This window comes from Schistocerca gregaria, chromosome 2, assembly GCF_023897955.1.
Source record: "Schistocerca gregaria isolate iqSchGreg1 chromosome 2, iqSchGreg1.2, whole genome shotgun sequence".
In the NCBI taxonomy this organism is placed as follows: Eukaryota; Metazoa; Arthropoda; class Insecta; order Orthoptera; family Acrididae; genus Schistocerca; species Schistocerca gregaria.
This window is the reverse complement of record NC_064921.1, coordinates 102,205,243-102,277,331: the sequence shown is the minus strand read 5'-3', so window position 1 is coordinate 102,277,331 and position 72,089 is coordinate 102,205,243. Positions and strand designations below refer to the sequence as shown.

Genomic DNA, 72,089 nt, shown 5'->3' with positions numbered 1-72,089 from the left:
TTAGACCAAGTTAGTGGGCTAGACTTGTAAGTTCAAGATGTGAAACACAAGTTAGGAGAAATGTATTATGACTTTCGCCGATGTTCTCAAATTGTCCGGATATAACGATAATTTTCTCTTATTACGAATCATTTTTCTAGCTTATTCAAACATGGCTTACGACATAATGGACACTGTCATTGCTGGTTATTTCGTATTTGCCCATTAACATTGGTCTTGCAAGTCTCCTTAACTTGGAGAAAGACAACCAGTCAACAACTTGTATTTCATGAACAGTAGTTTAATTCTACAATAACATGATTTTACCGCACTGAAAGCAAAAAGTATGATGTGCCCTCAGAATAACGCAGATGCGGTTTACTCTCAGAGAATACGAATCTAATGATTTCACCCTCATTTATTACAGCAGTTCACTTTCACTACTCATGGTACACAATTTAATCTCACGAAACTTGTGATGCAATGTTGCTTCTAATCTGAAGTGAGACAATCAAATGATAAAACGAAACAGAGCAGCACATTGCGGGCCACAAAAGCCGCTTCATCCGTAAAACAAAGTCGCAAAAAATAAAAACGCATTCATTTAGTTGTACAGCCGAAACATACCGCCATGAATATTATTTTCTTCTTAAAGCACCTGACAAATTGCTTCACAAGGTAAAGATGTAAATACACTCCACTGAAGCAAATTTATCCAGGTCGACATGTCGTTGACAGGCCGTCGCCGGAGACCACGATTTGAGCAGCAATGAGGGCAGCGAGCAGGAGATCGGAGTCTCGGACCAGATCGTGCATCCCGACTATCCTGGGTGAGTGCGTAAGCTTGGAACCTCTGGCAACGTCGTTAATAGAACTGCGATATTTTCAGGATCTGTAAGTCGTGAGTCACGAATTACTGATATCCAATTTTTCACAAACCTCAATTAAGTTAATTGTCACAGCAATAAGTTATGGCTCTAATACAGTTAAAAATTATTTTAACTACGGTAGCGAATGTATAGTACAGAATGCAGATGTGTGATAGACGATTTTCCATAAGAATTTGTAAAATGTTTATACACAGACTGAAGAGACAAATGAAAATTTTTGGAGTTACGAGGGAGGTTCGCTAGCGTGGTGACTAAGGTTGTGCGAAGCCACGGTGCCAGGGAAGCGTAGTGTTTAGCGGATCTGCCTAAGGAGCAAGAAATTCGGGTTAAAATTCCAGTTTTGGGACACGTTTCATTTGTCGCTTCGGTCTGCATAAGTACATCATAAAATATTAGGGTTCTGGAAAGGTCTTTCGAACAGCATAGGTTCATTTGAGAATCTTCAGAGGCAACAAGTCACGCTACCTGAACAACTGCACTATAAGAGTAAAATTACCAATATAAAAATTCGCCGAGGAATTCATTTGAATATAACGTATTTCCTTTTAGTAGCGACTCCTATAACATGTTTTGTTCAGTATAATTCAACAGTTGTGACTTTTAATAATACTGGTTGCGCAGTACAGTGCTTACAGAAAAAAATTCTTTTTTTTCCTCAGAGGTGTAGCTCCAAACGACATCGCCGTCTTCCTGTTGGAGTCCTCTCTGTCTCTGGGAACGTACGTCCAGGCCATCAGCTTGCCGAGCGCCGGTTCAATCCCTGCAGGTACGCCAGCACGGTACCGCACCCGTTTATTCATTAGCATACAGAAGGCTGTTTGCCCTGATCTCCGACGTAGTTGGTAAACTATTCCCCACAGTTGTCAAGTTAAACCTAACCTTCATCTGTACAGATATGAGTACTAAATCTTCGTAACTTGGGCGAGAGATATATGGGCAGGGAACTTCATTTGTTAATTCGTCACTGATACGTGTTCAATTTCGTGCGTATGGCAAAACATTAACTGCGAGTAATTTGGCACCTTGTATAACTACTGCATTGGGTTTTTAAGGGTATGATTCCATTATAGTCACTTACCGGACAATTAGCATTAACAAAATAAATTTCCCAGTATTTACGAAGCTTCTGGGAAGGTGGCGTATAAAGAACTAGTAGCACATCTCACTGCACATGTGCTGTTGTCAAAGTCGCATCTGGCATTCAGTGTGGAATAAACAGCAAATGTAACGTATTCTTTTGGTTAAGTTAGTCACTTTCAGGGCTACACAAGCATACGAACCCAGTAAATATATTCTCGAACACTAACGTTATGAAACAGAGGAGCCTAAGGTTTTACGTGTTGATGTCGAGAGCAAGCTTAGATTCCGAAAAAAATTGGGAGGAAACTGAATGCGATTTTTTCAAAGGAACTATCCGGACATTTCTCATAAGCGATTTGCCAAAACTGTGGGAAATCTAACGTGGATAGGTGAAGGGATGACATTGGCAGAAACTTTGAAAGAACGGTTAATATTGTGACGTTAGACCAATAACTATACTGCAAAACACTTTTCTTTTTTATATCAGGTGGATCCATTGCCGTCCTTTCTGGCTGGGGTACAACGGAAACGGCCAGCACACCTGACATTCTGCAGACTGTCGACGTCACCGTAATCGACTATGAAACTTGCAGCCAAAATATCGACGACCTGAATGTGGGTTCGAACCCTCTTACGGAGACTATGGTCTGCACTGGACCAATCTATGATGGCATCTCCGTCTGCAGTGTAAGTCACAACTTGCAACACTACCTTTTGTTTAGACAAGGACGTAACTTATTTTTAAGTGTATTTATTAATTATGATATAATTATCCTATAACTTGTAAGCAATTACGATTAACCTTGTGATATAAACTTGACCATATACGATGTACTTTGGGACGGCAAGAATTGTTTTTATTCGTCTACCACGAACCCATCTTTATTTTGGTGCTGTTACTATCCCATATCAACCATTTTCTTAAGTGTTCGGCGCATTATAGTGCGTTATTTCAACAAACAGTAACTCCAATTTACTGTTACTTTACCTGGGTACGTTCCATATATTGACACCAAGACTACTATTTTGTTAAATAGCTCCTGATTACTTCGGAATGGTTTAAAGCCCGACGAAATAGCGATGCTAAACATATTGTTCTGTTACCCATTCGAACTGAAAATAGAGAACGATATTGTTTCTGTCATTAACTCAAGATCTTTTGTCAGGTGTCACACTTTCCAAAAACAGAGGAATTTAGCAGATTTTATTGAATGAGTTTAAAATAATTCCATAGCAAGTTTTTTGCCTGAAGCCTTCAGATACTTTTGCTCACTCTCTGATGTTTGATTGTATTCAGGGTGACTCCGGCGGCCCCCTGGCGCAAAACGGCGAACTGATCGGTGTGGTGTCCTGGGGAGTGGACCCGTGTGGATCCCCAGGCGCTCCGTCCGTCTACACCAGAGTATCCGCTCACCTGGACTTCATCAATCAAAACGCGAAAAGAGTCATTTCACTTGTATAAATGACATTTCGTTCCATAACTTGCGTAGGTTTTAATACATTAAGTGCTCAGACGCATCTTCACTTTGTATCAGTGCGTTAACTACACCTGAATGACTGAGAAATCCGTTAATAAATGTACTATACTAAAACCGTATTAAACTTTTTTATGATTAACAAATTTTGTTTTAACATAATAGTTTGTGTACTTCATGAAATTAACAAAAATAATTGCAGTGTGTGAAACATATCTCATGAAAAGCATCTAATGACAGCATCTCATAAAACGAAGCGACGTAATACTCAGCAACTTATATACATTATGTGTGTGTGTGTGTGTGGTTTGAGGTTTTCGGTCGATAAACAGAGTGGTCATCAGCGCCCAAACGCATAGAAACAGTAAATCATGCGGTGAAGGGACAAAGACGGACAGCGAACAAGGAGAACGGCTAAAAGACACAGACCTGACGCAGTTGTAAATCCTCACATACAGAGCCAAAACAAGAGGAGACGAAACGCTCTAAAAAGGAAACACAAGGAAAAGAGAACAGAAATCGAAGTGAAACAAGTAGGTAATTTTGACTGGCGGACTTCTTACCTAAACCCTGGGTGAGCCAGTCACCCAGCAGCACTTCAAAATAGAGGGCAAATCCGGTGGCTAGGAAACCGCCGCCCTCTGGTCAGAGAATAAAAGACAGTGAAGTAAAATGTGGCGGACAGTAATCTGGACGCCACAAGCACTCCAGATTTGGGGGTCCTCCCGCCGGAGTAAAAAACCATGCGTTAAGGGACTGTGCCCGATGCAGAGGCGAGTGGGGAGACCCTCATCCCGCCTGCATGACTGGTAGGACGTACGCCATGGTTGCGTGGTGGCCTTGACCAGACGCAGCTTATTTCCACCGACTGCCAGCCACTCCTCTTCCCTTTGACGCATAACACGAAAACGGAAAAGGGAGGTAACAGCATGGAGGGGACGGCACATTCAACAGCGTGAAGGAGGGAACATGCATCTTTGGCAGCCACATCCGCCAGTTCGTTTCCCCTAATACCCACGTGCCCCGGCACCCAGCAGAAACAAACCTCCTTCCCATGCCGTTGCAGGTGGAGTAGGGCATCATGGATGTTCTGGACGACCGTATATACATTAACCTATAAACACAATTTTAAACACATTACAAAAATGAACCTCTTCTTGCTGTATGAAACAAGACGCGCACTCCAAACAAAGCAATACAATAGCCCAAAGAGAGAAACTACTTAAGCATGTATTCCCCAGCATGAATACAAAAATCATAGTGTAGTGTACCCCCCCATGAACCATGGACCTTGCCGTTGGTGGGGAGGCTTGCGTGCCTCAGCGATACAGATGGCCGTACCGTAGGTGCAACTACAACGGAGGGATATCTGTTGAGAGGCCAGACAAACGTGTGGTTCCTGAAGAGGGGTAGCAGCCTTTTCAGTAGTTGCAGGGGCAACAGTCTGGATGACTGACTGATCTGGCCTTGCAACATTAACCAAAACGGCCTTGCTGTGCTGGTACTGCGAATGGCTGAAAGCAAGGGGAAACTACAGCCGTAATTTTTCCCGAGGACATGCAGCTTTACTGTATGATTAAATGATGATGACGTCCTCTTGGGTAAAACATTCCGGAGGTAAAATAGTCCCCCATTCGGATCTCCGGGCGGGGACTACTCAAGAGGATGTCGTTATCAGGAGAAAGAAAACTGGCGTTCTACGGATCGGAGCGTGGAATGTCAGATCCCTTAATCGGGCAGGTAGATTAGAAAATTTAAAAAGGGAAATGGATAGGTTAAAGTTAGATATAGTGGGAATTAGTGAAGTTCGATTGCAGGAGGAACATGACTTCTGGTCAGGTGACTACAGGGTTATAAACACAAAATCAAATAGGGGTAATGAAGGAGTAGGTTTAAGAATGAATAGGCAAATAGGAATGCGGGTAAGCTACTACCAACAGCATAGTGAACGCATTATTGTGACCAAGATAGATACGAAGCTCACACCTACTACAGTAGTACAAGTTTATATGCCAACTAGCTCTGCAGATGGCGAAGAAATTGAAGAAATGTACTATGAAATAAAAGAAATTATTCAAATAGTGAAGGGAGACGAAAATTTAATAGTAATGGGTGACTGGAATTCGAGTGTAGGAAAAGGGAGAGAAGGAATCATAGTAGGTGAAAATGGATTGGAGCTAAGGAATGAAAGAGGAAGCCGCCTAGTAGAATTTTGCACAGATCACAACTTAATCATAGCTAACACCTGGTTTAAGAATCATGAAAAAAGGTTGTGTACATGGAAGAACCCTGCAGATACTAAAAGGTATCAGATTGATTATATAATGGTGAGACGGAGATTTAGGAACCAAGTTTTAAATTGTAAGACATTTCCAGGGGCAGATGTGGACTCTGACCACAATCTATTGGTTAAGACCTGTAGATGAAAACTGAAGAAACTGCAAAAAGGTGGGAATTTAAGGAGATGAGACCTGGATAAACTGAAAGAACAAGAGGTTGTACAGAGTTTCAGGGAGAGTATAAGGGAACAATTGACAGTAATTGGGGAAAGAAATACAGTAGAAGAAGAATGGGTAGCTCTGAGGGATGAAGTAGTGAAGGCAGCGGAGGATGAAGTAGGTAAAAAGACGAGGGCTGCTAGAAATCCTTGGGTAACAGAAAAAATATTGAATTTAATTGATGAAAGGAGAAAATATAAAAATGCAGTAAATGAAGCAGGCAAAAAGGAATACAAACGTCTCAAAAATGAGATAGACAGGAGGTGCAAAATGGCTAAGCAGGGATGGCTAGAGGACAAATGTAAGGATGTAGAAGCTTATCTCACTAGGGGTAAAATAGATACTGTCTACAGGAAAATTAAAGAGACCTTTGGAGAGAAGAGAACCACGTGTATGAATATCAAGAGCTCAGATGACAACCCAGTTCTAAGCAAAGAAGGGAAGGCAGAAAGGTGGAAGGAGCATATAGAAGGTTTATACAAAGGCGATGTACTTGAGGACAATATTATGGAAATGGAAGAGGATGTAGATGAAGACGAAATGGGAGATACGATACTGCGTGAAGAGTTTAACAGAGCACTGGAAGACCTGAGTCGAAACAAGGCCCCCGGATTAGACAACATTCCATTAGAGCTACTGACGGCCTTGGGAGAGCCAGTCATGACAAAACTCTACCAGTTGGTGAGCAAGATGTTGAGACAGGCGAAATACCCTCAGACTTCAAGAAGAATATAATAATTCTAATCCCAAAGAAAGCAGGTGCTGACAGATGTGAAAATTACCGAACTATCAGTTTAATAAGTCACAGCTGCAAAATACTAACGCGAATTCTTGACAGACGAATGGAAAAACTGGTAGATGCGGACCTCGGGGAGGATCAGTTTGGATTCCGTAGAAATATTGGAACACGTGAGGCAATACTGACCTTACGACTTATGTTAGAAGAAAGATCAAGAAAAGGCAAACCTACGTTTCTAGCATTTGTAGACTTAGAGGAAGCTTTTGACAATGTTGACTGGAATACTCTCTTTCAAATTCTGAAGGTGGCAGGGGTAAAATACAGGGAGCGAAAGGCTATTTGCACTTTGTACAGAAACCAGATGGCAGTTATTAGAGTCGAGGGGCCTGAAAGGGAAACAGTGGTTGGGAAAGGAGTGAGACAGTGTTGCAGCCTCTCCCCGATGTTATTCAATCTGTATATTGAGCAAGCAGTAAAGGAAACAAAAGAAAAATTAGGAGTAGGTATTAAAATTCATGGAGAAGAAGTAAAAACTTTGAGGTTCGCTGATGATATTGTAATTCTGTCAGAGACGGCAAAGGACTTGGAAGAGCAGTTGAACGGAATGGACAGTGTCTTGAAAGGAGGATATAAGATGAACATCAACAAAAGCAAAACGAGGATAATGGAATGTAGTCCAATTAAATCGGGTGATGCTGAGGGAATTAGATTAGGAAATGAGACATTTAAAGTAGTAAAGGAGTTCTGGTATTTAGGAAGTAAAATAACTGATGATGGTCGAAGTAGAGAGGATATAAAATGTAGACTGGCAATGGCAAGGAAAGCGTTTCTGAAGAAGAGAAATTTGTTAACATCGAATATAGATTTATGTATCAGGAAGTCGTTTCTGAAAGTATTTGTTTGGAGTATAGCCATGTATGGAAGTGAAACATGGACGATAACTAGTTTGGACAAGAAGAGAATAGAAGCATTCGAAATGTGCTGCTACAGAAGAATACTGAAGATAAGGTGGATAGATCACGTAACTAATGAGGAGGTATTGAATAGGTTTGGGGAGAAGAGAAGTTTGTGGCAGAACTTGACTAGAAGAAGGGATCGGTTGGTAGGACATGTTTTTAGGCATCAAGGCTTCACAAAATTAGCATTGGAGGGCAGCGTGGAGGGTAAAAATCGTAGAGGGAGACCGAGAGATGAGTGCACTAAGCAGATTCAGAAGGATGTAGGTTGCAGTAGGTACTGGGAGATGAAGAAGCTTGCACAGGATAGAGTAGCATGGAGAGCTGCATCAAACCAGTCTCAGGACTGAAGACACCAACAACAACAACAACAGTGTAGTGTATGTGGGGCTGACAACTAGAAAGCTTATAACAAGATACAAATAGTGTACTTACAACAGTAAGTACATAAGCAGTGATTCTGTATTTGCTGAACGAGAGAGAGAGAGAGAGAGATGGAGAAAGACATAACATATAACCAATCATCAGAATAAATTATCACTACGAATGGTCCACTCCAAAGAAATAGAACCCATATTTAAGAAACTGTAGCAGAGAGTATGCGTACGATGAATGGCCAAATACATAAAGAACTATTCACAAGAGGTGTAGAAAGTCATTACTAAGGGAGCAATGCCTCCTTCGATATGAGAGAGTTTCAAATAGCTGCCAGTCGCTAATTTTTTGCATCTGCCAGCAACACCGACGCCATCCAAGTAGTATTGAAACAAAGGTTGTTTATTTTGTGTAGGTGTTTGTGCTACTGTGAGGCTACGGCTGAGCTGTTGACATACGCGTCACGTAAATTTAACTGCAGGTGTTTTACAACAGATAACTTAAATGGCGGAATTTATCAAACAGCAGTGGCTTTAACATACATGAACGTTGGTGCTGTAACTCACAAAGATGATAAGGTAGGAAATTTATCAAGCAGCTAAACGAAAAGATGGTTACGATACAGACCTGTTTATTAAAAGTCCCTGTAAACGTCAAAGTAAATACATGTGAACGAAGATATGGAACTTTTACTTTCATTATATACTGACACTGATTATACCGGAATTAAAATATCAACACTATGGCAAAGATTTTCTAACGAGTGTGAGATAAATACTTTTGAGTGAGCGTAACATTTAGGAAAACAACTAGGTTCGAAGAAGTCTCACACTGATTGGCAAATGATAATCATGGACGAAAGGTAGAACTACAAGAAAGAATCGCACAGGCAGCTACTGTCTGGACTGAGCACATGATGTGCATGCAATTGCTAATAAACGCACTTAAATTTCAAATGTGAAAGTCCTACCTTTTTAAGAAATGCTTGCGCCCGTGCTATAACTCAGTTGGCAAATGCTGTGGTTGCTGACCAGCGAATGGCAGTGAATGGCTATGATGGTAGCCTCCAATGGAGGCAGTTTTTCATCAGAGCTTGGAGTTGGAATACCTCTCTCGAATTGTAGGCCGCGCGGTGTGGCCACGTGGTTTGAGACGCCATGTCACGGATTGCGCGGCCCCTCCCGCCGGAGGTTAGAGTTCTCTCTCGGTTATGAGTGTGTGTGTTGTTCTTAGCATATGTCAGTTTAAGTAGTGTGTAAGTCTAGGGAACAATGACCTCAGCAATTTGGTCCCTTAGGAATTCACACACATTTGAATGTATTTTGTATTGTGGCGTCAAAGGTGCTCTGACCAGAGTGGTGCTGCAAGACGAAGTAGAAGAAGGCTAAGACTGAAACCAAGACGGAAACTCTACTGAGCCACTGTTAGAGAATGTCTTGTGTTTGATTGTCATCATCTATGACAATAATTCTTCTGAGTGATGACCAATCAGAGCTCTTCTAATAAGGTTGCAGTGTCCCTTCCCACGTAGTTTTAATATAATTAACCACTAGTAGCGGTCTTTAGTGCTGGAGCCCAGAAACCAGGATGCTGATGGCTGCAACTGCCACACTCATAAGAACAAATGAGCCGGATTGTCTCTTCAGGCTCAGCCTCACAGATCGTATCCCTGAACCATCCATGTCCAACAGTTCACAGGTACAAGCTTGCTGCAGGGTGCAGTGCATTGTGATACTGCACGCCCTGATGCTATTAGCTGGCGAAACACCTCCTTGGAACTGGTGGGCACATCATCTTAAAATTAGTCTTTCATTTCTCAGTGCCTCTCCGACATTTAGGATGCAAACACAGACTCTGCAGTCCAGCAGAGCTCACTCCATAAACAATATACCAGACCCAGTGGCTTCTACTTGTCTTCCTTCCCTTGCCATGGCAACTCATTTATTCTGAAGATTATAGCCCCCAATGACGCAAAACTGTTTCTCTCTATTCCCTGTTGCGCAGCGTCCACTCAACATTAATTCAATAGGATTCCAAAGAATAAGAAATTAATATTGACTATTAGTATTTAGACTTGGCAGTCACTAATGGTAATTTTCACGATACTCATACTGTCAATACCAGCTCGCGACTAATTTTAATTCGACAAATTTATCAATGTCATGGAGTTTATTTATAATATATGGAAAATGAGACAAAACTGATCATATAACACACATAGTCCAGTTACATAGTAAGATTAGGCTGACCAGTTGAAGATGATTCTTTCTTGTCAACTTGGGAGAGAACAAGTCACTCTCTCACTTATTTTCTTATTCAAGGCTACTCATTAACGATCTTGTTACAGCCTAGACATCATTTTTGCAAGTTATCAACATGAGCAGGCGCTGACTGGAGTATGTACATTGTTGGTGCATGCAGGAACTTTATGGTAGCTGTCCTTCGAATAAGCGCTGTAAATCTTGCAGTGCACATTTGGGCCTTGGAAGCCATGTGCAGCTATTAGGGGTAGGAACATCTAAAAGCACTTACTGGGGACAGAACGCTGATCTCAAGAATTTCTCAAGGTGGTGTGCAGACAATGCTTTCGGCAGACGCGGTGAAAAACTGCCTACCTGAATCTACCTGTTAGGTATTTCTGGACATGTAAGGGACAGAAGCGCAAGAGATAAGTGGATCATCCAGCCAAGGCGTTTCGACAGTGTTGTAAATGGCCATTATGCAAAGCGATGACGTCTATCAAAGTATCGGGGGCTTCCATTTTCATCTTCACCCAGACGCTATTGGAGGTTGTCAGATGGTGCCATTCCTCTGTCTGCCAAGTTTTAGGAAAGCCTCAGGCCTTTGGAGGAATTTTAGAATGGAATGCAACATTTGTGACTGCTCTGCAATGCTCAGTGTTGGTACACAAAAGCATTTCTCTCAGTTTAGACAACGCCCCAGTTCAGAAATGCTGTAATGTTTGGCTTGTCAAGATAATGATCTCTGTGGTAAATGTAAACTCAAAACATGTTGCCTAAAGTGGCTGTGAGGCAAACAATTCATGAGCATAATGCCTTCTCCTCCCCATACGGAATTACATGAGTCATGGATCGGTTGGCTCTCCAGCCGGGAAAAGTAGATTATTAACTTTGTTTAGGATTGGCATGAGGATAGAGTGCAGCGTCCGAAGTTGTTCCAAGCGAACGTTTGTTTTAGGATAGTTTGCTATATGTAACTTTGGGGGCTGACATCTAGCGGCCTACCTGGGAGATAAACGAACATCTGTCACTGCCTGCCGTGGGAAAGCTATTCACTGTCTCTGATTGAACGCGAACATTCACGACCTATAAGAATGTAAATAAAGGATAGTAGATTTTGTGTAATCGCTTTCAAAATTTGTATACTGCACTTTCTTGTTAATAGAAAGATGGTGTCAAAATCTCAGCTTTCTAGCGGGCATATTTTTCGGAGATAGAAAAATTTACTTTACAGTTAGAAAAACTACACTTAAGAAAGGAAATTCACCTGGGGATCGATTTCTATATCACCATCTATGGCCGTCCTATCGCCCTCACCCCCACCCTTAAGTACCTTGGTGACACTCTCGACCGTCGCCTCTCCTGGACCCCCCATCTCCGGACAATCCAAGCCAAGGCATGCTCCCGGCTCTGGCTCCTCAAGCTCCTTTCTGGCCGTACGTAGGGTCTGGACCCCTCCACCATCCTTCACACCTATAAATCCCTCATCCGCCCTATCGTCTGCTATGCTCATCCTGCCTGGATCTCCGCCCCTCCTACCTTTTATAAATCCCTTAAAATCCTTGAACGCCATGCTCTCCGCCTCGTCTATTATATCTGTATCCCCTCCCCCACACGGATCCTGTACGATATTATTCTGTTCCCCCACCTCTTCCTCTTCCTCAAATGGATACGGATCCTCTACACCTACCATAAACTAGATCCCCCTCACCCGCTGGTCTCTCACATCCTCTCCCCCACCCCCATCCGCAGCCGCGCCTGTATTTCCATGTCCCATCTGCTCTCCATCTCTCCACCCTCTGTACCCTCTCCTAATGTGGTTTCCGCCAGCTCCCCCTCCCTGATGATGCCTTTCTCCCCTCCATCTACAATTCCTATCAACTTTTATCCTCCCCTCCCACTTCCTGTGTCCTTTCCTTAGGGCACCCTCTCTCCCTTCTCTCTCCTGCCCTCCATCCTCCCTTCCTCCCCCCTCCTCCCCTGGGCTTCCCCAACTCCCTCCTACATTCATTCCTCCCCTGCCATTGGCATCTCTGCTCTCCCCTCTCCCTCCTCCACCACCTTCCTCCCCTCTTGGCAGGTCCCCAGACTCGCAGACGCTAAGTGGACATTCGCGCGCCCGACATCATCGCCATCAGTTTAGTGTCTGCGCCGTCGTGATTGTGATTTAGTGTTTTTCGCCGCCACGCTCCTCGTTCACTTGTACTGTCTCATTCGTCAATGTTTGTGTGCAGTGCTGACAGTTTTTCGTGTGTTTTTGTCGAGTGTGAACGGCTTCATGTTTTTTATTTATTGTATCTCCTGTTTTTTAACCACTGATTTGTTACTTTTCTGTCTCCTTTTTCTCTATTATTGTAATGCTTGTGGCTGAAGAGCGGAGTAGATGTATCCACTGCCAGCCCGCCTTTGTATAAGGTGAACAAATGACAATAAAGGGAAAAAAACCTGGGAACATTTGTGACTTGTGTTTGGTTGTCAACTGAAACACTCACATGAAGCATCAGGGTATAGAATTATTTAATTGAAATTTAATCTAAAAATTTCAAATACCTTAGAATTTTCGTAGTATGAAATGTAGAATAATTTCATAAGGAACTATAAAATCAATATTTATTTTATTATGTGTTATGTGATCCTGTGAGTAACGTGTAATAGTTACACAAGCCTGTCGTGGGAAAATGATCTTAGGGGATTTACCCACTTTGCTGATGACATATGTCGAGGTGTGATGACTATCGTAACAGAGCACCCAGAAAGTCAGCTGGAGTAAAATCTGAATCTAAAGAATATTTCCAGAATCATTGTCTTTCCGTTTTCGTTGATTAAACATTACTATAATATTTGTATGTCAGATTGACACAAATGCATCTGTGTATAAGGAATTGTGCACATCAGTTTTGACGCTAGTATGATCACGAGCGAGTATTCTGATTGGCAGTCAGAATGGGTAGCCAATCAAAATTGACACGGTTCTTGCTCGTTACCTGATAGATATACTTCAAGATAGGTTGGAAGAAGAAAGTCGCTTGCTAGCTTATAAAGCGGGCGGTGATGTTAATAGTGCCAGTAAAAATAATGTGATAGATGAAGAATTACTTAGCGTTACCGGTGAGCTAAGTCGTTAGCAATTGTTGTTGAGTACTGCCTGGCGAAATTTCAGAGGTTTTGACTAAACCTGTTGGACAGATATTCACGTGTGAAATATTGGCCTTCACAGAATCCGCGTGGCACGTTTCAGTATTCAACTACAGAGCATTTTTGGTGAGCAGTTTCTTTTTTAGAAATCCACAACATAGACCAAATGTAATAACTCATATAAGTAGTGAAACTAATGACTGTGAAAGCCTTGTTTAATTTGGGTCGGATTTGGATGTATTTCCGGCTGTGGTGCGTGTGAAATTGGTGTATGAATCGTGAACTGCAAGGAAATAGCCAACAGTTTAAATGTGGACTGAATAGAACCTTTTCTTTGATTATCAAGGACAAAATGAACATTCTTGCGTGGAAATTTCATCATATTCCTGAAGCCAATCCATTTTCGTACTGCACAAGAAAATTGGATGACAGTATTCCTACAGAACTTTCTTTCATAACTATTGTTGCGCAGGTTCAATGACTGTAGATATTAGCAGGTGGTTTTTATCAATGCTGCTTTTACATCACCTTGTAAGTATCTATGTTTCCGAGTGAAGTGACATTGAGCAGACGCTGTTCTGAGGTAGGTGATCTTTAATCTTCAGCCTGCACAGTGACAACGACGAATAGACACGAGAAATTAAACCTCGACCCGCCGCAAGACGGGGTGAGTAAGAGGGAGGAATGGCTCTGAGCATTATGGGACTTAACATCTCAGTTAATCAGTCCTCTGGAACATGCCCGAGGCAGGATTCGAACCTGCAACCGTAGCGGTCGCTGGGTTGCAGACTGAAACGCCTAGAACCGCTCGGCCACTCCGGCCGGCTGAGAGAGAGGACATGGCACTCATGAAATCTTGTGATTGGCACGAAACCGTTCTGTTTTCTTTTAGATTTTACCAAGGTTTGATGGAAAGAGAGGAGTGAGAAATGTGGCTTCTGATTCAGTCTAGAGAGGAGTTGGCAGCTGAGGGTTTGCACGTGGGACATTCGTCGTGAGTGACACTTCGCACTGGTGGTAGTCTTGACTGGGGAGCTTGTAGAGAAGTCTTAGCTGGGCCTACAGTTTAGACCTCAGTCATCTCAGACAACGCGCTGCGGTGAAGGCAATCTTAATCATATCACTTCTGCCTCCCTGCCATTTAATCTCTCCTTGTGTGCACTGCTAATAAGTGAGTCAAACTGATCCATTTGTAACATCCACGAGATAAATTTTAGCTACAGTGCGACGAGAGGAAATTAGGCCTGTAACAGTTAAACATTATCTATTCGACATATGAAAAAATAGTGAAAACGATGATAAATGTTAATTATTTATATAATATTCTATGATGTAGTTGGACATATCGATGTGTATCGTACAAAGACAATGATAATTGTAAATTCCTTTTATGATCTGCGTTTGTCTTCCTTTTTTTTTTACCTTTTGTTGGTTGGTTTTTGTAGGTTGGTGACGCATATCAAACTGAGGTCTGTTAAGAAATTGCAATTATTTGTTAATTATTACTTGATAATAGAGTTCATTATTATTATAAATATGCGTGAATAATTATTTGTAGCTTTAATTCCTCTCTCAGTAAGCATTATCTGTGTTAATTATTTCTTTCCGCTGCAAGAAGCGCAGCCGTTGATGATAGCGATTTGTTTCGCTTTTTTGTCTGTGTTTTCCTTAGAAACAAATCAAATGTTTGCTTGATGAAGTCTAAATAATGCACAATACGAAAGTAGAGTTTATAGAGTTTAATAAGCATTTCAAATACTTACTTATTTGGTCTAACAATAGAAAGTCTCTATTAACTGTCTGGCCCCATCTTAACAATTATCTCAGTCGCAAATTAAAATTACGCAACTCTGCAAACATAAATGCCGAACGTAATACAAATGTGTACGAATAAATGTACACCCACGGTTCCGAACTCATTTCAATGAAAATAATTCGAATAAGATTGGTTCTTTAATAACAGTGCTCATAGCACGATCGTTACAACAAACTTTTCTAGCTGATGTATGGAGCCGAAAATAATTACGCACGAGTTGCGAAGAATATTGTTTCAGGTAACATACGTCAGTGTTGTGCGCGGCTGATATTCGGTGGTTTCTATGATCATTTTGCTGAAGATAGCTGTTTCCATCATAATCCATAGTTGTATAGAACCTGTTGTATGAACTGTGATTTAGTGACACACAACTTACAGAGAACACTTTAATACGACGTTAACTTGGAGTTCTTTAGCAACTTGACCAATTCTTTAGCTGGGAGAAAATTTATTGAGTTTACTCAATGTAATAAAATAAGATTATCATTTTCATTTACAACTTAGTTAAATAGCAAACCACTGAATAACACAGCAAACGCCACACATTGTACGAATGACGAACGAGGGTGTCACACCCTGGAATCTGCTGAGATTACAGGGCTCCGTCAGAGAGTAAGTGCGAGAACGAATTACATGCGCAAGACATCACAGACTTGCACCATGACTCATCTGAGACAGCGCTATGCATTGAGAAAGCGGTGTAGCATTGCTGCTCAGGAGTGTTGGGGCGAACAGAATCATAGTTTCACAACTTGTTCTCAAGCATTGTAGTATAACTTCGACGTAGAATAAATCCTTCCATATCTATACCGCACTGGATTACGTTATCCATGTTTTGAGCCAAGGTAAACAGATGAAACGGATAAACCTTAGTCTTTGACAATCAAGCGCCACCCAATGGAGCGATAATTATTTGTTTGTTCTATTTGTGTTGCCTATAATTCTTCATTTAGTTGTCATCTCGATTAATTTGTGTTTTTTATTATCCATTATTATCCTTAAATTTCTGCATTTTTTTGTAAAAGGTTAATCCTGTGATGGTATATTAATTACCCATTATTTATTATCCTTTATCATCCATAAATTTCTGCATTTTTTGTAAAAGGTTAATCCTGTGATGGTATATTAATTACCCATCAATAACTAACTGCAATAACGACATGGTCACGATGTCATTAAATTATTCCAGTAGTCATACTCTATTTAAGATCCAGATAAAAATTATAATCTCCAATGTTGGCTAGCTATAACAGACACTGTCAGAATGTGCAATCAATTTAGGTGACACCTGGTCAGGTAGGCAGGTGGGAGGCTTACAAGTTAGAGTGACTGCTATCACACTGTAACTTTAGGTCACCAAGAGTCTTCCAGAACATACCTCAAGATCAGTACAGCCTCATTGCGATGAGGAGCAATAGAAACCTCTTGGGACGAGGAGTCCGAATGCATGCTTAATAGAGGCAAAGAAAGTTTGCTTCAAAGTAGTGAAAATGTCTGAATCTCGTCACAAATGGGTCAGTCTCAGACGGGTGACATTGATCAAGAGAAAGTTGCCGAGAATTTTCGGTGGAATGTAGTAGCCGACCTTACGGGTATGTCGAACGCAGAATTTTCCTATAACGACGAGGTAATCCAGTCACACAACGAGAGCGAAGGTGAAACCGCAACAGAACGCAAGGTGGAATTTGGAGGCACTGCAAGGCGTACCGTTAGTGAGAGTGGTGGAGGGGACGCACAAACAAAACGTCACAGAGCGATCGAATCGCGCTCGTCTATTCCTTGAGGTATTAGCGGAGGTACTCAATTTGAGGATCTCAAGCGGTAAAGAAGAGGTAGAACACGTCAAAAAAAAATATCAGAAAGGTCGCGAGAGGTCGCGAAGGAGGCAAAACACGATGCCAGGGCGGCAAGATTAATAGCCCAAGTTGCACGGTAGGACACCTTGTTACCTAAAGACCAAGTAAAACAGGCCAAAACCGAAATGTGCAAAACCAAACAGGTTCTTGCCACGCTCCAACAGCCGGGAAGAAGGATCGTACAAGAAACACTGTAAAACATTCGCACATCTTACAGATCGAGAACAAACGGGCAGAAAAATCGGAGGGTGCACAGGAGCAGACCCAGATCAACTCACAGCAAAACGAAGTAGCAAAAGACGTCCAGCGAGCGAGTCAGCAAGTTGCGCAATTAGTGTCACGGTCTTGGACGGCAGCGCTCTCTCGTGATCATGGTAGGAGATTAGAGAATGTATTACCACATTCTGATACGCAGTATGAGGCTTCATCATCCGCAAAAAGGCGAATACCTCAGGAGAACACACCAGCCGCCACAGGGCGCAACGACAGAGGGCGCGCCGATGGTGACGCAAAGTGGGGCAGAAACCGAACCAGAACACAATTGCGTGCATCTGAGGCAGATGGAAAGGTTACTCTGTGAATCTGATGACACAAGAGGACGTTTCAACAGTGCGCAAGAATCGTCTGGACACCGATTTATGGCGACGTGTGCTGCAGAAACGGGAGAAACTTCGTTCGCAGGAAATGTCGAACCATTTGACCACAAACATTTCTTATACATTCGACATTGCTAAGTGTAGAAAGATAATAACAATACCCTACATCAAAAATAATGGATAGCTCAGTAGAATAAAGTGCTGAATCATGGCCACAACCATACAAGCTGGAATTTAACTACTGGTTTTAGAAGGGTCGCTCACGGAACATATGCTCAGTGCCTCTGATTGCTGACGCTCATCCGAATGTTTCAACGTGTTGTTCCTTAACACATGGTGATGGCAGGACACGCAATAAAGAATCGATTAGGAGATTATGCTGGGTAAAGACCTAGAAGCGTCAGGATTTCTTAGTCCGGCGAAGTTAAGAAGAATCGGTGTCTGGACCAGCCGTAGAGTCCCTAGGAAATTACGAGTCACTGTATCGTCCAATTACTTACACTACCAAGTAATTCCTGTCGGACGGTGCAACTACCATTCAAGTTCGCTCTACGCGAATTAGACTACGTCACCGAAATACAAAAACCAAGAGATAGGAACAGAAACAATGACCGCAGTTGGCAGGGATCGTCAGAAAGAAAGGACGACAGATGAAATGGGGAAAATTATCGATCCTAGGGGAACAGCAACTCGAACTATAAAGTGAGTAACCAACCACTGTGGGAAAACAGAGGTATCCGAAGCAGTTACAATAATAATTACAAAGAACAGCTAAATGGAAACCGGAAAGTACAACGAAATCCAAACCAGTTTCCGCCGGATACTGGCGAACCACAGCAGCAAAGAAATGACAAAAGCCAATGTCAGCAAAAGAACCAACAGGATCATGATATTCAGATTAGGCCACCCCCACCTGTCACAGGGGAATCGTAGTAGAAGACTAAATAGAAACAGACACTCGGCTGCTACGGACACAGCTATAAACAAATCCGCTTTAACCATCAGAACGAGCGACACCAACATGGAAGAATATGGTGACACAAGACAGCTTTTGCGCGAGGAAAAAAAATCGTGTCGGGACCAGATCTACATCCTGTTATTCACGTATCTGTAGGCAACATTAATCTGACCAGCATTGTGGACAGGCCACGTTTCGCCGATATCGGAATGTGAGCATCATCTATGGCCACCACTCACGCTGAAGAAAAGCAAAATTACAGGTATACTAAGAGGAAAGTCAAAAAAATTTCAAATATGTGTGAATTCTTACAAGCCGCTGTGGTCGAGTGGGTCTAGGTGCTTCAGTCTGGAACTGTACGACCGATACGGTCGCAGGTTCGAATACTGTCTCGGGCATGGATGTTTGTGATGTCCTTACGTTAGTTAGGTTTAAGTAGTTGAGTTCTAGGGGACTGATGACCTCAGATGTTAAAGTCCCATAGTGCTCACAGCCTTTGAACCATTTGTGAATCGTTAAGGGAGCAAACTGCTGAGGTCAACGGTCCATAGACTTACATACTACTTAAACAAACTTCGAGCCGTGGAAAAAAATTGCTGTTTTGAAGAACGGGTCGCACCGCGTTGTGTGAAGCAGTCGCCCTCCGTTTCTGGCGGTGGCGCCGATGTAGCAATCGCAGCTTTGGTGTCTCCCTCTGGTGGAAAAGGGGAAAGGTTGCCTGTTCACGTGCATTTAAGGGGCGCTATGAGCTCGCCAGGGACAGTTGGTAAGGGGGAGTGAGACTTTTCAGTTGGTCAGCTGGGTCAGTGTGGGGCAGTCAGTGTCTGTCTGTCGTCCGAAGTGCAAGTATATGTTAGGTCGCCAGTCTGATCGAGTTTGTTCAGGCAATGGTCATTGACGATTGGATCTACCGGTTGGTCGGTCGCGCACTGAGACACAAGATGACTTGTCCGTCTTGAGCGTCGGCGCATGTGAGGTCGCCACGTCAGTCCAGTGGACCGCGGCGTATAACGAAGGGTAGTGACTTCGCGGCCGACACGAGAGCAACAGGAGTCAACCCACGACATCAGTCTGGCTGAGGCGAGCAGCGACGCCGTTTGGCGGGAGATCGGCGCGCCTTCCTGCATCCGTTGAAGCGGCTGGTAACGGACGGTTCGGGAGAGCATTTTCGGGGGTGTTGCGCCAGGTCTTCGCCAGAAATTGCAGTTTATTAGAAGTTAAGTGATTCGTGATATGTTGTTTCATTCACTCGTTAAATTCTACTTGTTTTCTTGGTCAGTCTCTCGTCCCCAACTTGCTCGTCTGCCTCTCATCCACATTTGCTAGGCAGTTAGTGTCTGTCTGTCGGTCTGCGGTACGTTAATAGCTACCTCTCTCATGTTTATCGGATTCTTGCTTAACGTATAAAGACCGATTTCCTGAAATACGTTTTTATCATGCCTATCATCTTGAGAGGGGGTATATGTGTAATGTAGAGCATGTTTGTATATTTTATGTAAGACTGCACTTCATGGGTTTTTATTTAAATGGTCATTTTAGTGTATAAAGTTGCCACCCTTCCACTGTAAGAGTTTTCTTTTAAAAACAAGTTGCACTTTCGGTGGCAAGTAATTTTTTTTTAAATGTGAGTGTTTTGTACAATTTCCATCCGTCCTAAGGGGTGCATAGTTTATGTGTTTGTGTGAGTTGGTAAAATTCTTAGTTTAAAGTAATCCGGTGTGCTGCAGATTTGCACCAGCGTAGTCTTTCAGAGGATTTTGTTAGCGGTCGTGACTACGGCCGTGTTAAAAGGGAGCGGCAAGCTTCTCAGCCCGAAAGCTCAAAAAAAAAAAAAAAAAAAAAAAACACGTGATTTCTGCCTCTGAATAAATTGTAACTTGATATTTAGAGGGTGCTTTCTAATTATAATTTTTAAATCAATTTTTTTCCTTTTTTTAAAATAGTAAAGGTTTTTAGGCATAAAATTTTCATTTATTGAAAGAAATTTGTTTTCATAAGTTTGCTACTTCCACGCTCACATAGTGTGATTAAATGTATTAATATTCTTGATGAATCGCTAATAAATAAAGTAAATTCTTTAAGAAAAGGTTTTGAAAGTAAATTCACGGTTCAAACTTATGCTAAGACAACACACACACGCATACCCGAGGGAAAGTAGCAGTTATTAATGGGACCCGCGGGACAGGAGGCGGTGGTTGTGGCCGAGCGGTTCTAGGCGCATCAGTCCGGAACCGCGCTGCTGCTACGGTCGCAGGTTCGAATCCTGCCTCGGACATGGATGTGTATGATGTCCTTAGGTTAGTTAGGTTTAAGTAGTTTTAAGTGCAGGGGGCTGATCACCTCAGATAGTGTCCCCTACTGCTTAGAGCCACTTGAACCATTTTGAGCTAGACAGGAGGCTCATCGTTGCCATCATGTCATGCACTCGATGGACCTACAGACAAACCAGTGCCCCAACAATCCCCCAGCTGCACACACCTCTCTACAGATGGCATGAGAGTTGGATGGTCACAATAGAGAGAAGTTGCTCCTGCAGTCATGCATTAAGACACAGACAGGCACTGGTGACTGTAGACACAATACACGCTACCCACTAGCACATTGAGGTACAAGAACTCATCACTAGGAGCTGGGTTCTGCCCGAAATGAGACACTGCCTCATTACATAATCTGGGTGAAGACTGCACTCTTTCAGCTGTCAGGCCAAGAGACAAGACGGGAGCAGAGACAGCACTTTTTAAGGTGGAGATGTTGGGTGCCGTCTGTCAACACCAGTGTCTCATTTGCGTGCCGAAACAACTTGTAAAAGTCTTTCGGTCGTGGTGCGCTTATGGTCATAAGGGCATCAGTTATATAGAGAGTTCAGCATAGGAAAGTTTGGGGCTATCTGGAGAGCACTAAGCTATGGGAACAGACTGTGTTGCGTAACAGTAGTGTATTTGACGAATACTGGCTTCTCCTCTTCCTCTTAGGTGAACCGCCTGTTAACCCATCTCTTACATGGTCTCTTCTTCCAGTGCATTTACAATTTAGAGCTTTTACTGGGAACCTTTCTCTAATCATACCGTATGCATGTTCCTTTCATTTTCTCCTATTTTTCTTTACTTTCTCGTTTAGGTTATAAATTCCTAAAGCTATCGTCATATCGTCATTTGTCTTCCGATCTTCTCTTGTACATCCTTCCACTCTTCATTGAAATCTTGTTTCTTTAATCTGTATTCCGCTTTCTTGGTGTCTTGTTGTAGGCCATTCTTCCCTTCCGGAGGTAATGGTTGTTACTGCTATTGTTTTATAAAACTTCAGTCGCATTTCTTTCCTGGATTTACTCTGCAAACTTTTTGCGATGGTTCCACATATGGAACTAAATTTATTCAGCCAGGTCATCGTTATGTTTGTAAGTGATGTCGCATCCTAGATATCTGAAATGTTTCACATGCTCCAAGATTTTATTATTCAAGACTGCCCCAAAATGTCATCACTTTCGTTTTATGTACCAACATCTGTAGGTTGTGATTTGAGGCAAGATCATTTTCATTCTGTGTAATTAGAGATGATCATCTGCGTATAACATTATGTTTAGTCTAGTGTAACGGTCTAGAAGAACTCCAGTTCACAATTTTCGATTTTCTGATAACTATATATATATATATATATATATATATATATATATATATATATATATATATATATATATATATATATAATCTTGAAGAGTGCTGGAGAAATACAGCATCATTGTCGTAGTCCTGTGTTTGTGTTCATCGGATTTGTTCTCATATTTCCCGTGTCTATAACAATTTCAGTGTGCGTGAATAGACTCTTAATAGTATATTTGAGGCGAGATGAATAACCTCGTTATAGCATAATATTCCATACCATTTCTCTATTCATATTATCGAAAGCTTTCTCAAAATCCACAAAAGCGAATTGGATTTTCATACTGGACATCGTCTCTATTTGATAACGTGTTGCGGTGTAAAAACGTTGTTAATAGTTGAATAAAATGTTCTCGCATTTACAACCGCGTCAATTGCTTAAAACTACACGAGCTTTCGGCCAAGCACTCCTTAGCCATTGTCAAGTGTTACGACTGCCAGTGGGCTGTTGGGGCGCCCTTATATACGCTAGCTGCCGGCTGTGACGTCACTGGTGCCCATGACATTGCTATATATGGGCATGTTTTGAGTCAGCGTTCGATGTGTACTGTTCAACCGCGCGATCGCTGTATCCCACGGAGCGCTGAGCTGCAAGCCACCGTCTCTATTCAGGGTGTTTGCGGTAATTTTTATTTGAATAGCTTCCTTTATGAAATTGTCCCAGAAGACGTTAGTGCGAGCCACGACAGAGGTATCGTCAAATTTTATGTGGTGACAGTTTTCTAACGCATGCTCAGCTAACACAGATTTCTCTGGATAGCGTAAGCGATAATATCTCTCATGTCCTTTCCTGTGTTGTTCCACAGCGCACACTGTTTGCCCGATGTAGTTCTGGCCACACTCACAAGGTATTTCGTAGACTCCAGGTGTTCTGAGACCTACAGCGTCTTCAACTGGTCTCAGTAATTGACGGATTTTCGTTGGAGGCCTGAAGATTGATTTGATCTTGTGTCTTCTCAACAGGCTGCTTATCTTGCCCAACACAGAGCCACAGAATGGCAGCAAAGCAAGTTTCTTTTCCTGTTCTTCGTCGGTGGTCTTATTCTGATATTTTCCAGAAATCACTTTTTCACTTGATGAGCGCTGTAGCCGTTATTCCTGAAAACCTTGCGAAGGTGGCTCAGTTCATGGGGCAGATTATCGGCGTCTGATATTACTCTTGTACAATGCACCAATGTTTGTAATAGTGTGCGCTTCTGCGCTGGATGATGATGGCTGTTGGCGTGCAAGTACAGGTCTGTGTGGGTGGGTTTTCTGTAGACGCTGTGGCCGAGGCACCCATTTCACTTACGGTGGACAAAGACGTCGAGGAAGTGCAATGCATTATCTTTTCCCACCTCCATGGTGAACTGGATATTACTGTTAATGCCATTGAGGTCTTCCAAAAACTCGTGTAGTTTCTCGCGTCCGTGTGGCCAAATGACTAATGTGTCGCCAACGTATCGAAAAAAACACTTCGGCTTCAATGGCGCAGTATCTATGGCACTCACAAAAATCTAGCCACAAGGCCCATGTCATTAATGCAGTATATTCGAAGTCTGCAATGGGCAATAGCAACCCTACCAAGTGTGTAATTTCCGCCGTAACATCAAGCGCCGGCACGTCGGCCTGAACGAAACAGCAGAGAAGGCTATCAGACGGCGTCAGCCAATAGAACGCTGAATAGGACGGCACCACTACGCGAAAAGAATATAACCGCCGCTCCAGCTGGTCACAGCCGCACTAGAAGATGAGCTGTCATCCTATCTCTTTAGTCGTGACTTACGTTTTGCTTGCATGGAAATTGTATCTGTCGAAGGACATTGATTATTTGCATATCTCCATTTGCTTGGGACACGTTATTGTAACTCCGCTAAGTATTGTCAATTCAGTTTACTGTAATAAACTCCAATAATAAGATTGGCTAGAATGTTTTCTAGCTATCTGAGAAAACAGCTTCCTATGCATCCTATACAAGGTGAAAATGATTGAAACCGACAAAAACGCTGGGAGGTTTTACGGGACATCAAAACAAATATTTTTCCCTGATGTCATTTTTTCCTATGGGGATTATTTAAACCAGTGGAGGCCGTATTACGCTCTTCATTTGTTAGAGGCCCTATTACCATCTTCAGCTGTTAGAGGGCGTATTACGCTCTTCAGTTGTAGGCAACTGCTGTCCACCAGCGTATTGGTGCATTGTTTCTGTTTACTAATGGAGTGATACACCTGGATTGAGTACACTGATATGGTTGGTGCGTACTACGTAGCGCACCACAACGGACGAGATGCACAGCGGGTTTATCAACAACAATATCCTAATCGCCGTATCCCGCATCATACGACCTTTGCTGCTGTGTACCAACGTCTTGGTGAGACCGGGTAATTTAGCAGATTACCTGGACAGGGACGCCGTCGCACGGTAAGAACGCTGCCTCTAACACTTACGAACATAATACGGCCTCCACTGGTTTAAATAATCCTCATAGGAACAAATGACATCAGGGAAAAACATTTGTTTTCATGTCCGCTACAACCTCCCAGAGGTGGTAGGTTTAAATACTTTTCACCCTGTTGGCAGGATCCCAAACAACTCTCGGCAGTGCTTCGGACCCTTAAGGATATGTTATACAGGGCACTTGAAAAAGTGTGGTCCGATTTCTAAACTCGAAATTTACTCATAAAACATGAAATACACGGCAAAATACTCGCCAAAATCTTAAAGTTGTAGCTATGCTGCTACAAATACTGTTTTCGTCCACCAGCAACAGCACGAACAACATCTAGACGATAGCTAACTGTCTAGAACTGTATGCAATGTATCTCCTTTTATCGAAGTTATGGCGTATGTTATTCCATTCTTTACTTCTTCTCTGTCATGAGGTAAGGGGAGATGGACACACTTTCCTTCACATATCGACACACGAAATCATCGCTCGGGGGCATATCTTGGTGGCCAAGAAAGCAGCGGAGTGTATCGAAGTCCCATGCGCCCTACCCAGCGTTGAGCTATCTTCAGAAATGGCTTTTTCCATAGCTTGATGACCACTCGACTTCATTTTCAACAAGATGGAGCTCTACCACACTGGCAGAACAACGTACGTCAGTTTCTCAATGACACTCTCCCTCAACGCTGGATAGTGTTCAGTGGATCCCGAGCAGTGCCCTGCATTCTTTGCCTCCATGGTGTGACCTCATGCCATTTTGTTGTTGAGGGGATATGTGAAGGAAAGTGTTACGGTGTAAAGTCAGCGCCGGAGCACCAGTCGGGTACGATAGAGAACAGAGGGCTGTGAGAAGAGGTCAGCCAATTGCATGCTGACCGACCTCCCATCCAGGACGACAACGCGACAGCAGGTGAAGACGACTTCCATAGCAGCTTCAACGTTAGCCAGTTCTTTAGCCGACGCAATGGAGCCTCTTCGTAAATAATCTCTACGTAGCACAGTTAGACATCAGAAGTCATTGCAGTTCAGTGGACAGACTTTTGCTAGTAGCGGTCGCTACGACCAGAAGTCTTACTTGCGTTTGTCTATTTGAAGAAGACTGATTATTTTGGATGTCGCCCTTCTCTTGCGACACATACACGTAATTGCACTTGTTTATGATCATGTATAAAAGTCCACAAGAATTCTCAGACCAAAGTTAAGTATTTGTATTTGTCCTGATGTGTTAAGACTCATTAATGCAAGTTGTCTGTTTGTGTAGCGAACCGAGTACGCAGGATTCTTACACAATGAAAGTTTATCGATCTCCCCTTCACCTCGCTATATATAAGAAGTGAAGAGCAGATGACAGCCGCCGTAAATTCTGCAAAATGAGATCAATTGTATAAAGTTTATGAAGAATTTAGCTATTTTGTAGCTGCTGTTCGTGATGCTTCTGGTGAACACATACTGCATTTGTAACAGTATAGCTAAGACTTTAAGATTTTGTGAGTATTTCGCAACTTATCCTATGTTTGTAGTATACCTTCATCAACACACAGGGAATGTAGAAATCAAGTAATTCTTTTCGAACACCTTGTATTCCTAATCCCAAGGATGGCATCAGTGCAAAAATTAAGACGCAGTTGCGCTTTACTAACCAATTCCTATGCTTGCAAACCAAACCGCCTACTCAGCTTGTTTGGTCACTAGATGAGATAAAGGCTCTTGAGAGCACAGGATGGCTAAATCGAAACTTATAAATAAATCTAAAAATATGTATTTTGTTTCAGTTAAGTCAACCTGAAAATGTTGCAAGTCTTCACTCTCAATGCAACTGAGATGCCATCATAAATTATTCCCGTACAGACCAGTCTGTTGGCTCCCATGTCCAGGTCGTCTATATTTTGGCTGCAAGTTTCATTGTCGATGATGCTGACGTCGACTGTCTACAGAGTATCAGGTGTGCGGGCCGTTCGCGTCGAACGCACCCAGAAAAGACGTTGGTAAATCCACTTGGAGTCAGATCGAAAAGCAATGAGTACCAGAACAAGTGTTTCCGCAACATAGTGTCAACTGCACTTTCGGTAGTCGTAACAGAAGGAAACTACCTGATACCAGAAGTCTCTTAAATTAACAGTTTAATTTTAAATTAGTGTCTGTTCTAATGCTCTCATCAGTCACTTGTGATTTAGGTTCCCCGTCGTTTTTGTAAATCGGTTGCAGCAATCGTCCAGATTGTTGCTTTGATAATACAGAGCAGACTACCTTCGTGGTACTTCCGGAATCTCAACATGTACTCACTATCCGATAACATCGACGTTCCAATGTTTTTGTTAAATCAGGTACGATACTTACTGTCTCACATTCTTTTATAGTGTCGCAAGAGGCTAATATAAAATAATGCATTAAATGAGCCGTTTATTCCATCTTGGTAACATGCGACTCTGACAAGAGACATCTCTATGGAGCTGTGTTACAGTTTCTTTATACATCACTGTCGAGCGAACTAGTAGGTTGATGTCCTCAAATATGAGCGGCGTTCATTACGTAATGCATCACATTATTTTTTCTCGGCCAATTTTGGTTAAAAATGCGAAATTTGTTAGGAGATATCTAGGAATATCTCGGCTTCAATCCGTATAATTTCACAAAGTTCCGTTAAATAGGGGTGCTGTACTTAGCCTTCAAAATGACGTCTGTAACAGCAGTACGTTCCAAACAGAGCTGCATTTCTTTTGGCCGAAAAACAGAGCATTTCAGATACTCATAGGCACTTGTAGAATGTCTGGGGAAACATGCCAGTGAACAAAAGCGCGGTAAGTCATTGGGCGAGCCATCTGTCATCATCGCAACAATGTCACGCAAACCCATCCGATCTCTTCCGTATTGGCCGGCCGTACGTAGCCTTGAGAAACTGAAGTGCGCTCAGCGCCAGAAAAAAAAAAAAAAAAAAAAAAAAATCATACTCCAACAGCGCAAGGTCATACGCATGTATGCTGACCCGAGAGCAGCTCACAGAACTTCATTGGACTGTTCTTCCTCATCCGGCTACAGGACAGATCTTGCACCCTTAGACTTCCATCTGCTTGGCCCAACGAGGGAAGCAGTAAACGGAGGAGGGGGAGGTTACTGATGCACCAAGACTATGGCTCCGACGTCGACCAGTAACGTGGTACCACGCTGGCATACTAGGCCGCCCAGGAAGGCGGCATCAGGCAGTGGCATTGAACGAAGTTTATGTTGAAAAATTAAGTTTTTAGCCGAAACAGTGGCGGCTACTAAGGACTTCCCTTCAAACTTCATTTCTGACCTGCTTACGAAAGTTTTGTAGACTTATTTATACAGCCACCGGATATGGGAGGACTTCAAGGTGAAGACGGCGATGTCGTTTGCAACTACACCTCTGAGGGAAAAAAATGATCTGTGTAGGCACTGTGCTAGGCTAGTACCGTTATCTGTTGAAGCATATTGAAATAGGCCTTATTGGTATGTGATTGGGTTATACAATACATGACACCCCAGACCACCGCTTCTGGATGCCGTACGCCGGGCGACAGTCACGTCGGCATCCCACTACTGTCCGGGGCCTCTCCAGACGAGTCTTCGCTGATCATCAGGGCTCAGTTCAACTCCAGTCAACGAGATTCCACGCCGAAGACGTGTAGGGAGACGACCCAGACATCGGTGGGGTACCAGCCCGACTGTGCCTCGTTGTACGACCCGACAACCAGCAGCGATAGTCCAGGGTACCATTTCTTTTCCTAGAGGGACCCATTTGGTTTGGTTTTGTTTTGTTTCCCTGTATGGCAAGCTGTCCCTGGACATACATTTCAGCAATATGGCGCCCGTCCACACACGGCGAGAATTCCTGCTGGTCTTCGCGCTTGCCAAACCCTAACTTGGCCAGCAAGACCGTCGGATCTGTTTCCAATTGAGAGAATTTGGAGCATTGTGGACAGGTTCCCTCGAACAACGCGGGATTTGGTGATCTAACGCGCCACTTGGACAGAATTTAGCCCAATATCTCTCAGGAGGACATCCAACAACTCTACCAATCAATGACAAACCGAATAACTCCATGCACAAAGGCCAGAGGTGGACCTATTTCTTATTGCTATGCTCTTTCTCTTGAATAAATCATCAGTTTTTTCTCACTGTACGTTTGTAGCACTTCTACCGATTTACGATCCATTCGGATAATTCCTACGTTAGAGTGCTTAGCCAGAGTACTTTGCTTAAAAGTTGTGATGTTCCATTATCAAACGGATTAACCGTTTTAACAGCACAGATGAAATACCCAAATTAGCGTTGAGGACGCAAATAAAACAGCTTGATCGGTTTGTTTCACTGATTTGGTTGACCTTTTCGTTTTGTAAGCCACAATGCCGTTGAGGCGCCAATAGAATTTTCTTATTGTGTGATTACTTGCTTCTTCTTCCAGTTATATCTCGACGAAAAAGTTTTCATCATTATATGAAGACGTCATACACATATCAACTCAGGATATTATAATGACTGTTAAAATTTGTTCTGGTATCAATGACGTAATGTAGCCAATATTACATTTGCACTACGAAAATTTACAAAATGTTTCTGCGGCTGGGGAGAGGGAATTCATAGAAATATTCATTTCTTTGGTCTTAGATGTTAATAATTAATTAAATGCTCTACGAATCCATACAATGGCTCACGATAATTTTTGGGCACTGGCACCAATGTAAAATATTGATTGGATGACAGTTCGCGACGTTGCAAAATCATTTTTTACGTAATCTCTTAGCGTTTTCATCTGTTTTTAAGGAAATCGTTGTTACCTAAACGTGCTACTGACCATATTTCTTTATTTAACAGTCAGTTTAGATTACAGATCATCGTCAGGTTCATAAAAAGCATTATAAACATCATATTAGACATTTACAGTCATTGGTGCCAGATAGTAAAATAAAATCGATGAATTCGTCACTGTTGTCACAATAATTCATCGATTTTATTTTATTATCTACCGCCAGCGATGGTATATCGCCCAATAGAAGTTAAACGGTGTTACGGATCTGTTGATGGTCTGTGGACCGAAACTGGTTGTTAAATAAAGAAATTTTACTACCAACTCTTCGTGGTTACTCACGATCTTAAAGTATAAGTGGCAGTAAAATGAAAACGAGACTGATCACAAACCGTTTACTAACGTTGGTCCATTTGTCTCGAAATTGATTTGCATGCTCCATGTGTTCAGAGCTGTGAGTCACCATTTTCTGAAAATATATTTAATCTACTTTATTGTAAAGACGCTTAAAATTTTATACTTTTTATGAGGATATCATCATTTTATAGCAGAAAGTAAAGTTAAGTTTTGTACAGATTGCTTTAAAATGTAAGCTGGTACAATCCCTCCAACTTAATCGATTTTAAAGGATAGAACGTAAGTTAGATATGGGTGAACATCAAATTAACCTATTAAGACCTGAACTTTTTCCGAATGAAGGGCGGTTTTCTTTATGTAGTGATAATCTTAGGTGGTGCAAGATTTTAGATATGAAACATGTACCCATTTTCGAAAACAACTTTGCACACTTGGCTTCATTTTATGGGCAAAAATAACTAATTACAAAATTTCTTTATTTGTCATAAATACTACAATTAGCATTCAAAAATTACCACGCAAAATAACAATAACAATATAACAATACCTTGAAAACTCGGTGGACAGATAAGTAAGGAATGAGAACGCTCTAAGCTGAATCGGAGAGGAAAGGAATTTCTGGAAAAGACTGACAAGAAGGGGTACAATGATAGGAGATCTATCAAGGCTTCAGGGAAAAGCTTACACGGTACCAAAGGGAGCTGCAGAAGGTAGAAACTGTAGATGAAGAAAGTGATTGGAATACATCCAACAACTAACTGGAGACGTTTCTTGCAAATGCTACTAAAAAAAAATAGAAAAGTAAAATGAAAAGCAGTTCTATTCTAAACCCACTCTCTCGAAGCTATTGTCGTAAAGTAGTTGTAAAAGAATTTCCACCGTGTATTACGTCCGATATAATAAGAACGGCCCCTTAATGAATTCATCATCTTTAAGTATTTTCAAGCAAAATGTTGACCTATAATGTAGTATCCTACCCACTCATCTAAGCAGGGTGCCTAGGAAGCTGTTTTCTGGGGTCACTAGACAAGAATTCAAGGAAATCGTATTATGGAGTTCATTACAGTAAGTTAAATTGAAAATACTTAAATTTGCTTATGCATATAGGTGAGTAGCAAGCAAATGGCGACGTGCAAACAATACAGTCCGTAAGTCACTGCTGTGTCGTTTGTATGACGGTTGGTCTTCCACTGCTGCCGCGGCTAGGCGGTGTTGCACTTCGTATAGAAGCCGCTCCTGTACCGGTGTCGACCTAATTAGCGTACTATTGGCTGACGTCTCTCACAGCCCTCTCTGCTGTTCCGTACTGGATCGTCGTGCCGGCGTACGATGTTACTCCGGAACATATGACGTTATGAAACTATAGTATGTCAATGAAAGTGCAAAGTTATTTAATGAGTCTTCAGCTCTACTTAAAGTCTGCTACCGTAATCAATCGTACATCATTATATTACCTGGTGTACTCTTTCGTAATGAAATTTAACTTTCTAGTTGTTTAGCGACACCAGTTGGAAACTGCAGTTAGTGTCCGATAGCCAAGATTACCTTTACTATTATCGAAATTTGATTATCTGGTTACGATTAACACGATCTAGAATGGACGCTGTATACTATTGCATATATTCCGTTCGCATGATGCATATAGCGGCCGTACTATAATCGTCCAAAAGCATGTCAGGTGAGTTTAGCCAGGTCTGTATCGATACACTAATTCTTGATCATCGGGCACACCTAAGGCGTCAGCCTCAGTGCTTCCTTAGTGTTAACCAGCACTGATGATGGTCGAAGTAGAGAAGATATAAAATGTAGACTGGCAATGGCAAGGAAAGCATTTCTCAAGAAAAAAATCTATACTCGACGTTAATAAATTTAAGTGCCAGGAAGTCGTTTCTGAAAGTATTCGTATGGAGTGTAGCCATGTATGGAAGTGAAACATGGACGATAAATAGTTTGGACATGAAGAGAACAGAAGCTTTCGAAATGTGGTGCTACGGAAGAATGTTGAAGATTAGATGGGTAGATCACATAGCTAATGAGGAGGTATTGAATAGAATTGGGGAGGAGTTTGTGGCACAACATGACCAGAAGAAGCGACCGGATGGTAGGACATGTTCTGAGGCATCAAGGGATCACAAATTTAGTATTGGAGGGCAGCGTGGAGGGTAAAAACCGTAGAGAGACCAAGAGATGAATACACTAAGCAGACTCAGAAGGGTGTAAGTAGCAGTAGGTACTGGGAGATGAAGAAACTTGCACAGGATAGGGTAGCATGGAAGGCTGCATCAAACCAGTCTCAGGACTGAAGACCACAACAACAACAACAACAACCAGCACAGTGTACGGTCTTTCTGTAATAAACTTGATGTTTCTGAGGCGTAGGAAAATTCTATCCCTCATTCTCTATCACTAAAAATAATCCCCTCATGATCTTTGCACAGGGCAATTCGTGAATAAACCGGGTGACAATTACTGAAATATCTGAAATATAAACGTCATAACTTTTGAACGGTTTGCCTTAGGACGTTCAAACTGCATGAGCGGTCGCGGGGAATGATGGGAATTAATATGAGCTGTATGGTTTGGTTTGGTGAAGAAGCTCACTTTAATTAGGATGGGTTCGTCAACAACAAAAATTTGCGCATTTGGGGTACTGAGAATCCGCATTTCGCGATTGAGAAATCTCTTGACCCTCAACGGGTGACTGTGTGGTGTAAAATGTCTAGTCACTGATATTCCTTCATTTCACAGTCACTAACGAAAGGTACGTGAAGGTTTTCGATGATGATTACATTTCCATTGTTGGAAGTGACCCTTATTGCGAACGATGTGGTTCATGCAAGACGGAATCCGACCCTTCGAAACAGGAGTGTTTGATGTCCTGGATGAGCACTTTGGGGACCGTATTCTGGCCCTGGGGTACCCAGAGGCCACTGGCATGGGCCTCGATCGGCCGCCATATTGTTCGGATCTGAACATATGCGCCACCTTTTTGTGGGACTATATTACAGACAAGGTGTACAACAATAATCCCAAAACCATTGCTGAGCTGAAAATACCCACTCAGGAGCACATAGACAGCAACGATGTTCGGAAACTTCATCGGATCATGCTGAAATTTGCTACTCGTCTGCGCCACATCATCGCATTTGAAGGCAGACATATTGAACATGTCATAATCTAAATCTGGGTATCAGTAGTGATGTTTACATGCTAAATAAAGTGTGTGCACGCCTTAGTTTGTAACTAATGAAAGTTTTTTTTTTCGTACAGTTCAATAATTGTCGGCTTGTATATAGATATGTAATAGAAAATTAGCTCGACCCTACCTAGAAACGCGTAGATGAAAATTATCGGCTTTGCAGTGTGAACTTTCGTCTCATGTTTACGTGAGCTTCACCATGTACACCGAGCAGAGATGTTGGTCAATCCAGAGGGTCGTTTGCGACACTTCAATGGGCAGGAGAAGTGCAAAGATTACTTTGCCGATAAGAGTCATTGAGAAACATCTTTAGAAGCTGACATAAGATTCAGAAACAACGATAATATAGACGACCACTTCACTACAAGGTCGTGATTTTTTGCAATAGAATAAAGGATCTGATATAGCTTTGAAGGCCACATGATGCAAATCCGTAGCAAGTTGGCAGCGGAATTGACACTTATCTCGCTGTTCACGTGAGTTCAAGAGGAGTGTAATCGGTCAATGTACGCCACACAGAGCTAAGTACAGCAACGTTATTTCGAGGATAGAAGTTTCATTTCTCTCAGCAAGGACAACATAGGTGACTGTTTACAGCTTATTGTGGCAATGCCCCCGATTATATTTGACAGTCGCCAGCATCACCTAAAAGTGAGAGGAAGAAGAGGTATTGCCAATGGCTGTCCTAGCATGGGAAGTAGGTGACCCAGCAGCACTGCAACACACTACACTCATCATGCACTATACGGTATTACTCACACGACACACCACCCCTTTATTAGAGGAACCTGAATCAGAAAACTACCTTTACTAAGACATACAGAGCGAATCGAGCAGCAAGTCTCACATGCTGAGTTGTGAACCGACATTTCTTTAAGGGCTGTCCGTAGTTGTAACGTGTATGATAGGAATATTAGCAATATACCGTGTTCATTTACAATATTTTATTGTAGTCCAATGCGTTTTAAAGACAAAATTTCAACGTCAAGGACAACATTAAATTTTTTCGGGCATTACACGTTGAAATCTACTTACTTAGTAACCACTTTCATTATCCTCACATTATTTCTTATTTCTTGTGAGCCATAATATCTGTACGTGCTACACTTTATGCGAGTTTTCCATTACGAGATTCGATGAATCGATTCAAGTTATATGCAAACTCGTTGCTTGGTCACGATGTCAGTTTTGTCTTTGGTACTCCATTTTGCTTCACGTGTTTCTGGCCGATTTTATGTTATTAGGCACTACATTACTTTTGCGCCCTCTGTTCTGAGTGTCGTGAAGTCGAAGACGCTCTGTTCTGTGTTGTGACTTTGAGTGGGAGATTGTCTTTGAGTAGCATAACTCGATTCTGCAGACACTGCAATGCTCGAATAATTGAGTTCATTGCTATTCAAACGAAGATTGCAAGTTTTCATGCCAGCATCGTGTCGTGAAGTCGAAGACGCTCTGTTCTGTGTTGTGACTTTGAGTGGGAGATTGTCTTTGAGTAGCATAACTCGATTCTGCAGACACTGCAATGCTCGAATAATCGAGTTCATTGCTATTTAAACGAAGATTGCAAGTTTTCATGCCAAAGTGAGCGTGGCACTGTTTAGTCAAGATAATTCCAGGAGTTGGCATCTGGACGCATGCTTGGACACAGTGTAATAAGAGCTAATAGGTAGAGAGTAAGTAACTGAAATGTGGTTATTGCATACCACGTACATTTGTTAGTTTGGGATATTCCAGATTTTAAAAAATTACCCTCTCCTGAAGTATAAACGATAGTTTTTCAATCAGTTACAACTATGAGTTACGAGCACGATAGTTCTTCTGGTTGTGAATCTACATCTTGACACTGTAGGGTGAAATATATGGGACCTTCTCTTAAGGCTTCGAAAGGGGAAGGTAACCTGTGGAGATCGTCAAGTTAGAACACAACAGTTGTGGTGAGATATGAGGCTGAGCATTGCGGAAGAACATGTATTTGTTTCCTTAGCCTTTAGCTTACACAAGCATCCACGGGTACACGCATAATTCGTAATTTTTCCTTAAACATCAAAACAAATAACCTCTAAAACATTAACATCATACAAATTTTATTATAGTTTTGACTCAAGTTACCAACGTCGTAAATTACCTTTTTAACATTAGGATCATTAACCTTTTAAAAAACTCAAGATCATTCAAAATATTTAAAGGTTATGACTGAAATTCTAAAATACTCAATTTCCTTTTCCTTAAACATTAAAACCTATAACCTTAAAAAAATTGAACTCATTCAAAATATTTAGAATAATCGCTGAATCTCTAGGTTGTCGAAGTTTCCTTCCCCTCAAACATTAAAACCAATAACATAAAAAAATTAAAATCATGTAAGGTATTTTTTTAAACAATTAAGCTTAATTTCAGAATCCCTTTCACATTAGTACACCGTAACTGATCAAGCGGATGCTGACATTTGAATCTGTTAACGCCCATTCACCCAATTTGATTGTTAGAAATCCAACGTTAGGATAGCTACCACAAAAACCTGTACCAACATTTAGTTAAGATTTATGGAAGCAAAACAGGTGCTAATGCAGCTTCACATAAATCAACGTTTCATCACTTTCATACACATTGGCAACATATATCACTTACCTACCGTCCCAGGGTAAGAACGAAAATTGCAAACGACAAAGATCGCTATCAGTCTTAACCACCATTACGTTCACTGGATCTCCCCAAAGGACATTTAGACCAACACAGTTACACGTAGCTTTGTAATCACAGAAATTAATTAACCCCTCTTACATGCAAGTTTCGGCCAGCGGAACCTGAGAGCATGTATTCACAATTACGAAGTGCCCTAAAGAAGACATCACTTCTCTAGCATACCATGCACATTGTTCAACACTATTTGCATACCCCTGAAAATCTGCAACCAAAAGGTATCAGATTAGCCACACATAACACGGAAATTTGCACAACACTACCAAAATACAATTTCGTGACACTAAATTCAATGATAAGCGCAGCCGTTATTTGGCGCTGTTTCAAAAAAATGGTTCAAATGGCTCTGAGCACTATGGGACTTAACATCTGAGGTCATCAGTCCCCTAGAACTTAGAACTACTTAAAGCTAACTAACCTAAGGACATCACACAACACCCATCCATCACGAGGCAGAGAAAATCCCTGACCCCGCCGGGAATCGAACCCGGGAACCCGGGCGTGGGAAGCGAGAACGCTACCGCACGACCACGAGATGCGGGCACGCTGCTGTTTCAATGTGATGAGTCACAGTAGAGCGAAAAAAAAAAAAAAAAACAAATGCTCCCGTGACTTGTTAACAGAAAACAGTGCAGCTTACAGGGTGAGCCTGTACGCGACTGGAGTCGATCACAGACGGACGAATCAATGTTCCAGCCAAGGCAAATGACCCAGTGCAGATCCCAAACTGAATGCCGACGCCCACCAAGTTCAGTAGAGTACGAGGCACTAGTAACGACGCTGTGCGCTCCTCGCCATCCGCCGACTGAACTGGCTGCCCCCGGGCTGATGACCCACCACTCGGACGACTCCGTGTCACTCGCTGCTCTTCCAGTACACGACTAGGGTGCTCCCGGCCCTCGCTACACGGCTTACTCCACACTCTGTCGTCCAGACCACCCGTCCCTAAGGTTCGTCCGGCATACGCTTGAAACCGCTATCCACGCCTTGGGTCTCTGACCACAGGGCAATTTTATTTGCATAAAGGCAAAATTATGAAAGTAATAGTTACGGTCGAATGCAAGTATCGCAAAAGTACAAACCGAAAACCATACGACCGCAACAATATCCCTATGGCTGTGTAAAGTTATCGTCTTGTATTTAGTTGCATTTTACTGGTTGTTAATTAATTTCCTCGGGTTCAGTGCTCCACAATCCTTGTCATTCTGTGTGTCAGTGATTTGAATATGCCATGATCATCGGCCGCCATCTTGTTATTCACGTGTGTTGACTACTTGGCTCTAATGCACCCTGAAGTGTAAGTACTCGATTACTATGTTGCTACTGAGAAGTGTTAACAATAAGTAGTCCTTCTCCACAAATTAAGGGTGTCTGCTGCTGATGAAGATAGATAGACGTATGTGTATAGCTGACTGATGTTTGCTTAACTTTGTGTTACAGTGCGCAATCTCACTGCTCATCACGAAGGTAAGCTTGGAGAGGTATCAGGATTCTAATGCTTTTTTCATTGATTAACTATTAGATGGATACCAAAGCCAGGTTTACACAAACAAAGAGGAAGTCCAGTGCACAGTTAGAGGCTATAATGAAAAGGCTAGTAAACCTTTAAAGTACCGTATTCTATGGGCAATACGACACACTTTCTTCTTCGAACAATTTGCCTCCAAAATTAAGATGCGTCTTATAGTCGAAATTAATATAAGAATGTTCAGTCTCTCATTTAAAATTCCTGCAGATGTTCAAAATGTCCATATATTTCAATGCCGCGCGTAACCTATCTCTAACTTGTCACATTGGGTTCAGCTGGCAGAAGCAGTGCACCGATGCGACGGACATGAACTGCGGGGATTCATAAGTTTGCTAACACCGTCTCCCTCGTGCCTTCCATCACAAACCCAGAACACTGCCTAGCATATGATGCGTCATTGCAGTGTACGGTGCCAATATAACTGGAATTGAAAGCGAGTGATCGGTGTTATCGCTAACAGGACAATGTTTTTCTAGTAGCTAGTTACGTAGCAGAAAAAAAAAGGAATTCATATGATGCAGGCTATAAACTGAGACTAATAACATGTTCAGAAGAAAACAGGAACAGAGCAGGTGAGCGGAATTTCGGCCCTCCACCAAAAGGAAAAACCATTGCTGATTGCCGGGCTAGTAGAAAATAAGTGAAAAAAAAGGAAGACTAAGACAGGGATGGCAATGTTACTCATGTGGGAAGCGCTCGTGCATCGTAAGGCGCGAGTGTTTTTGCAGCTTGTAATCTACCACCAAGATTAAAATTTATCAGAAAATGGACTTGAATTATACACTTATCATATCTAACTTGTGACGAAAGTCTGATGCAATGCAAAAAAAAGAAAGTGTGTCTTAGTCACAGCTATGAAATGATTCAAGTATGTCACACAGTAATAAGAATGTGTCTTCATAAGGAAAATGTATCTCGTCTGATGCAGATACAAAAATAAAGCTATGACCAAGTGTGCAACTCCGGAATTACGTCAGTGTGTCCACTGCTTCCATAAAGCTTTCATCTGAATTGATGATTACCTAAATGACGAAAATCCCTTTCAAGCCTTTCCCAAGCCTGTCTTGTGAAGCAAGTACGTATTTAAAAAACACTTCGTGGCTACTCCCACGTTGTATTGAAACGAGGCTGCGAGACGGTTTATAATTTAGACTTGTCTTAAGATCAGTAGGTTACCAGTTCCGGTTTGTGCTGGGATAGCTACCTTTTCACGTCCAGTCTCAGGTTACACAGCTGGTATCAGAATACAACCTACGCTCACTTACTTAGACTTACTCTGAACCTTTAGTTTCTATAAACACAACAGAAATCATTCCATAGGATCTCATGAACTGCTGCTTGTTTTGCATGAGCGCCTTTCTGACTTAGAGAGAAAAAGTAAAATGAACGAATAAATTCTAGTGTTCTCATAATACTTAAGATTCTTACATTGATCGTAATGATATTCCGTCTGCATTTCTTTCGATATTGATTTACTTGCTAAAATATCTGACATACTGAAATCTGTTCTTCCTTTGAAATGATTAATTCATCTCTCCTTTGTAGCAAAGTGGGATCCGAGGTACTGTTCAGGATGGTTAGGTTTTGCGTGTTTTTCTTTGCAGGTTTCTCCATTCAGTAGAACAATGGTTTAGTTCCTGCAATCATCATGGTATCCTTAATGGCAACAGGAAGCTGAAACTGTGTTCCAGCTATGTCACACTTGATTCCATTAGTTAATAACTCACTCTGTAGCAATTCTAATTTTTCCATACCTCTAAATGTTCTATTGTTATAGCGACTGAATGTTACTCGCACTCTCTCTAGTGAGAATATGGAATAAATCCAATACTTTCGAAACAACTGAAAATGTGATCGGGCATTGATAATAACCTTTTGCATTTTGGTGCTTCAGTTTTTCCTAGAAATAAAACGATTTCACACGTTTTCTTGCCAGTCGGTACAACTTGAGCTGGATAAATGACAAATGACTCCTTTATAAAATTTCTGAGATCTCTCATTATGACAACATCGATATCTGGTTCTGGTACAAGTAACATATTGCCAGTTTCAACCTCTACACACTTACTAATAAGCTTCCATTTGACTGAATTCGGATGAATCGTAAAACGCTTGTACCGTGAGTTTAAACAAGCTACTGGAAATTATATATTAGTCTATACCCTAGCATGATACGAGAAGGTAAACATTAACCGAAGAAACGTGGTAGAAAAATGATGTATTACATTTTAGTGAAGGTAAAATGTGGTATAGCCCAAGTTCAAAGCCCTTCTTTGGTTCAAATGGCTCTGAGCACTATGGGACTTAACATCTATGGTCATCAGTCCCCTAGAACTTAGAACTACTTAAACATAACTAAGGGCATCACGCAACACCCAGCCATCACGAGGCAGAGAAACTCCCTGACCCCGCCGGGAATCGAACCCGGGAACCCGGGCGTGGGAAGCGAGAACGCTACCGCACGACCACGAGACGCGCAAAGCCCTTCTTTCACAGCGTCTGGCCCATTTCAGAACAAGTGCTTCCGTCGTTTCATTGTTTCCCCAAGAGTCCACTCAGGATCTCCACGAAGAGCACGTGACTCGATTAGAATTCTGGTTCGACACAAACGTTTCTACCGCGTCATTTTAAAATGCAATGTGCGCGCACCAAACAATAGGTGACAAATAGTTATGATTTTTAGTACCTGTCCGTGGGTTTTCAACAATAACAATTGGTACAGGTATCGACGCCCATCTAGAGACAGAATTTCTTTCGTATCATTTCAGGTTGAACCATTCACACTCAATTAGCGTTAGATAGTCAACGTCTCTTCGTGTGTAGTCAACGTATCTTAGTGTGTAGTAACAGCGATTATATATACAGAATTCGACTCCCAGTCTTTACGTCATGTTACTTGCAGTCCAGGCATGTACAAAGCTCTCTGCTGCTTAAATAAACCGATAAAACGACTATAGGTCCTGGGTTGGAGTCCAGCGAGTCAATACCTTTTACACTCTCCATTTGACTTTCAATAAACTTGCTCTTGGTGAAAAATTATGATTTGTATAATTTGATTGGGCTCGGTCAACAATCCTACTGGGAGTTTTTTTAGAATCCGCATCCAGAACAAAAGGTTTATGCAGTGCCGTTTCAAGTTTAAGCCTGAGTACATGTTGTTACTTGTGACTGAAATCATATGTAATATCTTCTATGGTTAGCTAACACGAATAGTAGTTGTTGGACTGGATCCCAGGTCCACGTCGAATACAAAACTGTCCTCATTGTACTTGCAAGTTGTAATTTGCTGTTTGAAATGTCGTTCACTGTAAAAAATTACTTTAGAAGTGTAATGGCTGTATCATCTCTCATTACCTGTATTATCGTTATATTAATTTGTAGCAATGAACAATCCTCCAGCTCCGGGGTTCAACTCATCTTTGCGATAGAAATTGTCTGACAAAAAAGTGAGTGACCCAGAAGACACTGTCTCATGTCAGTGTTAAATAGCGCAGACTCTACGTAAATGACTGGCGTTATAATTCTCTGTGACAGATCCAGTGACCACCAGAGTGTCTTAGTGTTGTTCGTAATTATCGTTGCTACATCGTCTGGTAAGATGTATAATGGTTCATGAACAGGGTGAGATGTTGCGTGATCACTATGATCGACATAAAGTTTAAAAGGAGCATAATTGTAAATCTCCATTTGGTATACTGGTCTATTCGTTCGATAATCAGATCTGTGGGGCATTCGGGTGTGACGGTGGCCCCATATTGGACTGTATGGATACAAGATGAGAAGCATATTTCTAGTCAAAGTTCCGGTCGACCAAATCTGAGCACAACAACGAATGATTGCCGTGTTACACACCAAGCATGGCTTATCGTCTTGTTTATTGCGCCTACGATCCAAGAACAAGTAATGCAACATCATGTTGCGTCCTGCACCACTGGAAGGAAGGCTAGCAGCTGCCAGAGCAGGGAATTACCGAACCATGCATAAACTGCCTTTAAGAGCACAACACTAACACTGATGCAGTGTCTATAAAGCTTGTACTTCTGATGAACGACATCGTACTGTGTTCGCCGATGAATCACGGTTCTCCTCTGCTCCGGATGCAATCATCGGTGATTATCGCAGGGCCCTGGAAAGGGATTACATTCTTTCAACGCTTTGGAGAGGCACACGGTGTTGTTCCTGGTGTCATGGTATAGATGTTGAGTATGAATTCAGGTCGCGGTTCGTAGTGGCATAACGGTACTTCACGGACATACTGCGTCCTCATGCAACAGTGTCGTGGTCCATTTTTCAATAGGACAATGCTCGTCCACGTATGGCACTTGACTGTTTGAAGTGTCGGCGCTATGGTCACTTCCTGCAGCCAACAAGAACACGAAATGCGTCCCTGATAGAACAGGTGTGAGAGTAACTTTGTCTCAGAGCCAATATCCATTTTATAAAGGACCAGTTACAACTACTGTGCGTCAGGCGCATCAGGAGAGGATATGACGGCTTGATGACACCTTCCAAACCGAGTAAATGTATAGATCCAGGCCAGAGGGGGTGGAACGTCATACTGATAAGTGGACTCTGACTGCCAGATTCTTTGGAAATTTGACTCAGTTTTGTAAGCGTCACACACTCTCTTAAGCAGTGAAATTTCATTTCGTATCTCTTCCTGTTCTAGGTGCGTCAGTATTCTTGTTATGCAGTGTACATCCCAATAGCGATTTAGAATTTAATCGCTGCTAACATGTAGTTCCAGCCAACTTCCTGTGCGTAGCAGTACGATTACATTTTATAAGCGACTCTATTCCTGGGAGCTTTCGACGAGAGTGCTTGGAATACCCAATACAGTATTTACAATCTCTTCTTCCTATCTGATATTTTACAATGTATCTGACACGATGAAATTTTCTCTATAATTAACAGAGCTGGAAGAGAACGTACCTTAAAAACTGGAATGTGTAGGCCACACGTACTCTGCTACCCACGTAGCTCCTTCATGCGTATTTGCATGCCTAGCAAATTAAGAGGAGTTCTTCAGGACCAACGTGTTGTTATTCTTTTCTTGGATGCTGAAAGACAAATACCGGTAGATATACAATGTGTAGAAAGCTGGATGTCTGTAGAAAATCACCGTTATGGAATTGTGCACCAAATTCTGTGCTGGTAAAGATTCTACACAAGACGCCGGTCGATCTGCGAGGCCAAACCCATTCATCACGGACCAACTCAAGATGGAGACACTCGAGCACCCGCCCTGCAATCCTGAACTCTCCCCATGCGATTATCGCACTTTTGGTCCCTTAAGACGTGCCAGGGACGTCGATGTTTCGCCTCGGACGAGGACGGGTAGCAGGCTGTTACGGACTTCTTCACGCAGCAGGAAATTACCAAATTGTATCTTCAACCTAGTACGTTGGTGGGATGATTGCCTCAACACTCACGGCGATTTTGCCTGACTGCCTACTGATTCTGGGTTGTGGGGTATCCGACGCATTTGCCTCTCTGTCATACTTCGTGTTCGTTCATTAGGCGGCTGCTGTGTCGCGGGGCGGAATACAGCTGATACGTGCTCCTGTTTGTCAGCTCTACCTTCAGAAGGTTATAAATGCGCACTATAAGAATTATGGCCCAAATTTCCCTGCAGGATTGATTTCTGGGGCTCATATGTTGCAAGTGTATTTTTTTTCTTACTTTTCTTCTTAAAATATGAGGTCAAGTAGCTGATGTTTCCTTGTAAGGTGAATGTATACCAGCCTAGTAGAGTGTCTCTAAAGACCCTGCAGAATCAGAGATCAGACGTATGGTACCTTTTAAGGAAATGGAGAGCTACATTACTGACGTAAAAACATTATTGAAAATTTCTGTAATTTATTTGCTGTGTTTGATCGTATCATTATCTACGTTTTAAGAAATTGCCTCTTTCTTCTGATACGATTGCTCTCGCTCTTTTTTTAAGTTCGGATTCATTCATATTTTGCAATAGGATCTCACCTATTCTTTAGACTCAACACATTTTCATGTTTTGATGAAGCTGCTAAGCATTTTACAGTTTAATTTGTAGTGTTACTTTATCCTGACAGTATCTGTGTCCTTCTCCAACACTTTACAGTCATTTAATTTTCTTTCAGAAGTTCACGTTCTAGGACGGTTTAGTTTTGTTTGTAGCTACGTTACAGAATACATTTTTATTTTATTAACCACAATTGTATTATGTATATCTTTCCATAATTTCGGATTCATCAACTCGACTATCATTTATTACCTTCATAGGTTTCAAACGACAAGTTTTCAATTCGCGTCATGCATGCTGTTACTGAAAGTCTGTAGCTGAGCATCAGCATCTGAGAAAAAATTAACTATACCTGGCCAATAACGCCAATTTTGCTACCAAATTCTCCATACAGCAAGTGGCCCATACCTCTTCCATGAGTGCTAACTGATGGTAGAACTTCCCGGCTTTCTCCGAAAGAATTTCCATGCCCCTTGGTTAAACTACATTTAACAGAGACTCTTCGTTATATAACTGGTAAAGGAGTGCCCCAAGACTTTTTTTATCTCCATTCCTGATTACATTGGCTACTACCGCTATGCTGGAAACCCCTTCTCCTGTACACACACTTTTGTAAGTCGATGACGTCGCTTTCAAGCCTTACAACTGTTCTAAACTCTCAATGATCCCGTCAACTCCATCACGACCAGATTAGCTTCTGGTGCAACCGGTACCACCTAAGGATAAACCAAGGCCCACCTAATAATTATCGGCTAAAACACTTACGTTTTTCCCTCGCATGGCTACTGTCTCACCATTTACAACCATCCTATCCAAGTAACTGATACAGTAAAACACCATGAACTAACCCAACAATTAATATCGACATTTGGCTTACAATCATAAAACATTGTGTAATTTAACAATTATTTGAAGTGTTTCACTTTTAAAAAATGGCTCTGAGCACTATGGGACTTAACATTTGTGGTCATCAGTCCCCTAGAACGTAGAACTACTTAAACCTAACTAACCTAAGGACATCACACATAACCATGCCCGACGCAGGATTCGAACCTGCGACCGTAGCAGTCGCACGGTTCCGCACTGAGCGCCTAGAACCTCGAGACCACCGCGGCCGGCGTTTCACTTTTAATCTTGTTTTATATCACTCTGGATGAAGAATAGCTGATACAGGAGACAACGTACCATTTGTTAGAGTGAGGCGAGGGGGTGAAATGAAGAAAAGAAAATTCTACTCCAAAACGTGCAGAAATTTACGACTATTGAGTGTGACCGTCAAGGAAGCCTCCCAGACACCCCATCAAAATGGAGCGACCCAGTGTTTATGCCTTTCCCTCACCAAACTTTAAGGGGGTACACTGCGACGTCACAATGGAGGAGTCCCAGCCAATTCCGATTTCGATCTTGAAACCAAATAAGGTCTCCAAGCACACAGTGATTCGAACCTCTATATCATTATTTGATTTTTTAGACAAGCACATCCATAATAGATTATCTTGTTACTCATTGAGTCCTGAATAGGAAACTGAACTTACACTGTTACACAAGAAACTATCCAACTGGAGAAAAGACCTCATACATGGCGAACAGTTCTTTAGTGGCAGTTAACATTTGCTTGCATTACAAGTATATCACTTCCTACACCACATCCATTTTGCAGCTCTCTTCAACCCATAACCCCTGTCATGTGTCTCAACCTACTTAATTCTTAAAGTCTCACTGGCAGCAATCACATTCCCTACTAACCATTATAGTTTCTAACGACTTCTGTATTCACAACCAAAGAGTTCAGTGACACCTCGGGTGTAACGTCTAGCACATAGCAGTGCGACAATTTATTAGAGAAAGGGCACACCCAGTGCTACACAACACATTAATACCATATTCCACAAAATCGCAGCGTAAATCATCCTGGTCACGATTTCTTTTATTATCAGCCAGCGGCTTGTGATCCAGTTTCTTTCCCAACAGTCTACTCATGTTCTACCAGAACAGTAACTAAATTATCTGAGCTAGAAACATCTGCAACTGTGTATGTCATTCTGATCTACAATTCAATCTGTAGAATTTTATGAAACTACAACAAATTATATGCGACACCATTTCACTGTAACCACTGTTATTATACCCACTATTGCATTATCGGCTTTTGACTTTTTTTTTTCAAAAGCCCACGATATGTCAAACACGTCTTGCTGAAATCTGCATGTTCAGTAAACTGTTTCACCCAGAATGGATCATTTCTGCATACTCATTCTTCTTATTTAACTGACACCACGCTTGCATCTTACATCTAACTGAAGTGGTGCGCCAAAGCGCTAGTCTTCTCAATCGTGTGCACTGTCAAAACCTAAATCATACCCTTCCTCCAAATCTTCAAGTGCAGCAATGACACCTCTTTGCTCTATCCACCAGAAATCCCAAGGGAGCCTCTATATTCACTTGGCCTTGTGGCACAACCAGTCGATCTGAAAACTCAGCCTCGGGTACAGATCCCAGAATCTATAATAAGGGTTGGGTTGGGGTGTTTCGGGGAAGAGACCAAACAGCGAGGTCATCGGTCTCACCGGATTAGGAAAGGATGGGGAAGGAAGTCGGCTCTGCCTTTTCAAAGGAACCATCACAGCATTTTCCTAGAGTGAATTAGGGAAATCACCTTATAATAAGGAACTTCACTCACCTAACATTACCATGAAATTCTGCCAGAGAGGTACCCATTCTTATAGTTCAAAAGCATCCAGTGTCCACCTGTAGGCTCCTCTCCTCGTTACACACATAGCCTTATGGCACTGTATTTATCTCACTGTTTTCGAAAATTTGATGATCGATGTTCAATTACCTGTCCTCCAATTCAGGTAGATATCACTGACTTCCCTAAATCATGTACCATAAGTTCTGGAATGGTGCCATTGAAAAGGACTTGGCTTCCCCTCTGTTTCTCAACTTTTTCCATTTCGCCTATACTATTAGTATCCAACGATTCACCGTCGACATAACGTTAAACTCTAATCTCCCTTTCCTTTCTCCTGCCTGTTCGTCTCCTTTCCTTTTTATTGTAATGTTCAAAGTCTTCTTTGCAATCATTTTACTTTTCTCTTCTAGACACTTTACCACTTTAAATCCCGCCACCTATTCCTTTTCACCAGACCAACAACTTTTCGCACCTCATCACCAAATTCAATAAAATCCCACTTCTCCTCCATTCTCACTCTCTGACAGTCACAAATCACCACTACAGACAATTGAAAATACAGAAAAGGACCCATGTTTTTCTAACTATGTGCGAGTATTCCATAAGTAGTCAATAAACTTGTTTTTTTTTTCTTTCTAAAAACCGGAAGGAATTCAGCTGTATTGTATTACTTAATATTTATAAAACGTATGAATTTTTATATACTTTTAACGTTATTGAAACACTTCGCATGTTTCAATATTCCTTGTTACTGTCGACAAACCGCTAAGATTAAGTGAGGAGTGGTCGAGATGAAACAACAGTAAGAGTTAAAGAAACATTACGTTTCATTTGTGTGTATGTTTATGATTAATTGTAGAAGTCGTCAAGGCCTGAAAGGAACCTAAAAAAAAGTGTATAATATTATTTCTTAGCACTAGATCATCCAATTTATGGTCTAAAGACCAGTGAAACTATAACTTGTTTGCTGTGCAAAAACAGTTAAAACTTCCCAGCACCATACTCAGAAAGTTGTACCCTCTGCTCGCTCCTCCGCCCCCTCCCCCCCCCCCCTCCGCCCCCCCCCCCCTCACCAATCAAATTTCTGGAGACTTGTTCCACGCGTTGCACTGGCTTCAGATTTAATAAAAGCTGGCTGCAAGCCTGTAAACATAAAACTGTGTCCCACGGACCCCTTCATTTCCTCCACTCTGTGCACTCAGTAGTCCCAAGTGATGTCTGAGATTGTGGGTTAATGAGGAGGACGAGATATTACAATAATTCACTACAGTACTCGTCCTCATTTTCTTGGGCAATGTGTTATGCAGTTTCATTTCCAGATATATATTTCTGATAAGTATAAGTCCAAACTCGCTGTTGTTTGATGATTATGTATCGAACTAATAGTGAAATACTTGGCGCTGTTTTCCATGATATACACTAGCGACTAGTAAAAGTGCTCACTTCGTACAGTAAGGTCACTCACGGTTTTTAAGTAGCTCTTTGCTGTGAGCCGGACTATTACTTCTAACTGTTGTTCTTACAGCCATTTCCTGCTGCTTAGCAATTGTGACCATGTTTTGTGCCTTCACTTCTTGACACATCAGAGAACTTCTTTAGTATGGTGTCAGAGTTCCTCATATCCACTGCCTTATGACAGAACAGCAAGTAAAGCACGTAAGACGAACTAACTGCCCAAACAGTATCCTCGGCTTTTGAAAGTTATTGTCACATTTGCTACTTTCACCGCTCAAATTATTTCCCTTGTTATTAACTCGCAAGCTGGCTGTAAAGATACCTATCGACTTCGGCAAGCGTAAGTGTTTTTGAAATGCGAATCTATTAATCATTCACCGGCATCAGATGGTTAACGTGTGTTTATTTTCTTGGTAGACATTCCGAGGTGGTAGCGAAACATTTCACCGAGTCTCTCATGGTATTAAAGCACGCTTTTCCTGTGGCGAAGTTCTCCTTGTGCCTTTGTGATGAGGATGGACTTCGATGCGCTTTACAGAACCGGTTTGCTATTAATCTATCCGAATGGAGTAGAAAATTTAAATGTGCAAACCTTCCAGCCAATGGGCATTATCCAATGTTTTCGGCGTTCGTAGATTTTATTTTGTTTCTAGTTTTCAGTTGTCGAAGGTTTCCATGACATACGTTATGAGCACTAATGTTGCCTGTGTCATAGTGGCTTCATTACATTTAGCGAATAATTATATACTTTTCTACTAAAACATTTTCAAAGTAAATTGAATTTCTTTGCCATTACTTTCCAATGCTGACAATGATTTACACTTTGTAGCAGGCACAACAGCTAACGATGTAGTACACAATACTTCACAATCAGCAAAATATTACGATTAATAGCAGATCTTGAACGAACTACTCTCAACACTGCACTCCTGTCTATCTAGACATGAATTTCCGAACAGATTTTTAAGGAGCTGGTATTGTTATAGTCCTTTCTTCCTATCAAGTGAAACCATATTAATTCGTGTACTTGTGAACTTTTGTTAATAGTTCGATAGACCGCGCTGATAATATACAATGGTGCTACAAGCACCGTTGGTTATACTCTTTTTATGTAACTTCAGATGTTTGATACGACTGATCAGTTCCGCGTAAATCAATTAACAACTTTTTTGCGAAGTACGTCTGTCCTACTCTAGATCATATCCCTTGCATATTGTAGTCAGATCTCGTTACTACAGAAATCATGCGTCTTAACTTTGTAGACGAGAGGGCATTTCAGTTCAAGCTTTATTTCGGACTTACTTTTGTAGGTAATCCGCTTTAAAGTTTAACAGCGAGGTTACACATTCTTTGCCTGTTTACGACAGAAAATATAGTGTTTTGGTTCCTTTGTATTAATAGAAACCAAGATGGTCGAAAAAGCACTCTTAAAGCATTTTTATGAAATGGTAGTAATGCAGCTCAAGACATTGGTCAAAGATGTAACCTTAAACCAAGATTTCACTTAGCTGCTCTGACGTATGAACCACCAAGATGAAATCCTTTCAGCCAATCACGACGCTTCTCAGTATAATGCAAGGTCAGCTGCTCACGAGTTATGGTGACTGGAGGTGTGTATATAAACACTGCAGTCCTTCCAGACCACAACACACCTCAACATGCTCAAACAGACAGTGCTCGTCTAGGCCCTCGTCGCCTGTGTGCTGGGTGAGAACTCGTAGCGTGAGAGAATGCCATCCTGATATTCATTGTTTTAGTTTTAGTGGAGTTACACTTGCACTGGGTTTTTGTAGCTAGTTAAAACGGACTAATTAACCTGGTACAGAGTACTGAAAGCTGCATCTTGCGAGCAGTATTCTCGTGATGCAATCTAAAAGCAACATTCTTACAACAATTTTTCTGTCATTGGGCACCAATATCTACCATCATAGCTCTTTTTCTTCTATTCTGCAAAGCTGGTTTGAGCAATACTTGGATGGAAAGGCAAGAAATGAGCTGCAGACCTACCTGTTTTGTCAGTTTTCTAAATGAGTTTGCACGGCTCAATTGTGAGGAAACTGCTCACGATAAGCAAATGTTAAGGTTTCAGTTCGTGGGTAAACAACATTAAAGGGATAGCTGAATGTTGGTGTGTTTGCCTGCAGGTTCGGCGCTTCCAGTGAGTCGTCTGCCGAACACTGGACCAGCTCGGGCGTTTCGCTCTCTCCAGGGGACGCATCTACGGGGGACACGACGCCGCCAGAGCTGAGCATCCATCTCTCTATACAATAAACCATTTGGTCAACGAAGCGCTGTATCTGTCAGCGCCTCCAACACCAACAGACACACACACACACACACACACACACACACACATATATATATATATATATATATATATATATATATATATATATATATATATATATAAACTTGCGTCAATAGAACTGGACGGGTTGCGTAGTAAGTAGTATAAAAGGTTAATTTACACAATACAGAAGAAAACAGCAATCGATAACGCCGTCCTTCGTTTTATTACGGCCTAGATTTCAATTATTACACTCCTGGAAATTGAAATAACACCGTGAATTCATAGTCCCAGGAAGGGGAAACTTCATTGACACATTCCTGGGGTCAGATACATCACATGATCACACTGACAGAACCACAGGCACATAGACACAGGCAACAGAGCATGCACAATGTCGGCACTAGTACAGTGTATATCCACCTTTCGCAGCAATGCAGGCTGCTATTCTCCCATGGAGACGATCGTAGAGACGCTGGATGTAGTCCTGTGGAACGGCTTGCCATGCCATTTCCACCTGGCGCCTCAGTTGGACCAGCGTTCGTGCTGGACGTGCAGACCGCGTGAGACGACGCTTCATCCAGTCCCAAACATGCTCAATGGGGGACAGATCCGGAGATCTTGCTGGCCAGGGTAGTTGACTTACACCTTCTAGAGCACGTTGGGTGGCACGGGATACATGCGGACGTGCATTGTCCTGTTGGAACAGCAAGTTCCCTTGCCGGTCTAGGAATGGTAGAACGATGGGTTCGATGACGGTTTGGATGTACCGTGCACTATTCAGTGTCCCCTCGATGATCACCAGAGGTGTACGGCCAGTGTAAGAGATCGCTCCCCACACCATGATGCCGGGTGTTTGCCCTGTGTGCCTCGATCGTATGCAGTCCTGATTGTGGCGCTCACCTGCACGGCGCCAAACACGCATACGACCATCATTGGCACCAAGGCAGAAGCGACTCTCATCGCTGAAGACGACACGTCTCCATTCGTTCCTCCATTCACGCCTGTCGCGTCACCACTGGAGGTGGGCTGCACGATGTTGGGGCGTGAGCGGAAGACGGCCTAACGGTGTGCGGGAAAGTAGCCCAGCTTCATGTAGACGGTTGCGAATGGTCCTCGCCGATACCCCAGGAGCAACAGTGTCCCTAATTTGCTGGGAAGTGGCGGTGCGGTCCCCTACGGCACTGCGTAGGATCCTACGGTCTTGGAGTGCATCCATGCGTCGCTGCGGTCCGGTCCCAGGTCGACGGGCACGTGCACCTTCCGCCGACCACTGGCGACAACATCGATGTACTGTGGAGACCTCACGCCCCACGTCCACCCGGCCTCCCGCATGCCCACTATACGGTCTCGCTCAAAGTCCGTCAACTGCACATACGGTTCACGTCCACGCTGTCGCGGCATGCTACCAGTGTTAAAGACGGCGATGGAGCTCCGTATGCCACGGCAAACTGGCTGACACTGACGGCGGCGGTGCACAAATGCTGCGCAGCTAGCGCCATTCGACGGCCAACACCGCTGTTCCTGGTGTGTCCCCTGTGCCGTGCGTGTGATCATTGCTTGTACAGCCCTCTCGCAGTGTCCGGAGCAAGTATGGTGGGTCTGACACACCGGTGTCAATGTGTTCTTTTTTTCCACCCCATATAACAACAGGTGATGTTAGTCCGAAGTGTCAATTGGTAAAAATTATTGATGTAGAGCTTACAGGAGGTAAGAATGGAAGCCCTACAGCAATGATGTTTACTACGTTGTTTATCCCTTCGGATCAATGAAAACTACTCAAAAGTTAAATGTCGGATGCGTAATTATAACTGCATAACCAAATCACGGATTTATGCTGTTATAACTTTACAACGGTTGGTAGCTGGACGTTCAGTTTCATCTTTTGTCGTATTCCCTCGCAACTTCCTGAATTCTGGAAATCCAATTGGTGGGAAGCCTAACTGAGGAACGGCAAGCGATACTACCAAAGGTGATCCGCTTGTTAAGTGGGGACATCTAACTCGGTGCTCGATCAGAGATGTGTTAACTCATGTTGATCTTCTTCGCAGGCGATTTTCCGTACCAGGTGTCCCTGCAGCGCGTGGTGCTCGGTCTGCGGTACCACAGCTGTGGTGGCTCCATCCTGTCCAGCAACGCCAACCTCACCGCCGGACACTGCGCCGTCTACATCGTGAGTATGACCACTGTCACACCACACCTGACATTTTTCCCCAGATGCTTAGACCAAGTTACTGGGCTAGACTTGCAAGTTCAAGATGTGAAACACAAGTAAGAAGAATTGTATTATGACTTCAGGCGATTTTTTTAAATTTGTCCACGTATAACGACCATCTGCTCTTATTACGGATCATTTTGCTTGGCTTAGGACACAACGCACACTATCTTTGCTGCTAATTTCATGTTTTCCCAGTAACATCTACCTTACAGGTCCCATGAACTTAAAGGAAGACTACGAACATATCATGTATTAGTGGATATTTCATGAACAAAAATTGAATTCTGCAATGACATCCCAATGAAAGGGAAAAGTCTTAAGTGTACTCAGAAAAATGTAGATCTACATCTACATCCATACTCCGCAAGCCACCGGTTTACTCTAAGAGAATATGAATCTACTGATTTCCCGGAACAATGTTAGGAGGTACGGGACACTTTCTTCAAAGTATTTATTATTTACGAGTGTTACGAGCCAAGAAGTCAGTATTTATTTGAAACCCAGCCAGGTAGTAGCGAAAGCAATTTGTACATTAACGTATTACAAATGTAATACAAACAATTTTATTATAACCAAACTACAACTAGTTTTAATTAGCAATACTGTATTGGGCGAGCAAGCTTCTGACGTCTTCATGTAGTGACGGAAAAGATATCTCTGGGGGAATTTATAGCTAGAGGAATAAGAAGATAATAGAAAATTCCGTTGGCACTTCATCAGCACCGTCACCTAGAAAATTAAAAGGTGAACTAAATGAATGAAAAAAAAACATATTAAAGTGATTTTATTTGCATGTTCGACGTTGTTTCATATCTTCGGTTCTTGACTGTTGAAACATTTAATCCACGTGATAATGGAACTTTAGAAAATTCTAACGAAGTTTTAAATGTAGAAAGTGGACAAAATAAATTGCATCTGTAGATATTTTCCACCGTTTCTTAGTTGTTTCAAAATTTATACAGGTATGTTCTGTCTTTGCAACTAAGTGAAAGGCAGTTTGTTTTTTGCCACGTATTTTGTCCATTTTATTTAAGAGGATTTTTCAAAGGGCTGCAGTACCTGTTTATTTTTAAATATTTAGTAAATGCATTATGGGACAGTTCCAGATATGCAAGAACCTTAGGTTTTATCATGTCATTCTCTTGTTTTTAAGATTGGAAACAACATTTTCGGCACAAGTTTCGTGAGGTTAAGTCACCGTTTGGTGTTATTTACAATTTCCAATGTTGCTAGCTCATGTGTGTGGTTTTGAAGATGTGTTTGCTCGTTTTGAGTATTGCAGATGTACGATTCCCGGCGATTTTCACTCTCAGTTGTTACAATACTTCACTTGCACTGTTCATAATGCATAATTTAACCTCAGAAAACTAGGAGTGCACAAGTTGTATCACACCTGAAACTAGACAGTAACATGATAAAAATAACATAGATACGTATTTCAGGCCACAAAAGACGCTTCATCCATAATAGAAGTGAAATGCGTACAAAAAACAAACTGAATTTCATTTAGTTGTGCAGACGAAACATACCTCCCTGGATATCAGTTTTCTTTTAAAACGCGTGACAAACATCATTACATGGTAAAAATATAAACACTTTCAATGGAATCAAATTTAACCAGGTCGACCAAGTAACATGTCGTTGACAGGCCGTCGCCGGAGACCACGATTTGAGCAGCAATTAGGGCAGCGAGCAGGAGATCGGAGTCTCGGACCAGATCGTGCATCCCGACTATCCTGGGTGAGTGCGTAAGCTTGGAACTTCTGGCAACTTCGTTAATAGAACTGCGATATTTTCAGGATCTGTAAGTCGTGAGTCATGGCTTACTGATATCCAAGTTTTCACAAACCTCAATTAAGTTAATTGTCACAGCAATAAGTTATGGCTCTAATACAGTTAAAAATTATTTTAACTACATTACACAGAACCCAAAAGTGTGACTGAATGTTATCCATCAGATTTTGTAGAATATACACAGGTTGAAGTGACAAATGAAAATATTTGGACTTGCGACGTAGGTTCGATAGCGTGGTCAGTGCAAAGCTACTGTGGCAGGGCTGCACAGTGGTTAGCGCATCTGCCAAGTGAGCAAAAGAGTCGCGATCAAATTCCAGTTTCAGAACAAAGTTTCTTTTGTCGCTTCGGCTTGCATAAGTACAGCATAAGACATTTTTATCCATAAAAGGCCTCTCGAACCGCATAGTTTCGTTTGAGAGTCTGTAGACGTAACAAGTCACACTGCTTTAACAACTACACTATAAGAGTAAATTTGCCGATGTCAAAATTCGCAGAGGAATTCAGCTGAATTTAACGTATTTAGTTTTAGCAGCGACTTCTTTAATAAGTTTTGTTCAATATGATTCAACAGTTGTGATTTTTAAAAACGCAAGTGCAGTAATACAGTGCTTACAGAAAAAAATTCAATTTTTGCTCAGAAGTGTAGCTCCAAACGACATCGCCGTCTTCCTTTTGGAGTCCTCTCTGTCTCTGGGAACGTACGTCCAGGCCATCAGCTTGCCGAGCGCCGGTTCAATCCCTGCAGGTACGCAAAATCTGGACCGCACCCGTTTATTCACTAGGATACAGAAGCTGTTTATCCTTATCCCCGACATATATGGTAAACTACTCCCCGCAATTGGCAAGTTGAACCTAACGTTTATCTGTACAGTTGCGTGTACTAAATGTTCGTAAGTCGGGAAAGAGATATATGGGAAGGGAAGTTCTTTTGATATTATGTCACTGATACCTATTGAGTTTCGTGCGTATGGAAAAACATTAACTGTGAGTAATGTGGCACCTTGTATAACTGCTTAAGTGGGTTTTAAAGGGTATCATTCCACTGTAGTCACCTATCGGACAACTACCATTAGCAAATAAATTTCCCAGTACTATCGAAGTTTCCGGGAAGGTGACCTATAAATGTCTAGTGGCACATCTCACTGCACATGAGTTGTCATCAGAGTCGCGTCTGGCATTCAGTGTGGAATAAACGAGAAATCTAACGTACTATTTTGGATAAGTGAATAAGTGGATAAATGGTAAAAGCAATGTATTATTTTGCATAAGTGAGACACTTCACGGCTACACAAACAAGAGAACACGATATTCTTTGGTTTAACATTAATATTGCAAAAAAGAAGAGCTTAATGTTATACGTCTCGTTGACGTCGGGAGCAAGCTTAGATTCCTAGAGGATTTGGGAGGAAACCCAATGCGAATTTTTCAAAGGAACCATTCGGATATTTGACATAAACGATTTACAGAAACAGTGGGAAATCTAACCTGGATGGGTTAAGGGATGACATTGGGAGCAACTTTGAACCTTAGGTATCCTTCAAAACTGTTTCAATTACGCTAAGTACGTCTAACATTGTGTCGTTAGACCACTTACTCTACTGCAAAATACTTTTCAATTTTATATCAGGTGGATCCATCGCCGTCCTTTCTGGCTGGGGTGCAACGGAAACGGCCAACACACCTGACATTCTCCAAACTGTCGACGTCACTGTAATCGACTATGAAACTTGCAGCCAAAATATCGACGACCTGGACCTCGGTTCCAACCCGCTTACGGAGACTATGGTCTGCACGGGACCCATTTATGATGGCATCTCCGTCTGCGGTGTAAGTCACAACTTGCAGTTAATCCTTTTCTTAAATAAAGACTTCACCTATTTATAGGTTATTTATCAATTAAGACCTAGTTACCCTATAACTTGTAAGCGATTACGTTTCAACTTGTGATGAAAGCAGTTGAGTGTATACGATATATACGAATATTCGCGCCAAGGTAACTGTTTTCATAAATAATTCCCGATTACTTCTGAATGGCCAACAGGCCGAAGACCATCTTGAACTAAACATAATGTTCAGGTACGTATTCAAATTAAAAACAGGGAAAGGTGTTGTTTGTTATCATTAACTCAAGCTATTTTGTTGGGTATTGTACTTTCCAAAAATACAGACACTTCTGAGATAATGTTGAATGAGTTTACAATAATTCCATTGTAAAATTTTTGCTAGAAGTATTCAGACATTTTTAACCACTCTCTGATGTTTGATCGAGTTCAGGGTGATTCCGGCGGCTCCTTGGCGCAGAATGGAGAACTGATCGGTGTGGTGTCCTGGGAGTGCACCCATGTGATTACCCAGGCGCTCCGTCCATCTACACCAGAGTATCCGCTCACCTGGACTTCATCAACCAAAACGGGCGAAGAGTCATTTCACTTGTATAAATGACATTCCTTCCATAACTTACGTAAATTGTATTAAATTACGTCCTCAGACAGACGTTCATTTCAACTTTACATTATCAGTGCATTAACTACATATGAATGTTTAAGATATATGTTAATAAATGTACTATTCTAAAATCTTATTCATCTTTTTTATGTTTACCAGATTGTCTATTAACATAATACTTTGCGTATTCATGACATTTCAAATATAATCTCAGTGACTGAAACATATCTTATGAAAAGCATCTAATGACAATTTATAAAGCGAATGGACGTACTAATCAGCGACTTAGATACGTTAAGCAGCATATACAATTTTAAACATATTACGAAAACGATCCTTCACTTGCTGTGTCAAACAAGATGCAGCCTTCAAATAAATTCAAGCAATACAGCAGCCCAAAGCGATTATCGACTTAAGCTTGCGTTCAACAGAATGAATACAAAAATATTGTTTGTTGTTGTAGTCTTCAGTCCTGAGACTGGTTTGATGCAGCTCTCCATGCTACACTATGCTGTCCAAGGTTCTTCATCTCCCACTATTTACTGCAACCTACATCCTTCTGAATCTGCTTAGTGTATTCATCTCTTGGTCTACCTCTACGATTTTTGCCCTCCACGCTGTCCTCCAGTACGAAATTGGTGATCCCTTGATGCCTCGGAACATGTCCTACCAACCGATACCTTTTTCTAGTCAAGTTGTGGCACAAACTCTTCTTCTCCCTAATACTATTCAATACCTCCTCATTAGTTATGTGCTCTACCCATCTAATCTTGAGCATTCTTCTATAGATCCACATTTCGAAAGTTTCTATTCCCTTCTTGTCCAAACTATTTAAAGTCCGTGTTTCACTTCCATACATGGCTACACTCCATACTTTCAGAAACGGCTTCCTGACACTGAAATCCATACTCGATGTTAACAAATTTCTCCTCTTTAGAAACGCTTTCCTTGCCATTGCCAGTCTACATTTTATATCCTCTCTACTTCGACCATCATCAGTTATTTTGCTCCTCAAATAGCAAAACTCTTTTACTACTTTAAGTGTCTCATTTCCTAATCTAATCCCCTCAGCATCACCCGGCTACGTTGCATTATCCTCGGTTTGCTTTTGTTGGTGTTCATCTTAAATCTTCCTTCCAAAGACTTCAAGACACTGTCTGTTCCGTTCAGCTACTCTTCCAAGTCCTTTGTTGTCTCTAACAGAATTACAATGTCATCGGAGAACCTCCAAGTTTTTATTTCTTCTCCATGGATTTTAATACCTACTCCGAATTTTACTTTTCTTTCGTTTACTGCTTGCTCAATATACAGATTGGATAACATCGGGGAAAGGATACAACCGTATCTCACTCCCTTCACAACCGCTACTTCCCTTTCATGCCCCTCGACTCTTATAACTGCTATCTGGTTGCTGTACAAATTGTAAATATCCTTTCGCTCCCTGTATTTTACCCCTGCCACGCTTAGAATCTGAAAGAAAGTATTTCAGTCAACATTGTCAAAAGCTTTCTCGAAGTCTACAAATGCTAGAAACGTAGTTTTGGCTTCCCTTAATCTATTTTCTAAGATAAGTCGTAGGGTCAGTATTGCCTCACGTGTTCCAACATTTCTACGGAATTCAAACTGATCTTCCCCGAGGTCGGATTCTACTAGTTTTTCCATTCGTCTGTAAAGAATTCGCATTAGTATTTTGCAGCTGTGACTTATTAAATTGATAGTTCGGTAATTATCACATCTGTCAACACCTTCTTTCTTTGGGATTGGAATTATTATACTCTTCTTGAAGTCTGAGGGTATTTCACCTGTCTCATACATCTTGCTCACCAGATGGTAGAGTTTTGTGAGGACCGGCTCTCCCAAGGCCGTCAGTAGTTCCAATGGAATGTTGTCTACTCCGGGGGCCTTGTTTCGACTCAGGTCTTTTACTGCTCTGTCAAACTCTTCACGCAGTATCGTATCTCCCATTTCATCTTCATCTACATCCTCTTCCATTTCCATAATATTGTCCTCAAGTACATCGCCCTTGTATAGACCCTCTATATACTCCTTCAACATTTCTGCTTTCCCTTCTTTGCTTAGAATTGGGTTTCCATCTGAGCTCTTGATATTCATTCAAGTGGTTTCTCCAAAGGTCTCTTTAATTTTCCTGTAGGCAATATCTATCTTACCCGTAGTGAGATAAGCCCATACATCCTTACATTTGTCCTCTAGCCCTCCCTGCTTAGCCATTTTACACTTCCTGCCGATCTCATTTTTGAGACGTTTGTATTCCTTTTTGCCTGCTTCATTTACTGCACTTTTATATTTTCTCCTTTCATCAGTTAAATTCAATATTTTTTCTGTTACCCAAGGATTTCTACTACCCCTCGTCTTTTTACCTACTTGATTCTCTGCTGCCTTCACTACTTCATCCCTCAGAGCTACCCATTCTTCTTCTACTGTATTTCTTTCCCCCATTCCTGTCAGTTGTTCCCTTATACTCTACCTTGAAACCCTGTACAACCTTTGGTTTAGTCAATTTATCCAGGTCCCATCTCCTTAAATTCCCACCTTTTGCAGTTTCTTCAGTTGTAATCTACAGATCATAACCAATAGGTTGTGGTCAAAGTCCACATCTGCCCCTGGAGAAGTCTTACAATTTAAAACCTGATTCCTAAATCTCCGTCTTACCATTATGTAATCTATCTGATACCGAACTTCACCAATTCCTATTATATCTAACTTTAACTTATCCATTTCCCTTTTTAAATTTTCTAACCTACCTGCCCGATTGCCGTATCTGACAATCCACGCTCCGATCCGTAGAACGCCAGTTTCTTTTTTTTCCCTGAAAACGACGTCCTCCTGAGTATTCCCCGCCAGGAGATCCGAATGGAGGACTATTTTACCTCCGGAATATTTTACTCAAGTGGACGCAATCATCATTTAACCATACAGTAAACCGCGCTGCTGCTGCAGATTCGAATCCTGCCTCGGGAATGGATGTGTGTGGTGTCGTTCATGCGAAGAGTTCAAGGACGTGTTCCTTAACCTTTAATGGTAGAAGGACACGCAAGAAACACTCAGGAAGTATGCCAGGCCAGGCAATGACCTAGAAGCGTCAGCATTCCATAGTACGGTGAAGTTCTTTGTGTCGACAAAAATAAATAAATAAATAAATAAATAAATAAATAAATAAATAAATAAATAAAAAATAAGCAGGAAGGTTGAGAAGCATCGGTTTTTGGACCAGCCGTACAGATACCGGGAAATTACGTGGTACTCTTACGTCAAAATACTTATACACCTCCAACAAACCCTTATCGGACGGTGTAGTGATTCTACTGAATCATTCAACAGCGCGCTGCGTGAATTATATTATGTCGCCGAAATAAAAAACGCAAGTGATAGGAACTGAGTAATGATCGCAACTGGCAAGGCTCCTCAGGAAGCTACGACGACAGACGAAATGGCGCAAACTGTCGTTCATAGGGAAACAATAACTCGAACTATAGAGGGAGTAACCTGACACCGTGAGAGCAAAATTTACAACAATAATAACAACGACCAGAAAAATGGAAACTGGAAGGTGCAACGGAATTCAAACCAGTTCCATCCGGATACTGGGGAACCACAGAGGCAAAGAAATGATTGGGAGAACAAGAGCCAGTGTCAGCAAAATAACCAACAAGACCATGATGTTCAGATTAGGTCGCCCAAACAATCACAGGAGAAACGTGGCAGAAGTGTAAATAGAAACAGACGTGCGGCTGCTGCGGACACAGTTCTAATCAAGCCCGCAGGAACTATCGGAACGGGGAACATCAACATGTTACAGTATGAAGACAGATTTTGCGTGAGGAAAAAGATGTTATGACACGACCGGTTCACATCCTGCTATTCATGTCGTCACCGTAGGCAACATTAACCTGACTTGGTTGTCGACAGTGGAAGCCACGTTATGGCGATATCGGAATGTGCAAATCGACTGTGACTCAAGAAAAGGAAAATCACAGATGAACTGAGAGGAAAGGATACGGAGGTGAGTATACAAACCTGGTTAATGTTCAGCTGCCCACGGTAAACCTTTGAAACGAACTTCCTGTCCGTCTCTTCGCTGACATATTCAGCTTTTCTCTTGAAGCAACATCAGACCGTACTAGACTTGGGGGAGATCACCCTGCCAAAAGATGGAGTCGGAAAAATTACGATTTCATTTGCTGATTACGCAACACGTTCGCGAATTCCTGCCAAATGCATCAGACTAAATTGATCCACAAAATAGGAAGAAGATTGAAATCAATAGTGATATAATGAGCATAGTAACACCACGCAAAATATAAACGAATTCGATGGGAGGTGCGCTATGCTATTGATAATGTATTAAGGATCTTAGAAAACAATGTCAAGGAGGATTTGGAAGAAATCTTGCTTGGAATAGTGAATGTATTTCTGCCGAAAACTGAATACCCATTCCGAGTGCACAAGCACGCAAAATTCTTTGTGGCATCTTATCAGATTCCACTCGCGTGCCGACACAAAGTTTTCTTAGAGATCAAGAGGATGCTAGACGATGACATCATGGAACTTGAACCCCTCACGTACAAAAACCTCACCGTAATATAAAAGTAAGTCGTCTCAATCCATTTGGTGCTGGAGTCACGCGAAATTAATACCATCACTGAACCATAAACAGATTGTCCCGAGAAGCAGGAGCAACTCCTCTAAAAAACTTCCGTGGCGTGACAGTATTCTAGTCCCTCGACTTGGGATCCAGTTCCTGTCACATTTCACTCCACCTATGCAGCAGGAAATACATTGCATTCCTCACCTTCGATACATGTTACCGACTCAAACTGCTGTCATTTGGGTTAAAATTTTTTTCAGCTGCCTGCATTACGGGACTCAATGTTTCTTAAAAGAATCCGTAAAACGAAGAATCATCACGCACTTAGACGATCTCTTGATTGTGGAAACGACGTGGAGATGACACCACGTAATCATAAGGGAAATACTATAGACTTTCAAGGAATGTGGCGTAACTGCCAATATCACGAATTCATGAACTAGGACTTCACGAGTAAAATTTCTCTTCCGTATCGAAACTGTGGGAGGAATGTCACCCGACTCAGAGAAGATCGGGACAATTGCAAAATTCTAATTCAGGTGTATAAATCTTTTAGCATTCTCTCCTCTAGTATCACTATGGTCTGTGAGATTATTTCCGTGGTATCTTGTATTCTGCCCAAGAGGTGAGTGTTTTCCAGTGTTATGAAGAGATGAAATTGCGGATAAGCCACTGAACATGTTTGATTCGATTTTCGAGTGTGTTATAAGTGGTATTAGCTGCCCACGCATTGGGTGCATGGAGACGCTAATTCTACTTAGTTTCTAGGCCATCACCAGTCTTGCTATGAAGCCTTTCTCGAAGTCTTTGTAGTTTGCCACTGCGATGAGAGGGCCGTGAGCGAAATGTATAATGACATGTAAGCACGCGCAGTTCCAGTGTGACGTACCTCTGGCTCAGGAAAAGGGAGGCAGTAGTAAGGAGGTGACTACGGATGAGAATGAGGATCAACCTACATCAGGAAACTAATGTAGTTTTTGTATTTTATTACAGCGGCGACCCAAAGAGTGAATGAAAATTGTAACATGCAAAGCAATACGTAAGCGGAGACTGACGACATTTATAAGTTTCAGATGTGCGAATCCAGAAACAGCTGTCATGAGTCAGATCTTCTATGCAGACAAATGGGAGCGTGGTTTCAGATTACTTTGGGATTGGGGGACAGCGCCGCTGGAACTAAGAACGGGAGGTGTATATCTAGTGTAGTCATAATCAAAGGGAAGAGGGGGCTTAGAGGTAAATTTTACATGTGCTGGATAAAAAAAAATAAGTTAATACTAAGTGTTGTGTGGAATGAGCATGTTTGAGTGATGGATGGATACAGTACTGGCCTGTCATAGGGCTGTACTAATAGTAATAACACAACTCTCACATACAGATCAGAGACACTTCACAACATATTTTTAAGACGATTGTAACTGTTAATCGGTCAGATATCCTTATAATGGTTTCATAATGTATTAATTCAAAGAAGTTATTTTTGTTTGTTGTTCTCTTCATAAGAAACAATTTGTAATAATCGATGTAAAACCTTGGCACTGTAGCATACTAAGAGGACTGCGCAGATCTAGGGGGAAGTCAAACCATGGGGCTGAGTAACTGACAGCCAACAACTGAACGGTTGTGAATGAGACCCGTTTGATAGGAGGCTCATCCCCGATATTACGTCATGCGCTCGAAGGACCTGCAGACTGTGGAGATATCATGTGTTACCCACTGGCATACTTAGTTATAAGAACTCATCAGTTGGAGATGAGTTGTGCACTAAATGCTACACTGTGTCACTACATGATCTGGGAGAAGACTGCACTCTTTTAGCTATCAGCTCAAGAGACAAGACAAGGGCAGGGACATCACTTTTTAAATTGGAGCTGTTGGGTGCATTCCGTCGACACCAGTGTCTCATTTCCTCCCACCAGTTGTCATGTCCGTCACACCTGCCAGCACGCCAGACAACCAGTTGCTGCCAGGTTGAGATGATGACAACAGCCCAGCTGCCTTCCTGAAGCTGCAATGGGCAACACGGGGACCAGAGCCACCAGTTCAAGCTGTGGAGTCTTGCATCTCGAAAGAAAACCTTGTGGGGGCAGTTGCGTGGGTGCTCTTTTCCGTCGTTGAAACCCTTTATGAGCATCTGAAAAAGTCCCTGTACAGAGACATATGATCACCGATGACTACATGCCTAGTATCTCTACATTGTTGCTTTAGTGTCTGCTGGCCACATGCAAAATGTGTGTGTCTAATGTGTTACTTTCCTCTCCAGTGCACAGTTATTCCTAACGGCGCGTCTCTGTAAAAGGATATTTTTTAAATGCCCATAAAAGGTAGTTGGATAGTCCGTTGTAAATCTGGAGATCTTACAGGAACCCTTGACGTTTCATTCATGCACCTGTTAATGTCGCACTCGCCTATGATCGTGCGAAAGGAGAGAGTGAAAGAGAGGGCTAAGAACACAGAGACACCCTTTTGTGCTTTGGACCCGCTTTCAAATTTAATCGAATGGTCTCTAGCCATTTCTCCCCGTATACGAGAACAAAATCAGGCGGATGCGCTACATTCCAAAGGGGTCAGATCTCTTGTAACGGGGTGGCTGCCAAACGACGTCTTGGAGAAGAGTTGAATCATCTGGAGAGAGTCAGCTGTATTTAAGGTTGTGACGAACGTCATTCTGTCATACACCGCACTGAGAACGGTCGCGTGTAAATGTGTGTAAATGAACGCCCCAGGAGGAGTGGTTTCATTCATACCATTTCTGCCACCTTCTGTGGGATATTCACGCCTTTTCTGTGTGCGGTACCGGTGTGAGCGTGTGAGTACTATTCTGTCGTTCTGTGCAGAGGATTAATCTGAGATGTACCCTTTACCCCGCGGCTCCTGCAAGATGCAATTTCCACCCCCACACTACTACAGGTGTCAGACAGACGCTCCTAACGTTATAAAGAGAAATTCCTGAAAAACTTTCAGAAATAAATATCTTCTGGAGTCGTCCGCTGTAAGGCAATGACACAAAAATTGACAAAATTTCTTAAGTAACTAGTGAGATACTTGGGTACTGGAGTAGTGCAAGTTAGTGTAAGAAAAACATGAAACTAACGAAATTGATTATTTATTTTGCTAAAATTCTGTGAAATCACAATGGCACCTTTAGTTATAAAATGAACAAGTTATTTCCGGTTTCTTTTCGGAATGTAAAGTTACCTCTTAAGGATAGGATTCACTAATGAAATTTCTATACATAGTTAAAGATTGTCATTGACTTGGCTGAATGGCTGAGAGACATGCCTACTCAACTTGAATAATTATCCGCTAGAATGTTGCTAGGTACAGTGGAGGCTGTCACTAGTGAAGTGCAGTGAAGTGTACTGTTGTGGAAGAAAGCTGTAGCACACAATACCGTAGGCTGCGATGACTGCTGTCTGCGGTGCTCGCTGCTGACATATAAGATAACTCTCATTCTATCTGGATTGACCTTCGCCAATCAAACTCTCCCTACGCCTTGGTGAAGTCAAGGACTCCTATTCGCCCCTAGTCTAACTATTGGTGTGGTACACTGGTCAGATAACCAGTCCACAGCGATGCATCTAAAAAATTCGCTCTCAGACGTTTAACTATAACTCTGTCAGTTCACACCGCACCATAAGTGTGGTGGCCAACACAGTGAACAATGCTTAGTCGCAAGGACTGAATGTAGAGTCACACTCCAATTCGCTCTCGACAGAGGTGCTCTCCCAGTGAAGTACTGAGTAGAGACTTGTTCCTGGCTCTTTGTGAACACTTAACGAGAGCGACAACAGAACGGCCCCTCTCCACGCCAGATATGAAGGGGTATATCTTTCAGTCTCTTCCATTACTCCTTCAGCTCAAGGCATTAGGAATATCGTCTGCCAGTCAGCATTGTACTTGTTACACAGGAGAATGAGGTTTCGTTTAAGGCAAATAATCCAGAAATCTGTAGCATCGGCGTTTAGCGCTTGCTGTCTCCCTGTGAAAACCTCTGAAACTGCATGCTATATTTGTAAAGAATACGTAGGCTAGGCGCTTCCACACAATGTAGCGGAATTTGCTTTTAAGCCGAACATGGGGTCGTTCTTCCTTTCACTTGGCCAAACGCTGTCTGCTCTATGGGCGGTCACCGGCCGACATAGATAAGCTGGGTGGTCCTCTGAAGGGGCCGGCCCCCTGGCATGTGGTTTGCGTCTCCTGAACTAAAAGTCCATGTGACCGTCGTGTATGGAATGTATGCGTGTACACTAGCCTCGAGTGTTTCAATCTCGGTGCGCATTTGTTATTTGCATATCGTTTACATGAATTCATACAACATTGACTTTATGTTATCGAGTTTGGGTTCCAATGAAGCATCTTGATGTGCGGAATATGATTGTGAGGGCGGAATATGTAAGCAATGAAGGTCAGGAGACCATGCCGTCTTACATACCTCCCTCCTTCTGACAAAATTTTTGTCTGGAGTTTGTCAATGCTGAGGAAAACATTGACAGTCAGGCAAAAATTGTTCTTCTAGATTTTCCAATAAACTTTTCTCAGCTATTCATAACAATTTTTTCTAATGATTTCTTTATTGCTATTGTCTCTTTTTTAATTCTACGATTTATGTTTTGCTGCTAGGCAAATATAAACTTTACAAAGGTTGTTATTATTTGTCGTTGCCAATACGTGTCTCTCTTTTCCTTTTTCATTTCCAAAAATTGTTTTTTACAATATTTAATTTTCTAAACTCGGTAGCGTACAGTGTATCATGTTTTAGCGTGATTATATCTTTTCTTTAGTTAAGCTTCTCCTGAATGTTCGCAAAAGCTCTGTTGTGTGACTTTGTTTTATCTATTTAATCATTATTTGTTGCACTGTTTTAAGAGTGAAGAAGTGCTTCTTCTTTATTCTATCCTCTTTCAACTTATGATTAACTAAAACCTTTTTATATAAAAAACTAACTTGTCTTTACGGGGATTTTTGAGATTATCTACTTATACTAATTAATTTTCTTTACATATTTTAAGGCCTCTATTACATTATGGGCTTTACGTATATGATAAAATAATTACTTTTATAAAAAGGAAAAAAATATTTTCACAAATACATCATTTTCTTAACTCTACATTCGTTTTTTATCAGTCTTTTCGTTTTTTGCTGTGTCGGTTTCTGTGTTTTACGATCCCCACTGAAATACTGGAATGTGTCGACTTATTTGTATGTGTGTCACAAATAATGAGAGAAGCACTCCAGCATGCGATGCCGGATATTACTTGTTGACATTGTCATCATGGAGTGGTACTTTTAACCGATGATGATGATGACTGTGGTTTGCTGCATGAACGGTGACGTCTTGGCACTCCTTTGCTGTCAAACTTGGGACGGTATGGCAGTTCGATGACTGTAGTTGACTACCAACGGTCGTCACCCAATATTGTGCTGTGACGTCTTGGTACTTCACACCTGGTTCGGTATGGCAATTTGATGATGTGGTAGGGAGAATACTGTTCATTTTGCTGAATTTATTTCTAGATAATGTTGGTTGGTACTACTTAATATTCCGTTTGCCGTTCAATTGTATTTGTTTGACGATTCAAGGGTTATTTTTTGGAGAGGTGGTTGTAGTAGCTGCCATCTCAAAGTTCATGGAAAGGCGTTTGTAGTAATTTGCTTTGTAGGATAGGAGAGAAAGGTATCTTACTGTCTTCTGCCCTTCTTCATCTTCCATCTTCTCTTCCTCTCTTCTTTCTTGCATTCTTCTGTTCTTCTTGGGCTAGGAATATGTGAATTTTAGTGTAGGAGTAATATAGGATATGTGGGCTCTGACAGCCTTTCCAAATGTTACTTGATGAGTTTGTAGATCTTAGTAATTTTTTGTACCTTCATTGTCGTCTCGTCGTATTATGATTCTCCCCACACTCTTCTGTTGTGTAGCAGTGTCGTGACATATGAAATGTCCGAGCTGCGCGTTGTTCTCCTGAAGTCCAACCTGATTGCAATCTGCATTTCCAGTGTGGCGTCGGTCTTCCTGTTGTTGTTATTGTCCTAAGTGCTTTCTCAATGTGTCTGTACCCTCTCCGTCGCTATCTCGAAGAATCTGATGTTAAGGGAGCTGGTGATTGGTGTTGGTGGCGATGCCCCTCTGATGCATAGAAAATTTACAATTTTTTTCCATATATTTTTTATTTAGAAAAAACTCTGATTTTGTATAATGCAAACATTTTCTGATAGTGGCAAAAATTATTGTATGTATATAAACGTTTCCTTTTCTTTATTCTAATTATGTCCTACCACTTCTTCATTCTTTTATTTCTTGTGTACCATTTATTGTTTGTATGTTTGTTGTAGTGTACTTGATTCTACAAGAGATTGTTAGTCTGTTTTGTGTCCTTTTTTTGTTGTTCTGTTGATCTATTAATTTAACTTTGATTTAGTGGTTCGTATAAGATAGGGTGGACTTTACTTTGTCTATGAAATCTTTACGTTTTGCAGTATTCGGTGGCCTAACTTCTTCATCTGGTGTCTCTTTGCTGTGTTGTTATTGTCTCTGTGGATCATTATTTCCTCTGTAATTATTCGCGCCTTGGTCTCGCCAGTTGCTGTTTCTAACATCGTGACCTCTTTCAAAGTATCGTTGACCGTTGCCATTTTGATTCCTAAACCCATATCCGCCACTGAATGAGTGTCCATTACCGTTCCTATTTCGGTACCAATTATTCTGGTTATCGTTTTTATGCCAGTTGTCTCCATTGTGCCACTGTATTTGTCTGTTAAATTGCCTGAAATTATGGGTGTTAGGATTACGATTATTATTATTGGAATATTCGTTCCTAGTCCTCTCCTTTTGCTGTTCCATTTCCTTTCCTTTTTCTTTCACCTCGTGTTCTTTAAACATTAATTCAAATTCCCTTAAAAGCTCTTTGAATTCTTCGGTATTTTCGTTTTTTCCTACTGTCGCCTGTTGATACTTTACCGGTAACTTCATTCTACACAGACGTATCAGCTCTTCGTTACTGTATGGTTTGTCTAGACATTGATTCTTTTTGTCCATTGCTTCAAAGAATTTTACCACGCTTTTCTCTCCTGAGTTTTCATATGGTGTCATCTGCAGTAACTCGTATTCAATTTTGTTTTTCGCCTCCTTAGACCAATATCTTTCGAGAAATACTGTTCTGAACTGTAGGTAAGATGTACAGGTAGCCGCGATCTTTTGCATCACCTCTGCTACTGTCCCTGACATGTGTGCACAAATGAAGTCAAGTTTGTGAGCTACGCTCCAGTGGTTTGGTAAGCCTACTTGAAACTGATGGATGAATGTGCGTGCATGCAAGCTACCGCTTTCTTCCTTGAAATTTTGAAATTTTCTAACTGTAAGGAAGTGGTCGGTATCATATTTACTCATACATCCGGTTTGTGGCTGATTCATGGACTCAAATAATCTGCCACTGATAGTGTCGTCGTGTGTATTCTCTGGTAATCTACTGCCTGTCTGCCTATTCTCAATTTCCTGATTCATATCCGAGTCATATCGTATCATTGGTGAACAAAAGTGTTGTTCTTGTGTTTCTACTCTCGTCGTTCGCGGTATAGTACATGCGCTGCTATTATGTTGTGTCGTTGGATTTTGTGGTTCAGTTGCCTTTCTTTCGATTGGTATCGGCTGAATGCATGTGTTCCGTTTTTCTAGGTACTGTGCCTGGTCCTATGGCATGTCATGTATTACTTTGATCGGGGTTTTTTGTTTCGATTTCAGCGCGAGTGTTACGTCTACCCTTGGTTCTACTTGAACATTCTTAGACGGCGCTTGTTCGTGTACTGAGTTCATGCTTGACGTGTCAGTTGTTTCGCTACAGGTGTAATCGGTCTCGATCTTTTCTTCAATAGTTTGTATCAACTCTGTTCAAAGCTTTTAAAACTGATCTTCGTTTTTAAGGTCTATTTTATTGATCCGCTGATCATATTTTTCAGTGCAACCTTTGCGACCTTAATTTGAATTGTTTGTTCTTCCGAAATTTGTATTGCTGTTCGAGTGGCTTTTTAAGTAAAACGTTCCACCCTTTTGTCAACGTTTGCGATGTCCAATTGGACCTTGTCCACGTCAGTGCGTAATTGCTGCTGTCTTTGTGTTAGTACCTGAATTCTTTCGCGTCTTTGTTTATCTGAGTGATCTGACTATCAATTCTGGCGATCCCTTCTTCCAACTGGATTTTAATCTGTTGGATCTGTGTCTTAATAGCCTGATTATCCTGTTTCAATTCCTGATTATCCTGTTTCAATTCCTGATACTGTTTTGTTGTTTGTGTATTCTGTTTGGTTATCTGTGTATTAATATTATTAATATCCTGATTCTGTTTCGTCATACTAGCGTTCATGTTTTGCAACATCTCCATGATCGCGTCCTGTCCTGTAACACTACCTTCTGCTGAACTATGTATTCTCGATCTATTGTTTTGTACTCGCTCAGCTACGTCGTTTACTTGACTATGTTGTGGCGTTTCTAAGTTTGATAACTGGAATAACCCGTGCTGTCTGTGTTAAGGACTAGTTGCGTTTATCGTTGAACCATTAAGTGGCGCAAATAACGCCGCATTCTCCCCTCTCTGTTGTGTATGTCTTGTGTTTGCAGGTATAGTTGCGTCTGTTATGGAACCTTTTCATGGCGCTCGTAACTCCGCAAAATTCTGTGTCTGCTGTTGGGACATATTTAGGATGTGTACCATAGCTTCGACGTATTCTAAATGTCCCCCCTCTTCCGCGCTGTCTACTTCTCTTTGAACGTTAGCTACCTGCCGGTTCATTGACTGTCCAAAAATGGCTCTGAGAACTATGCGACTTAACTTCTAAGATCATCAGTCCCCTAGAACTAACCTAAGGACGTCACACACATCCATGCCCGAGGTAGGATTCAAACCTGCGACCGTAGCGGTCGCGTGGTTCTAAACTGTAGCGCCTACAAACCGCTCGGCCACCTTGGGCGGCTATTTGACTGTCCTTGAATATGCGGTAAACAAACGCGTTTCCTGTGCTCGTTTCGCTTCTAATCTTTGCCATCCCCTACGTGGGCTGTCTATTTCTGGCTCATAATGTGCCCTACCTGGAATTTCATATTCCGGAAATTCGATGTTCTCGTCCCTTCGATTTCCATCTGTCGGATCTGTCTCACTTTTATCCCAGTCTAACTGAGCCTGCTGATTCTGAAGCTCCTCGACTGTCCTATACTCTGGTTCACCGTCTGTCCTATTCTCCGGTTCACCTTCTGTCCTATTCTCAATAACCTCGTTTACTTGCTGTCTATCTGGTTGATTCTTCCCCATCTTGTCTACTTGCTGTCTGTCACGTAACCTTTCGGCTTGTGCTCACGTTAACACGGAAATTCTTTCAACACACCACAACCCTATCTACAAAACTGTACGACCACTTACCAGTTGGTTGAAACAACAACAACAACAACAACAACAACTTCGTGACGTCTCGGCTAATGTTCTGTCTGCTGAGCTACAGTCTCCAATCCCCACCTGTGCGCTTACAAAAGGAGAAAAATGTTATTTCTTAATTTTAACTTATATGATGCTGCGTCTCTGCGTGACTCTGCGTCTGTGCTATCACCTAAAAATCCTATGCCCTAAGAGCTACACAAACATCGTAAAAAATGCAAAATTTTCCAACACAATAACAGACGCCCTATTCCCTATAATTCTGCTTTCTTCACTACCAGTATCTATTCTGATTCCAATCTATGCAAGTAGCTATTTAATACATGAAAGAAAGTTCTTCAAAGTGTTACTGCTGCCACTTGCCATACCTAACTATACTGACACTTTCCTATCCTGGTAGTTTACCTATTTTACCTATGCTGGCAGGGTCGCCATTTTGTGTGAGCGTGTGGGTGCTATTCTGTCGTTCTGTGTAACGGATTAATCTGAGATGTACCCTTTATCCCGTGGCTCCTGCAAGATGCAATTTCCACCCGCACACTACTACAGACGTCAGACAGACGCTCCTAACGTTCTAAACAGAAATGCGTGAGAAATTTTCAGCAATAAATATCCTCTGGAGTCGTCCACTGTAAGGAAATGACACAAAAATTCACAAAATTTCTTACGTAACTAGTGGGAGACTTGGGTACTGGAGTAGTGTTAGTTAGTGTAAGAAAAACATGAAACTAACGAAAATTCTGAGAAATCACAATGGCACCTTTAGTTATGAACTGAACAAGTTATTTCCGGGTTCTTTTCAGAATATGAAGGATAGGATTCGCTAATGAAAATTTCTATACAAAGTTTACGATTGTTATTGACTTGACAGCCGGCCAGGGTGGCCAAGCGGCTCTAGGCGCTATAGTCTGGAACCACGCGACCATTACAGTCGCAGGTTCGAATCCTGCCTCGGGCATGGATGTGTGTGATGTCCTTAGATAGATTTAAGTAATTCTACATTCTAGGGGACACCTCAGAAGTTAAGTCCTATAGTGCTCAGACCCATTTGAACCATTTTTTTGACTTGGCAGAATGGCTGAGAGCCATGCCTACTCAACTTGAATAATTATCCGTTACAATTTTGCTAGGTAAGGTCGAGGCTGTCGCATGTGAAATGCGGTGAAGTGTACTGTTGTGGAGGAAATATGGGGCTCTCAAAAGCTGTAGCTCACAATACTGTAAGCTATGATGACTGCTGTCTGCGCCGATCACTGCTGACATATTAGATAACTCTCATTCTATCTGGATTGACCTTCGCCAATCAAACTCTCCCTACGCCTTGATGAAGTCAAGGACTCCTATTCGCCCCTAGACTAACTATTGGTGTGGTTCAGTGGTCAGATAACCAGTCCTCCATGATGATACTCAAAAATGTGCTCGCAGGCGTTTAACCGTAACTCTGCCGTTCACACCGCACAATAAGTGTGGTGGTCAACACAGTGAACAATGCTTAATTGCAAGGACTCTGTATAGAGTCGATCTCCGATCCGCTCTCGACAGAGGTGCTCTCCCAGTGAAGTACTGAGGAGAGACTTGTTCCTTGTTCTTTGAGCACTCGTACGAGCGCGCGTGCTCTCGTTATGTGTTCTTGCTCCAAGAGCGACAACAGAACGGCCCTTCTCCGTACCCAAGGGGTATATCTTTTGGTCTCTTCCATTACTCCTTCAGCTCAAGGCGTCCAGAATATCGTCTGCCAATCAGCATTGCTCTTCTAAAACGGGAACATGACGTTTCATATATGGCGACCAATACGGAAATCTGTAGCATCGGCGTTTAGCCTTTGCCGTCTCACTGTGAAATCCTCTGAAACTGGGTGCTATATTTGTGAAGAATGCGTAGGCTGGGCGCTCCCACACAATGTAGCGGAATTTACTTTTAAGCCGAACACATGGTCGTTCTTCCT

At 41.9% G+C, this 72,089-nt stretch overlaps 2 protein-coding genes across 2 annotated transcripts in view; both read left to right on the top strand.

Moving 5' to 3' along the window:
• Window positions 1-3,586, top strand: part of LOC126336431 (trypsin-1-like) — a 4,953-nt gene extending 1,367 nt beyond the window's left edge. Inside the window, exons 4-7 of the mRNA XM_050000123.1 lie at window positions 718-809; window positions 1,529-1,635; window positions 2,437-2,636; window positions 3,247-3,586. Of these exons, the coding sequence (XP_049856080.1) occupies window positions 718-809; window positions 1,529-1,635; window positions 2,437-2,636; window positions 3,247-3,411 (564 nt within the window). The 3' untranslated portion in view covers window positions 3,412-3,586. The remainder of the gene's footprint in view (window positions 1-717; window positions 810-1,528; window positions 1,636-2,436; window positions 2,637-3,246) is intronic.
• Window positions 3,587-31,468: 27,882 nt separating this feature from the next.
• Window positions 31,469-56,116, top strand: LOC126335659 (trypsin-1-like). Its single transcript, XM_049999113.1, has 6 exons — window positions 31,469-31,475; window positions 37,137-37,163; window positions 51,711-51,930; window positions 54,313-54,419; window positions 55,302-55,501; window positions 55,901-56,116. Exons 1-6 carry the CDS (start codon window positions 31,469-31,471, stop codon window positions 56,114-56,116), a joined length of 777 nt encoding a protein of 258 aa, XP_049855070.1.
• The last annotated feature ends 15,973 nt before the right edge of the window (window positions 56,117-72,089 follow it).

Coding starts and splice junctions, on each gene's coding strand:
- LOC126335659 (XM_049999113.1), top strand. Junction 51,931..54,312: donor GTTCAAGATGTGAAACACAA/GTAAGAAGAATT, acceptor ATTTTTGCTCAG/AAGTGTAGCTCCAAACGACA. Junction 55,502..55,900: donor ATGGCATCTCCGTCTGCGGT/GTAAGTCACAAC, acceptor AATTTTTGCTAG/AAGTATTCAGACATTTTTAA.